The sequence below is a fragment of the Clarias gariepinus genome, chromosome 15 (assembly GCF_024256425.1).
Source record: "Clarias gariepinus isolate MV-2021 ecotype Netherlands chromosome 15, CGAR_prim_01v2, whole genome shotgun sequence".
Lineage (NCBI taxonomy): Eukaryota > Metazoa > Chordata > Actinopteri > Siluriformes > Clariidae > Clarias > Clarias gariepinus.
This window is the reverse complement of record NC_071114.1, coordinates 6059163-6131251: the sequence shown is the minus strand read 5'-3', so window position 1 is coordinate 6131251 and position 72089 is coordinate 6059163. Positions and strand designations below refer to the sequence as shown.

Here is a 72089-nt window from a genome sequence, read left to right as displayed (position 1 = left end):
AACACCGGAGGAAATATACAGTATCTAGGAAATGAAGATTGGCTCACAGGCACTCCCGGGTCTCCTTTCTTTCCCGGCTCTCCCTTTTGACCGCAGTCTCCTCTGCTTCCCTGTGCTCCAGGTCTACCTTTATCTCCTAGGTCCCCCTGTGTAAAAATATTAACAAGTTGCATACATGGCTTAAAGGTATGAATTAAACATAAATTTGACATGCTGAAGTAAAAAGGCGATACAGTACCGGTGGTCCTCTTGGTCCAGGGTAGCTGAAACCTGGTCTGCCACTGTCACCCTACAGTATTAGATACAATAACATGCACTTAAAAGAGTTGTACAGTATAACAATGATAGAAAGAAACATGAGCAAAAAGACATTTTTAATAGACAGATGAATACATTGCAAAGAAGTATCAAAGCCTTATTTCATTCTACGCACTTTTAGAGTCCAGTCTGCTGTTTAGATGGCATCTGTTACATATTATTATTATTATTATTATTATTATTATTATTATCATATTATTATTATGTACATACAATTTTCTTCAAGACAAAGGTCCAGCAGGACCGCTGCTCAGTTAACTAATTACCACAGTTCATCTAGAAATGAATGTTACTATTTTTTTCCTCAACATATTTTGAGTATTTTTTTCTGAAGCTTGTGGTTGTTTTGCGATTCGATGGAAGTTGGACATACGATTGGTCCTGGGGGTCCTGGGTCGCCTCTTGGGCCAGCATCACCCGGGTCACCTCTGCTTCCCTACCACCAAGAAAATCCATTTAAGATATATCAATATGTTAACAATTTAAGACCAACGCATCCAATATAATGTATAAAACTCAATACCAGAAAAGTGTTACTTAGAGATACACTGTAGAATACATTGTGTCATGGTCTTACATTTCTTCCTGGTTCTCCTATTTGTCCAGGTGGACCTCTTGGTCCTGGAAGACCTTGATCTCCCTACACAGATTTACAAAAAAAAAAAAAAAAACACAAATAATGATATGTTAATCTCTTAGTGTATAATTAATACCTATTACAATAATAAAGTGACTGTAATTATAATACTATGATTACCTTGGTTCCTTTATTGCCAGCTTCACCTGGAAGCCCTCTTAAACCTTCAGATCCTGGTTCACCCTGAAACACATTCATTTATGAAAGTCACTGCTCTGTTTCAGAACAGTCAATTGCATTGACAATATAATTCCCATCATGCACTGGGCTAAACCAATCAGTGTCTACCTTTTCTCCCTTTGGCCCGTTTGGTCCATGACCTCCCTTTGGCCCATATTCTCCTCTTCTTCCCTATCAGTACAAAAGAAACGAACAGTTTCCAGACTTGCATGTCCACATCACTGTGGATAGTAAAATGTTGCATTACACATGTTCACTTACAAAATCTCCTTTAGGACCAGGACCTCCAGCTGTACCCTGGAAAAACAAAATGAACATGTTACAATCAGGAGCACTTTCTAATGTAAATAACATAGCAGGAGAAAAAAAAACACACACACACACACACAAATACTGACCTTAGGGCCTTTCTGCCCAGGGACACCAGGTGTGCCTGGACTACCTCTTTCACCCTGCAGAAAGTACGATTTATTATTATTATTATTATTATTATTATTATTATTATTATTATTATAAATTTCTATCTTTAATATATATTTCATGTACCCTGGGACCAGGGTCTCCAGGTGGTCCAGATGGCCCTGCTCTTCCAGGTCGTCCTGGATCTCCCTAGAAACAAGAGATATTTCAGGTCACTGCATACTAAAAGTGAAAAAAAAAAGAAGAAAAAGTTGTGTTTTTTTGTCAGATTAATCTAATACCTTCTCTCCAGAAGATCCTTTTGGGCCACTGTCTCCTACATCTCCAGCATAACCATCAGGACCCTTTTAATAGAGTAAAAGATTATAAACTAATCAGTGCCTGCTAGGTATTTGCTTACTCTTCATAGGGCACATCACACACATACCTTGTCACCTGGTTCACCTTTACAACCAGGAGCCCCCATGCGACCAATTTTGCCCTGCAAAAATGATTAGGTTTGTTTTATTTAATCAAAGACTCAAATAAAATGAAACATCTCATGCATGTCAATGTACCGCTCTCACCTTCAGACCATCGGTGCCATTGCGTCCTAACACCCCTGCAACTCCCTAGTGAAACAGGAGAGATAAATCAATGAATTAATAAAAAATGCAAGAAATAAATATTTTTAGTGTTTAATCTTTTTTAAATGTATGAGATACAAAGAAAGAACAATGTGTGATCTTACCTTCCTTCCTTGTGAGCCGATTTCTCCCTATGGTGGAAAAAAAGAGAACATTTTATTACATTTTTGCATGTGTTTACAATAAATACATAATTTCTCTAGTTATTCTTATAGGCCATATAAATGAATCCTACCCTTTCTCCTTTGGGACCACGTTCTCCCTAAAACAGATTAGGAGAAGTTTAAAACAGAAAGATAAATAGTCAGACATATTTCATTGTAATATCTGAAACTGACACTAAAAACAGTGAATGTATTTCATTAAAGACTTACTTTGAGTCCAGGGTAACCAATAGGTCCTTCAATACCAGGATCACCCTGTAAGGAAACACAGAATAAAATGAAACTTTGCATTGTGAAGCTGTAGATCTGCGTGCATTATAAAGTTCACCTGGTGAACACATTCTTAAATCTTAAGGTTTTATTATAATCCTAGAGGTAGAGTGCACAAGCAAGAAGTCCCATAGATACCAAACACTTCTGTAGGTTAAAATACTGTACATTATACGAATTTATCAAATTGTACATCAAATTACAATGTCATACTAAATGCTTGTTCAGCACATTTCCATATCAAACCACTGAATCCATGGTAATACACAGGTAGCCATAAAACACAAGACGGCACAAGCTAAATTTAGTGCAATAATTTGAAACAAAATGTAATACTTAAAAAAATTTTTTTAGCCAGTTAAAAAGATGATTATTTTAAAATATAAATATAATGAAACACTTTTTTTTTCCTGTTTACTTACATGAATTTACTTTTCATTATCATACACATAAAGAAAGCTTAACTTCTATCTAGAAATGTTTTAAAATGAAACTTTCCATTCAGCACACCTTGTGATTTTTTTTCAGTCATCTTTTTTTATCTGCATTAAACACACAATTATCACACGCATCCGGGTAACCGCACTGTGATTATGGGAATCTATTAGCGTCAAACTTAGTCATATGTTTATTTGCATTAAACAAGCTAGTAACGCATTCAAATTTCTAGATTAATCACATTAACGGATTAATATTCCCATATACATGTATAGGGGGTCAGTATATGTATACACATTTCAGAAAAAATATAAATAGTAGGATGAATATTATATTAATATAATTTTAGTTACTACTGTTATCATATTATTATCATACACAAATTATATATATATATATATATATATATATATATATATATATATATATATATATATATACAGCAATAAATAATAAATATATAGCAATATATTTAGTCTTAAAATATTACATTAGCCAAATTTTTTTTTTTTTTAATTATAAGAAAGAAACTCTGGAGTGTATTTCTGGATTCTGCGACATCAATGCAAATGCAATTACTGTATATAATTGAATTTGCATTAATGTGCCTGGGTACAATCATTTCCCCTTTCCTCTCCCGTGATGGCTAGCTCTTACAGTATTGTTTCGTACCTAAGCACACTCACATATTTACATTTTCTTAGGTTTCCTGATTCGAACCGTGCTAAGTATGCTGTACCGTGCTCAAGACCCCCTTTTTCATAGTACAGAGACATAGTACAGACTGTTCCTACGAGACAAATGTAGTGCACTGTGAAGTCAGGTGTACTCAGGTCTGTGATTGAGTGCATAGTGTGAAAACACCCCCGTACTCTGCATTAACAAGACACCTCTGCTGTTGGTTTATGATTTTGTTCATAAAATACCTACTGTCACATTTAGGATGTTTTATGTGACTATATGTGGCTCAAAGTTAAATAGGTTGTACTCACAGGGTGGCCTTTGTCACCTTTGGGACCCGTAGGGCCGCCGTCTCCTTTGGCACCCTGTAATCAGCAGTAAAGAAGTAAAGAGCACTAAAACATTAAAAATGTTTCAAAAGAACATAAAAAAAAAATGTAAGCGCATGTGTACTAGTGATAAATGTGATGAAGTCTCAACTCACCTTCTGCCCTCTGGGACCTTCTGGACCAGGAGGTCCGGGTGTTGGCAGGCATTTCACGCTGTAGCACTTTCAGAAAGAAACAATTAAAGGACAATACTTATGCATTCATATAACAATTCATAAGTGATAGATAGAAAAGGATGGTTTTTTTGTATATTTTACGAGAGAAATGACTCAAGGGATCCTACCTCTTGATAAGCTTGATGCAGCTGGAGAACAACAAAATGAAGGCAGGTTAAAACTAGTTACTCTTACAAACTTACAAGAAAACATACAAAGCCAAGGTATGGAGCAAGACTTTACCATGGCATTATAAATGCGATCAATATGGTGTGTTAGAAGTTCAGGTCTCCCTTTAGACAGATCGACAGCCATGTAGTCGCTGCGGTAAACCCCAACAGGAGAATTAGCAATTTCTCTAAGGCCAAATTCCTCCAGGTTGTTGGATGACGCTATGGAAAATATCTTAATGCCCTTGTCTCGAGCCTGCTCTGCTGCCACCTTGATGCCTTCACAGGGGCTCCCGGTCACATGACCGTCTGTGATGACGACTGCAAAGCGCTGTGTATTCCTGGTAGGGTCTACATTTATTATTGGACGGATCATCTCCTCCGACATTCTCTTAATGGCGCAATCGATGAAGGTGCCCTTTCCAAAGTAGTTGATATTCTTTAACTCTTCAATGAATTTATTCTTGTTGGTTAGTTCGCTAATGATTTTCTGTTTCATGGAGAAGTGGAGTCCGCCCACAGTCCAGGTAATCTTCACCCTTCCCTTGTGCTCCACATCTTCTAGCTTTTCCACAAATTTCTTGGTGAAATTCGTGACACTGTCAACAAGGCTGCCCGGTGGAGGCTCCTGCAAAGCGATAGTCTCTGATGTATCGATAACGAAGTACAGCTCTATTGGACATTCCTCGATTTCTGGAGAACAGAACATGTAAAGAACCTCAATTATGATTGTGAAGGCAGTTTACTAGCATCAAAAAATTGCTTGTGGGTTTTGTTTGGCATTCAAGTCAAACCAGGACTGTTGATTGTGCAGAATAACAGTTATGAGAGTAAAAACCTCCCTTATTTCACCATATAATCCCTTGCTACACTAATACTCTTATCCCAGTGTTTCAGAAGTGCTTGGATACCATTGAGGTGAAAAATTCTCTCAGTATGCCAGAGCCATGCTCAGACTGCCTGTTTCACATCTGAAACACTGGCCTCCAAGGAACTCCTTTAATGACTCAAACACGTGGAAATGGCTTTGGAGCAAGGTTAGGACTATACAGGGATTTGGTAATAACTCCAAGTTCCTGTAATGTATAAGTGGTGTTGGTGTAAGATTTGGTGTACAGTTCCCACAGCAGATGCGTCTCAAGTAGACAACAAGTTAAACGATGATTTTCGAAGTGTTTAGGTGTTCCATGGGATTGACTTCAGTGGGCATTGAGCCACATCATGCCTATTATCATTTAAGGTTTAAGCCTTCTTTAAAACTTTTGCATCATTTAAATGTTTTTTTACAACGACTAAGAGTCTCATCAAGCTTGAAGTCTTCTCAATGTCAGTTAGGGTTTATGACAATTGATCCTAAGTTCTGGTTTGACTTGAACGTCAATTGTGTGTGTATATCTAGAAAAGACATTGAAATCTTAGCACAGCAAATATGAAATTATTTGTAGTAATTATTTTGTAGTGAACAAAAATGTGTTAAATTACTCGGAATAGCAAGCCACCATTAGTAACCACCATTTGCTTTGATGACAGCTTTGCACATCCTTAGCGTTCTCTCAGTCAGCCTCATGGAGTAGTCACCTGAAATGGTTTTCCAACAGTCTTGTTCAGAATTGTTTTTCCTTCACTCACGTCTCCAACTAATCTCAAACCATCTCAATTGAATTTACATTGGGTGATCATGGAGGCCAGGTCATCTGATGCATCACTTCCATTTATCCTGGACAAATATCTCTTACATAACCTAGAGGTGTGTTTGGGGTCATTGGCCTGTTGGAATACAAATGATGGTCCCACCAAATGCTAACCAGACAGGATGACATGTCGCTGCAAAATGTTTTGGTAGCCATATAGTGACTAAGTCACCAAAGTGTCACTAGCAAAGCACCCCCTACACCATCACAGCTCCTTCTCCATGCTTCACAGTGGGAACCACACATTCAGGATACATCCATCCACCCTAACAAAGGCATGGTGGGTAGAACCAAAAACCTACTGTACATTTTAACTCATCAGACCAATGGACAATTTTTCTTGGATCTAATGTCCTTTCCTGGTGCTTCTTGGCCCAAGCAAGTCTCTTCTGCTTGCTGCTCGGCTGAAGGAATGGTTTCTTTGCTGCCATTCAACCATGAAAGCCTGACTCACGCAATCTCCTCTGAACAGTGGATGTTGAAATATGTCTGGTGCATGAACTCAGAAAAGCATTTATGTGGTCTTTAATCTGGGGTGCTTTAAATCTGTGGTTTCTGAGGCTGGTCATACTAATGAACTTATCCTCTGCAGCATGTGTAGCTCTTGGTCTTCCTTTCCTTGGAACGTCCTCATGAGAGTCAGTTTGAGAGTTTGGTTGACTGGAGATACATTCGAATTTCTTGCCATAAAATGGATTTGTACAGTAGTTGTAGTAGCAATAATAGGGCTATTGACTGTGTACCCACCCTTCCTCTGCACAAGCCGAATAAGTGTCTAAAGGGACTATTTTGTTTATCTGATTGAAGAATGCCATGAGTGTGCCAAGCTGTCATCAAAGCTGAATGTCTGATAGTCCTTATTATTAATGTACACTGTTGAAAATAATAATAATAAAAACGAAAGACCATTGGAGGGGAAGGTGGGTCCAAACTTTCGACTGGAAGTTTATATATAAACTCTATTTCTTGGTCAAGTTTAGGACAGACAGATACATTTTAATAAATTACACTGATGAACTGTAAGTACCAGTACAAATATATTTCGTAATGGTAAACGGATTAATTTGCTGTTAAACACAAAATATATCAACCACCATCAAGCAGTCGAGTTATCGGTCAAGCTTGCAGCACTCACTGTGACAGTCCAGTGCCTGGCCAACTGACGCCAAGTACAGCAAGCAGAGGATAATCGCTTTAAACAGCATCATCCTGCTCTTCCACTTTCCTAAAGAAAAAAACACACACGATGAGTAATACTGTAGTATACTGTAGTTTTACAGTTTAATCATAAACAACAATCATTAACATATTTAGAAACAATAACACAACATAATAGGAAATATTCTACTACTAAAAGTTCTAATTTTCTACAGTTCTTTATAGCCATTGCAAGACAACATTGACTCAAAGTACTATTTAAGTCCTCAAGAAATTACTTGGCAATTAGTTTCTGTTCCATAACCATTGGTTCTTGATTTTAGACTAGGGCTGTAAGACTATATATTTATTTTTATTGTAAGAAACAGTTATATGTTATCCGTTTACCCAATAATGTTACGTTGCAATTTGTATAAATAAACGCACGCAAACAATCCACAGTTGGTGCTTTCTAGTTAAATTCGTCTTTTTGACTCAGGATGCAGCATTCAGGACTGGTAACGCAGACATCTTCTACTACAAAGAAGCCAGATGATCTCAAAGGAAATACTCAGATAACTGCCCCTCTGTCTTTAAAGGCCTTCATTAAATTATTGCGAGATAAACACATGCACAAGTGTCTCTCAGCAAAATATCCCCAAACAGATTGTCTCCCACATTTAGTGGCCAATTCCCAGTCATCAGGCAGAACTATACACTATCAGACGATATCCACCAACCAGGCAGGGAGAAGGCTACTGTATATGCTTCCTTTGATGCGCACGAATCCAGTCATCTGCATCCTTTTTTTTTTTTTTTACACCAGGGGGTGGCATAACACACTTGGTGTAAAGCACTAGTCGCAAGTATTGAACATGTTGCTGTGACCTCAACTCCTCTTCAACACACACTCAGTGCAGACCAGCCAGTCCTTAGAACTTCATGGCTTGCGTCAAGACTTCATTATAGGTATAAATCCCAAAGATATCTTTTATTGAAAATTCTCTGTCCAGATACCTGTTAAGCTGCTTTGTGACAATTTTCATGGTTAAAAGCTTTATACAAATTAAACTGAATTGAATTGAAATCATTATGGTGCCCAAAATTGCCAGTCGTCTATCATCTATACCGCTTTATCCTGTGTACAGGGTCACACAGTGGGGGCTTATCCCAGGAGACTTCTCCATTGCACACACACACACATTTGTACACCATGGGGCAGTTTGGCTAATCCGCATGTCTTTAGACTGTGGGAGGAAATGGCAGGAAACCCATAACCCATAAAAAACATAAACTCAGACCCGAGGTGGGTATCGAACCCACACCTTAAAGATTCTTGGAGTACCTCATAAACACCAAGGACTTCCTTTACCCCAACATATCCAGTACACAAAAAGGGGCTAAATTTCACTCTCCAGCATGCCAACACACCTGCAAACGTGCAAATCTTAGCTGTTGATTGTCATTCCTGCATTGCTTCAACACAACCATTTTAAAGATGGACAACAAAATCACTCAGTCTAAAACTGTTGAACTGTTGAACAGACAGACAGACGTGCAGCCTGGCAAATACATATCAGAGGCTTATGAAAATACACTCTCTATTGGCAGAGAACAGAAAGATGTAGTCTGGTCTAAAAGCCAGACACAAGTAGTAGACTAGACACGAACACACACATCGGACACATTGCACTGTTTAAGTAGCCTCCTTTAGCAATTCCCAATGCCTCAATTGACATCAATGAGCATTTGTTGTAGATTCCATTTTTGACCACTAGGTGTAATAATGAATCTGTATATACTGTAAAAACCATTGTCTTGGTTCTGTCAAATATTTCAGGTTATGAGTATATGGCTGTCTATCACTCACTCCCTATTTGTCCATGTGCCATTCAGCCCAACAAATACTCCCCACCTTTCAGATATATCCGTTGTTTTCGTGGCAGGAGTTTAAGGGGTTGAATTGTCAGCTTGATTGTCATTCACTCATTATTTGCAATTTGGGAATGACAGTTAGCCTAACCTGCATGGTTTTGCACTGTGGGAGGAAACCGGATTACCCAGAGGAAACCCACCAAGTGTGAGAACATGCAAACTCCATACACACAGACCTGAAGTGAAAGCGGCAGTGCTAACCACTACGCCACAGTGACACCACTTTCCTTAGTATATACCACATTATACTGGTCTCTCTGGCGTGTACCCCTGCCAGCTGGGAGACTTTATCCTGGATGGAACAACAGTCCAGTGCAGAATTACATATAGAGTTGTTAATGAGGCTGATATTTGACGAACGGCTAATGATAAACCCAACCTGCTGCTATACTGTAGGTAAGACACCACTGAGCATGACACTCAAAAATGTTGTTCCCCTTATTTCAGTAGCACTCATTAACATCTCTAAACCCTCTTTTATTGGTATCTTTCAATTGGTATATACCATGCATGTTTTTGCAGTTCACTGCATTTAATATTTATACAGTTTTACATATAGTATACCCTCACTGAATACTTTCTTAGCAATACATTCTAATTCAATCAATAAATTATGTTTCAGCATTGCAGTGGATATAATTGTGCAGATACAAGGCAAGTTAGTGTGCACATCAAGTGTCCATGTCGGAATTCAGAAATAGCCTATATGTGATCTCATAACTTTTCTAGTTGACAGTAACTTTAAGTAGACACTCTTTACAACCATGGTAAGCAGAAGAGCATCTCAGAACGCATTCTGGAACTTGAGGCAGATGCATCACAATAGCCAACACCAGAACAAGAACAAGGATCAGAAAGATCAACATCAACTTTAAACACAAGAAGTAGACAGTATCTATCTATCTATCTATCTATCTATCTATCTATCTATCTATCTATCTATCTATCTATCTATCTATCCATCCATCCATCCATCCATCCATCCATCCATCCATCTATCTAATAAATATGCAGCATATGTAGCAAATAAAGTTCAGTTTACATTGGGAAGGGCATGCATTTATTTTCAACCAGCTCTGCACACACTTCGGTATTTAAAGAATAGCTTAGCACATTAATTAATAATGCATTCATCTAAACGCTACATCTCGAGCATTAACATCAAACATGCCTTAATGTGGGCAGATGTAGTAATGGTGAGCCAATGAAAGTATAGCCCGTGATGTAAGACACATTTGATTCATCACTACAATCTACCTATGGTTAGCAGGCTGTCTCATGAGCCATAGTACTGTATCAAGCATTTTTTACCTTTACCCTCTGGGCTAACCTGCCTTACTGTACTACAAAACTACTTTCATCAATGACCTGTCCATTTACAGTTACAGAGCATTTGATGTCTCCTCGTGGACACGTTCCCGCCAGACATAATTTATGTTTGTTAATATCCATAGCTTAGACAGGAATGTTGCAGCTGGCCAACGTTAGGTTGACTGTAGCGATGATTAGAGTGTGTCTTACATCAACAACTATTCAACCATTCATGTACCTCTGCCCAATTTGACTTCACCAAAACATGTTACAAACCCCCATGATGACTCTCATTCATTGCAAAGGAACAATCAATTAAAGCACAATAAATAAAATCACATTCATCATGTTCTATTCTTGTTAGGAAATTCTGTAATAACCCCAAATATGTGATTATGAGGGTTAATATGGGTTTTTATTGTAATTCCTCTATTTAGCATGTATACATTGGAATGCAATCTTGTGCAACACATGATATAACACAATATTACCAGACTACATAAAATGCAAATATACACCAAGTGCAGGACAAGAAATATACAGACAAACATGAACTGTCCTCTCCGCTGTCCTTTGCATGTCATGCATGTATGTAAACATGCCTATTCTTTAATTACAGGAAAGATGAGCTGATAAAGAATAATGTCTGCACATTGTAATTTACATTTACAAATCATGGTAACCCTAAGCTTCACTAACCATGCTCAAGTACTGTACAATCATCCCATCTTTGCAACTGCAGGTATCATTTTCATGTGGTTTAAATGTTATGGTCAAATTTACTGTACATGTGCTCTAACCAGACATGAATTTGGTCATGTGATGCACTGTATTACATCACATTTCTGAGATACTGTGGGTATTACAGTACATTAGTAAACAAAAGTATAATTATTTCTAAAATAGCAACAAACACTTAGTGCGTAAAGGTTTAATGTTAAAATCTTTACACAATTGCAAAGGTAAGTGTCATTAAGCGTATTTTTTCATATACTGTATACACTGCTACATAACACTTATATTTTGTCATCTATATTTTCAATATCCTCATATAATGTTAATGTAACCAAAAGGTATCTACAGCTATTTTTATCTGTTAAATAAGGCCCAATGAACCTAATTCTCTTTACATCCAGAAACTGGGAATCTACTGGCTCACTCACTCATTCGCTCTCTCTACTGATTATCTTCTACAGGGTTGAAGAAGGCAGACTGTGCCCAGGCAGGGCACACTCTGGATGGTGCCAATTCTATTGCAGGGCACAAGTGCACTCTATGGGCAATTTGAGAACTCCAATTAACTTAACCTGCATGTTTTTGGACATTGGGAGGAAACCAGAGTACCTGGAAGAAACCCAAAAAGCACTGGGAGAAGGCAAGACTTGAACACTTGACCAGTGCTAGGAGGTGCAAGGCCACAGTGCTAACCATAACGGCACTGTGCTGCCATCGGGAATCCAGTAATTCAATTTATATTGTATAAACCGAAAATGAAAATAACTAGTCTTAGTCCTTAGTCTTAACCTCAAAAACCTTAAAAATTTACCTCCAAAATGATGACCACTACCGCAAAAGGTCTTACAAGGAGTATATTTTGGCAGTAGCGTTTATTATTCCTTTTTTGACCTCTTGATTTTGTTATGCGATTCATCGGCACTGGAGAATAAAAACATATGCAAAAGACTGCTTATAGCATTGGTTACTTTTCCTTTGCACAAGTGAACTTTGACCTCTGAATTCCCATGCCGCCCTTGTGAGATTTAAAAAAAAACAAGTGGGTGGCCATCTTGATTGTCAGTAATAATCTTATTATGAATATCTCTGGGAAAGGAAAATGGGAAGATTTTATTAATAAATGTGTTGAATCCCAGCCATGCCAAACTACCCGTGTTGCTGTGCCCTCTATCTCTCACCTGCTTCAGGGACACTGTATCATGGCTGAAACTTGGTGGTAAATGCTTCACATATAGTGCACTTCTATTGGTACACTTTATTAAAAAAAAGTAAAAAATTACCCCAAACAACCTCGACTCCAATAACCAGTAAAGTACTGCAATATCCTAAATAGTATAATAAACCCCTAATCCAGTACATTTGATCATTTGGCTGATGCCTGATTAAAAAAAAAAAATTGACTGCTTAATGTTAAGCATTGCTGGGATTGGAACATACCACCTTCTGATCTGCAACTCAACACCTTAACCACTGAACCACTCCAGCCGCCTCATGTGGTCTGCATCGACTCATCCACTTCTGCCAAGGAAAAAACTCCATAAGACTGCATAGAAGCTAGTTGTGGTGGTTGTGGCGGGAAGGTGGGCGGGTTGGGTTTACAGATCAGAAGGTTGTGTGTTCAAATCCCACCAAACCCCACCAACCTGCATAATCATTTCTACATACATAAGAATTTCAGTTCTGTAAAACCCTGCATCAACTGTAAGTTAATTTTTTTTTTTTACAAAGCTGTCCAGCATTCGCTCCAAATTTATACAAATGAAGACATTTTGGATTACGAAGGTTGAGTTCAGTAGATGTATATGCACATGAAAGGCACCAGTGCAAACTGGGCCTTGGCTACCCTTTTATGGTACTAAACATAATGGGAATTAAATAAAAAAGTACACAAAATATAAAACTTTTAAAATGGTGCAGACTGAATCAGACTTCCAGAACACTTTAGTTTGTGATTGTGGCTTCAAACATCTCATCTGGAAAAACAAATGTAACACCTCCTTTGCGCTGCAGACAGCAACTATTTTATGTTATAATGTGCAGTATAATAGAATAACATGCTTATATCAGCTGCTTATATTATGACCCAGCCCAAATCATCCAAAGAGCTTTACACACACAGCTTCTGATTTAATAAAGAAACTCTGCTTGATGAATGATGAGCTTTATTTTAATTATCTTCACCAGAGCAAAGGAACAAGTTGCTGCTTTTTGATGTTACAATCCAGTGGAGATGCTTGAGAGTCTAAAAATCCAAAAATATCTCAGACTAAATGTATACATGCTTTAAAAAAAAAAAAAAAACAGTATTGTGTTCAGTCTCATTCTCTGGATTTTGTTTTGCACATTTATAAATCAAAGCTTAATTTTTTTTTCATCCCCGCTTCAAGCATACCCACAGTTAAAGGCTTTCAGGAATGCAAAGCGAGTGAGAATCTTTTCTCCATCACCCTGCCTGTAAGAACACCAAGGAGAAAGCAGAGTTTTGAAAAAGTTGGTACTCACCTCACCTCACCCAGAGCTGGATCAGAAATCCTTTAGGATATCCAGGAATTATTAGAAGATACAGTCTATCGAGTGGACATTCTGACGAAAAGTGGAGCTGTAAAAGGGCAGGAACTCTTAGCAGAGGACTAAGAGCAGCACTGGAAGTGTGTGTATGTGTGTGTGTGTGTGTGTGTGTTCTAGCCCAGCTCCTCCCTGAGACTCCCTCCTTCTTTCTAAGCACTTTGTGCACACATGGGGGAGCTGTGTGTCCACCCAGCTCAATCCTTAGCCCTCTTCCATTTTACTTTCCTAACTATGTTATCATGCAAAGGGTAGAGCTTAAGATGGCGGGACCGGTATGGGTTCGGAAATCATTTTCTAAATAGTCCCCCCCCCCACCAACACACATACTTGTTCTCTGTACTTGAGGTTTACACCCTCACACTCTGAAAGGATTGCCATACCCAAGAACCCGAGCCACCCAACTCTGCTGCTGAAACACATCAGTTATGTTTTACTTTTAAACTAAAGCAGTATTATCCTATTTGTGGAAATATTTTTTATTGCTGGACCATCAAACCCACTTCATGGCTCACAGAGGCTCACGGCGGTTTAGAATGTCTTTGATGCGGTGACATTGAAATTTCCCCGGATCCAAGAGGCCTGAACATGTTCCAGCAAGACAATGCACCTGTGCACAAATCAAGCTCCATGAAGACATGATCTGATCCTCAGATCCCTGACTGCACCCCAATCATCCTCACCTGATCTCACTAATGATCTTATGACTGATTGAGTGCAAATTCCCACAAAAAAAACTAGAGTAAGGTCTCATCAGGTGAATGGTAATGGTGATTCTTACAGTATAGATTTCGAGTGAATGCAATAGTTATGTACTGTATGATGTGATGTGATGGTTATGTTTCCACATGCTGTTGGCCATGTAGTGTATCCTTTAGACTTAACCTATGTTACACTTCATTGGTATTAAACAAAATGGAAAGTCACACTACCAAAAGGAAAAATGTCTGTCTAAAGCTTTTCATACTTGCAGTCATCTCCTTACTGCCTACCAGCTCATTGGTGATGTTACATTTATTAAATACATTTTAAAACTAACAAAATATTCTATAAAATTACTGTTCAATCAAGGATGAAGCTGAGGAAGCTGACCATCTTCAACGATTTTGTGATCAAGGAAAAAAAAAAACACCATGCTTTGTTTCCTTAATCAGGATTTTTTTTTTTGCCTCTAATTCTTGTTGGAATCACAACAAAATCACCATCAACCACCAACAGCACAGCGAAACTAAAACTCAACAAACATATTATCGATACTGAATTGGATAATTAAATAACCACAAACACAACCGCAGGCTGATTCATGCATGGTGACAAAACGATTGGAGACGGAATTACAGTATATCATTCACTCATTCATCGTCCATAACGCTTTATCCTGTATTTAGGGTCGCGGGGGGCCTGGAGCCTCCTATCCCAGGAGACTTAGGGCACATGGTGGGGTACACCCTGGACGGGGTACCCCGCCCCAGGGCACACACATACACTCACCTTAGGACTTTGAGATGAAACTGGAGTACCCGGAGGAAACCCACCAAGCACAAGGAGAACTGGCCGGGAATCGAACCCGGACCCTGGAGGTGCAAGGTGACAGTGCTAACCACTACACCACCGTGCTGCCATTACAGTATATGTTTTTGCAAAATTCCACAAAATTCATACTGCTACTGTATAACCAAAAAAAAAAAAAAAAAACATAAAATTTTGTGCCATTTGTACATTTTACACAAAAAAAAATCTCTGTCAGTCTGTAATACTTTTTTTTCAAACCTGCGAAAAATTTTAAATTATCTTGTTTTGCTTTCAAATTGTTTAATTGTACATTAAAATGTGTGTTGTAGGTATGCACAATGATGATTTTATATATTAATGAGAAAAAAGCTGTCCAAACCTACCTGGCCTTATGTGAAAAAGTAATTGCCCCCCCCCCCCTCCCTTGCTTAATCATGAATGAACTTTTATTTTTTTTGCAAAGCTCTAAGCCTGATTACTGCCATGCCTGTTGAATCAAGAAATCACTTAAAAAAAACCCGTCTGACAAAGTGAAACATTGTAATAAATCTAAAAAAGCAGTTCTTTACAAGGAAATTCGAAAACACATGAAAAACAAGGTAATTGACATGTATCAGTCTGGGAAGCGTTACAAAACCATTTCTAAAGGCTTGGCGACTCAAGCAAACCACCGCGAGAGCCATTATCCACAGATGGGGGAAACTCGGAACAGTGGTGAACATTCTCAGGAGTGGCAGGCCTACAAAAAGTACTCCAAGAGCCAAACAACAACTTATCTAAGAGCTCATAAAAGCACCCAGAACATCGTCTAAAGAACTGCAGGCCTTAACTCGCCTTAGTTAAGGTCAGTGTTCATGATTTAACAATAAGAAGGAGACTAGGGCAAAAATGGCATCCACTGGGAGAGTTTAACTGCGAAAGCCACCGCTGACAAAAGCATGTCTTACATTGGCGTCAACTCATCAAGAGAGCACACAAACTCCACACACACAGAGAAGAAGTGAGACATAGATGCATTAGTACTGTATGTGTGGTGTATAATACCTATTATCATTAAGTTTTTAAATATCGCAGAGACACTTTTCTATAGTGCCAGAAAAGTGACAACAACAATAACAGTTACTTAGGAAAGCTGATGGTTATTTGTGAACAGAATGTACTTTGGCTGTAACTTGTGTCTGTCAGAAAAACATCAAGCTTGATATATATATATATATATATTGTTTCCAGGAAGAACTGCTGTGTCTTTAGGGTCTGTATTGTAGTGTTATTATGCATATGGGCTTTTAAATGTCACATTCATGTGTGGATATGAGGTGTGGCTGTAAATCAAATTATATACAGTTTTATAAAGATCAGCTTAACCAATAGAAATGTCTGATATGATGTTTACTCCAGCATTAATTAATGATCTTTGTGCTGCAAAGATTCTAATACTTTCATACGCAGTCAGATGCTTAATTCTGAAAATGTTGTACTTTTATAATTTAGATCTTTATTTAACTTATGCTTTCTATTTTACGTCTTGCCATGAAAAAGCCTGTAACACCAAAGGGAGGAAATAAACCCCATCAAAGTCTATACATCTGGCATGTTTCAGCTGTCTTGAACTAGTTTTGAACAGATGGGTTGGCAGCGAACTTGAATGATCTTTGGAATTAATTATTATGTATATATCTTGATCACTTTATCACTACTACAATGATGAATTGTCTTGCAAGTATGTTTCCTGTTTGTTTGTTTGTTTGTTTGTAATGGATGTGAACTTTCATTTTGGAACTTTGTACAAAGGGTGTTCAAGTCAAACCGGGACTTTTGATTGTACAGAATAACAGGACACAGTTATGAGAGTAAAAACATTAATGGACATACAGCCTTCTTTAAAACGTTTGCACGATGCTAATATTTTACGGCTGCTATGAGTGTCGTCTGCGTTCTGTGCTTCTGTAATTGACAATCTTTTGCGGACCTTATTTATCATAAGTCCCGGATTGATTTGAACGGGTTCGTTGTACATGTGAGATCAATTTAAGAGCATGTAAACTTGGAGCAGCACTATGGAATGCAGTAAAAGGCATATAATGTAAACCTAGCCTTAGATAACCATGAATACAGCTGCATTTTGTTTGTGTGGTTTTGGAACAGAGACCTAAGTTCACACTATAATACGCAAAAACTGTGAAGACAGCTTTGTCTTAAGAGGCAAATTGGATTTCCCGAGTGCCAAGATAAATTGTGTACAAAGTAACACCATACGCAAGACTGTTGAAATAACCCATAAACTCGTTCAGTGATACTGTATTTCACACCATGAAATTGACTCGTAAGCACTTTCGATGTTTACATACATGTGTGATCAGTGGCCATTATAGGAGCACTGTAAATGTCATACTGTATACAGTAAATGTCATTGACAAAATATTGAAGCGAACATTTACAGACTTTATTTTTTATCTTATTAACTTAGTTGGACTGGTTATAAAACATGCAGACTCAACAAAAAAACAAAACCCCCTCCAGTCAGGTGTAGAACCATGGATGCATTCATTACTTTCCTTTTTACCTTCTTCTTTTTGTCATAGACCACCATTGTGAAATCCTTCAAATTAATCAGAGCCAGAGATACCAAATTCCTGGTTTGCAATACATCATGATAATGCACCGTACCAGACACTAAAAAACAACACACATAAATAGTGCAAATCCCATACCTTACTCTATGTATTGTTCAATACTGCTTACTATTGCGGAGGAGATTCACTTTGGATGTTGATAATGTTCTCTTCTTTACACTGTACTGTAAGAATGCCTTCTTGTGCAACTATTGCAGTCTTTTTAGGAACAAGCGTGCATAAATTGTATTCTACTAATTGGGAAACATTACTCCAATTCACCATAAAGCAAAACTCAGTCTGTAAAATTTAGCGAAGGTGTAGAGGGTGAACTTGGTAAGCTCTTGGCCATGTGGGACATTTCTTTTATTACAACCTAGGAGGCTTCTATAACATGGATCAAATGACATTTACTGGAAAAAAGGCACCTCGTGAACTGTGTTTAAGTATCTTCGCCCAACAGCAAACTAATGCACCCAAGCGGTTGCTGTTAAACAGTAATGTAATGCAGTAAGGACCAAAACACAGCAGCACTGATTCACCTCTATACAGTATTCAACCTACAACCACTTGGTCTTTAACTCAAACTTGTAACCGACAAGCCACTGCATTTACCCCAAATCAAGTTTACATTTGAATTAATTAATTAATTAATTAATTAATTAATTAATTAATTAATTACCAAGGTGTTAACTATATATATATATAGTGTACATATTCTACTTATAGGATATAAAATAGGACATAAATGTACTTATCAGACATAAATAGTGCCAATCCTACACTTTACTGACATTGTTAATACTGTTTTTACTATTCAGCCAAAAATGTTAGATGCCTAGACCAGAGTACTGCTTAAATTGCTTACATTTTTACAGTGAAGATTATTATAAACCTGCTGCTAATCTGCTAACACGCTGCTAACATGCCGCTAACATAGCCACTGTTGTGAAATTGCTATTCTCTAACAAACAGTAGTCATGTTAAAAAAAAAAGACAGGAATTGAAATGGGATTCATGGAGTTAATTTATGCTTAATTTATTTTAATATCCTTTTTTTTTTTTTTGCTAGCAAAATGTACATCGTAGCTAAATGATACTAACACTGCTTTACACAGGAGTCTGACTCTTGGAAGCTTTTCTGAACAAAACTTTCTGAACTAAAAATTTCTCTAAATCTCTAGTTAATACATGTTAAAAAAAAATTATTATTAGCAGCTGAGTCATGGAGCAATATTACACAAGTAATTCTCCCATTAAATAACTATTAAAATAAAAGGATTTTAAAATGAAAGTATGAAGTCTGTTTCATTAGAATGTGGACGCATGTAAAAGTTTAATTTTTACAGCAAGAGAATTAGATAATAATGCATGCAACTAAATGGAAAAAAAGGATTTCAACAACGCAGTTATTATAACACAAGTGTCACAAGTGGGCTACACTCTTCTTTTAAGCTTATTTTTAAACAATAAAGTAAAAAAAAAAACATTGTGCAATAAAAGCTGTTCTGAAGTATTTTTGTCTTTAATGAAAACCTGATATAAACTGTTATGTGAATGTAATGTCCATATAGGCCAACAAACAGTAATCAAATGCCTATTACAAATCATTCTAAGTGAATATGTACATGAGTGTCCACTTAGATTTCTAAAAAAAAAAAATTTAAGATAATTGAAGTCGTGAGCATCTTCTCATTTCTTAAACAACCATGTCAAAAGAAATATCCCATGGTCATGGAGAAAATGTTACTGTGTTTTATAAGGGTAAAATTATTGGCCTGCATCAGGTAAAGAAAACAATTAAGGAGATTGAAAATGACTGGAATTGGGTTCAGAACTGTCGGGCATGTTTTTACAACTGTGCACTATCAACTTCCCAGAGGAATTGTGGTCAAACATAAATTGGGAATGATCGTGATCGGTTAATCACCTAATCGATTGATAAAGTTGCATCATAAAAATCCAACAGTGGCAATCAGGGCCATGTGTAGTAGTCAAAGTAAGCGCATTTTGTTAGATTTTGTAGGGTCAGGTCATGTCATCTGATGAGGTCAGACTGAACCTATTCTAGAGCAATGGGCAGGTCAGGGTAAGAAGGGATGCACCCCTCATGCATAGTGGCACTGTACAAGCCTCTGGAGGCATCTGCGGTTGCTTTAGTTGCTCAGGTCCACGCTCACTAACGTTATGTGGCAATAAAATGAAGTCAGCTGACGACCTGAATGTAAAAAACGATGGATGGAAATACCTATATGGCTGTGACATCATGCATCAGTCTGGTGTAGCACTGCCATGGCGTCATCAAAGCTAAAGGCAGTCGAATGGAATTTTTAGAGAGTGTGTGTATTTTTTGGCCAGGCAGTGAATATGTAATTAATTATTTAGATGATAGTCTGGTACTGTATGTTACTCTGGATCACTGCATTCATTTAGACAAGTTTGTTGTTCTGATTAGACTTGTTTGTTTTCAACATGTGGGTTTTTGATAAATTGTCACCCATATAAACTATGATGCTGATACTGAGCTTCTCTGGGCAGCTATTTTCACAGAACATCACAGCAATGCCCTGTTCCAATTACAGTGACTCACGGAAACACTTCATTTTGAGATCAGATCCCTAGAGACCCTGTTAAGAATTTGCCAAACATATAAAAAAAAAAAAGTCTCTGAAGCAGCTGGGGATTTTGATGTGCAACAGGAAAAGAAAGCTATCCTGGTACCATTGCCTTTTTGCAAAAATCTAAGCAGTGCAAATAATGTCTAAAAGAAAATCATTAAAATATCTACACACAAAAATAAAACACACAGGTAGGTTGATTGTCTACACTATACTGCACTACAGTGTGCATGAATCGTTGTGCATGAGGCCCTAAAACGGACTGGCATCCAATTCGCCATGAATTCTTCCATCTTACTCGCATTTTCCATAAAAAGCTCAGTGACCTAAAACAATAAAAAGTGACATAGAAAAAGTAAAATTTTGTTGTCTGATGTTGTGGTGGCTACGACCTTCATGTTATCCATTTTATCTGGTGTTGAATTAATTAAGCTCGGCTGTACCGCATATGTATCCCAGTACCTATTAAAAGTGCTCGACAGCTATTCTTAAGTTGAAAGGGCTCTGGGAATGAAGAACGGATGTCTCCTGTTTGCTCACCAGGCCACCGCTGACCCCCCTCTAATCTCGTCTTACATAAGAGCATGGAGGAGTCTGGCACTCACTCGCTCGCTCCGCTCCACGCTCGTCCATGGGACTGAGGAGGCTACATGATATATTGTGCAGAACTAAGCTTGGGAAGAGGATTATACAAACACATATGCACTGGCTTTTGTAGCTCTCCCACTATAGCATGTTTATTATACTGTGTAAACGACATCGCCTTATACAGTAGAAGTCATAAGCACTGCTTTTACAAATAAGGCATGAAGACCTAACCGGAGCGGTCGAACCCGTGAGCTCTTTTTTCGTGGTGATTAAGTGCCGACTCTCAGCTGTGGTTGTTTTAGTAGGATTTAAACAAAATAGAGGAAAGAATGCCAGAACGCGGACACGGACGGACCGTGCTTACAACTACTGCGATCGTGGACGAATCAGAAAGTCAGTACATAACATACTGTATACACAGCACATGCACACCCCACACCCCACACCCCACCCTAGACTGTTATATATTTATTTAGTTCCTCCTAGTCATCTGCTCTCTCAAACAATTCTAATTACAAAGCATACCGATAGAAAAAACCTTTGTCTGTGTTTAACCCTGGCTTTTTTTGTGAAGTCTCCTGACTGTGTGTGGTAAAATACATGTAACATGCAGAACAGAATCACTGTTTACATGCATCCTGAGCTTACAAGAAACAGCACACAGGCTTTGAGATTGTCTCAACATCTGTCTGGCTACGAACGTCAAGATCGTTACGTCGTGTGGTTAGATAATGCTTGCGGTTAGGTTGTTCCTTCTCTGTGATGCTGCTTTTCGACTGTGATTTTTGTCTTTTACTTAATTGCACTTAATATTATCCATAAAGACAGCAGGCTGAGCTTTTCTGTTTTGTTTTTCCTTCTCCAGCACCGCAATAAAAAACCACTGGGCTTGAGTTCAAACCTCAGACTTCCCATTCATCATGATTCAGTGCTTTGTCTTTCACCAAGAGAAGGTTTTTGCTGAACATGTTCAGATACCAGAAGATTTTACTAATGTATGTATAGCTGCGTGTTCTGATGCTTGCCGGAGAGGCGATGATACCTTCAAATGTTAAGGTTCCTTAATAGTTAATAAAAAGGGAAAAGAAAAAAAAACCATTTCAGTTTAGACTGTAGATGGAGCACAACCAGGATTAGTGGACTGCAGTGTATTTATGCGTATCCTCTGTCTTGGCAAAGAGGACTCGTTTTCTTTAAAAGGAGAGAGGGAAAAAAAAGTGAGAGAGAGAGAGAGAGAGAGAGAAATGGACAGAGCGAGAGACATGAGGACTGGGTCTGTTCTGTCCCTAAGACCTAGATGACTCATACGCAGGGTATGGCTACACTTTCCCCTTCCTTGTAACAGAAAGAAATCCCACACAGAAAGATGACCAACCATTACTTTCCACATCCACCATCTGAGAAAAAAAATGCTGAATACTCAGTCTTTCCAATGTTCAAGAGAATAAACTCAAACTACAAATACTTATTATAATAATATAAAAAATTACAGTTCAACAAGTTGCTAAACTCATCTCTTTACTAAGTACTAATCTAACTTGCATCGCAAAGCGGCTTGCAAAAGTATTGAAACCCTTTGGAATTTGAATTGCCAACAATATTAAATTATAAATACGCGTATTCTTCTTGTCAGTATTTTTTGGCAAACCTGTGTTCTCAAGAGCGAGCTTTCAAAATGAATCAAATGAAATTTTGGTCAGCAAGTATTTCAAAGAAACCAACAACCGAAAACTGGATAAGCATCTGCATAAGCATTATTATTATTACGTTTTGTTTTCTTTGTGCATGTGTGTGTGATTAGACCAAGATTGAAATATTATACTTGAATAAGTTTCAAAGTACTTTCTTTGGTTTTTTGGTTCGTCCATGTGCCATTCGGCACATCAGGCGACTGATAATCGCCACCCTGGGGATATGTCCGTTGTTTCTATGGCAGTTACTTAATAGATTGGGTCGCCAGCTTGATGCCCGATTGTCATTCACACACTATGGGCAATTTGGAATCACCAATTACCCTAACCTGTTTGTCTTTGGACTGTGGGAGGAAACTTGAGTACTCCAGAGGAAACCCACCAAGCACGGAGAGAACATGCAAACTCTATGCACACACCATGCCACCAAGCCCAACACATACCAACAATTAATGCAAACTGGCAGCAGCATCATGCTTTTTACAGTCAGAGTATGTTTTTTGTTTTTTGTTTTAATTAAAAGGAAAATGGATGAAGCAAAATGCAATGAAATAGTACAAGAGAACTTGCTTTGGTCTGGTAGAATTAATAATAAAGCAATAAAGCCTGGGATAAATTTCAACTTTCAGCACCCCCAATTGTGTCACATACAGTGCTAAGCCAAGGAAAAGTAGTTAAAAACATAAAGATACATGGCCAAATAAAAGCCCAAATCTGAATCCCATTTGGGATCATTGGCAGTGAAAACTGACTTATAAACAACCTACCCAGCTGAAGAACCTGGAGCAAATCTGGCTGGAAAAATGGGTGAACATGTCTTCTAAATTCACAATTAAAGTGTTTACTGCAGCGAAATATGCTTTAATTAAGCGTAAGGGTTGTACTGAATGTAACACAAAAGATGGCATATATTACTATTATATTATACTCAACATAGTCTCCATCAAAAAGGATGCATTTGCAACACTGGTTTCCCCTTCTTTAAACCTCTTCAATCATCTGTGCACATCGTTCTGGTCAATGGTGTCATCACCGTAATCATTCTGTAGCGCAGTGCGAGATCATCAACTGTCCCAAAAAAGATTTTCAAACAGGATTCTATAGTTGGTTTCAACAATGGCAAATTCATCGCATGTGATGGAGACTATGTTGAGTAGTCAAATAAAGTGCTTTATTTTTGTGCATATTTGTCACACTTGAATGATTCAGATCAAAGAACGTTTCATATTACACAATGATAACCTGAGTAATCATAAAATGCAGTTTTTAAATGAAGATTACACATACCTGGTCCTATGTGTAAAAGTTATAAAAAACATGGTGGTGGTAGTGACCTGGACGACTTGCCATAATTGATGGATCCATGAATTCTTCGCCATACCAGAAAATCCTGAAGGAGAATGTCCGGCGATCAGTTTGTGACCTCATGATCAAGCGCATTCGGGATATGCAGCAGGACAATGACCCGAAACACACCAGCAAGTCCACCTCTGAATGGATCGAAAAAACAACAACAAATCTTTTTTGAAGTTTTGCAGTGGCCGTATCCGGACTTAAATCCGATTGAGATTCTTGAACGGGCCATTCATGCTTCCAAATCCTCCAATGTGGGTGAATTAAAACAATTCTGCTGAGAAGAGTGGGCCAAAATTTCTCCACAGTGATGTGAAAAACTCATTACCAGTTATCGCAAATGCTTGATTGCAGTTAGTTATTAGGTTTTTGATTGTAGTTATTACTGTAGGTTTTTGGGGGGCAGTTACTTTTTCACATTGGGCCAAGCAGGTTTGGATGGCTTTTTTCCCTTAATAAATAAAATCATCTTTTAAAAACTGCATTTTGCATTTACTTGTGTTATCTTTGTGTAATAATATTAAATTTTTTCTTTTGATAAACTGAATCATTTAAGTGTGACAAATATACAAAATATTTATCAGAAAGTGGGCAAATACTTTTTCACAGCACTGTGTGTTGGGAAATAAGCAGCAATAAAGTAATATATTTTTCCAAAGAATAGGTTACATCTATTCAGGAGCCTTGTACCCTGGCCAAGCGAACAGTGTTGAGTAGGCTGGGAGTTATTGCTACAGTCCTGACCTCGCTCCAAGCCATTTCCACATGTTTGGACCATTAATGGAGTTCTTGGGAGGCCAGTGTTTCAGACATAAAGCAGGCAGTCTGATCATGACTCCAGAAAACGTTCTACCTTGATGGTTTTCAAGCAATAGTGAAACAGTGGAATAAGTGCATAGAGAAATAAAGGGAATATTTACTCTCATAACTGTATTATGTTATTCTGCACAATCAAAAGTCCCTTTTCAACTTGACAGCTCTTTGTACACGTATTTGTCAAAGTTTTAAAATAATTTTAGGTTTTTAACTTTTTATTTAACCAGAAATTAATTATTAACTACTTGCAATTATGTGACCCATGAAAACACTGGAAATCTAACCCTGATTAACAAAAGACTTATTTATTTATAAATACTATTTTCCTACTTATGTAACTTTATTCAGAGCCAGATGTCCTGAAGAATTTTTTGCCAAGCTTTTTTTCCCCTTCTGTCTAGTTTGACTGAGCAAATAAGCTAACTGTGTTTCAAAACATTTTTTCTAAATTTAAGATTATGTTATTTACAATTGACATTAATAAATTAATAATTTCTATAATAAATTTGGGGATATGTTACATTGCAGAAAGATTAGAAAAGGTTGCTGGATCCACTGTCAGCATCTTCTCCAAAGCAAGATGCATTTTGGATGCAGAAGTTGATTTGCAAAAACAGATTTTATCAATTGTCAAAAGAATTATACTTTTTTTATGCATTCCAGAGAATATCAATAAAATTCGGGCTGCGCTGTTTTGATTAAGTAAATACAGCTTATCTCATTTGGGATTTCGGCATGCATTAAGAATTATACGTGGCACTCGGTTAAATTTTTTGGAGAATGTTTATCTGTTCTTGCAAATGAATCCTTTATTCCTTCTGGATTCCTTCAAACAGCAATTCATTACAATACCTGTATGAATTTCCAGTAATATTTTATTTTCATAACAGGAGTGAATGATTGTTCAAAATTAATGAACAACACATGCAATAAATAAACAATTTAATATTTTAAAATGTAGTAATGATTTATATGGATTATAATTGGTTATTTTGGAGAACCCAGCTGAGACTATGCACATCATGCTTATAGATAAAGGCATTTTAATTGTTTGTCCCAAAATATAGTAGAAATATGGTTTTATTTGGAGCTTTGGAATGTCCAGAGCAACTTACATTTTTATCTCATTACACATCTGAGCAGTTGAGGGTTAAGGGCCTTGCTCAAGGGCCCAACAGTGGCAACTTGGTGGTTGTGGGGTTTGAACCTGGGATCTTCTGAACCGTAGTCCAAGTCCAAGTCCGGGTTCCAGGTCAGAACTCGCTCTTTCAATGATATCTTTTCGTTTTATACATCGGAGGACCCGAAACCTGTCTCCGAACATTTCCAATGTATGAAACGTGAAGATTTTTGCAGTTTGTCTGCATGTCTGTCCAGCCAGTTTTAACACATCATCACTCAAAACTGGTTGGACAGAATTTAATGGAACTTTTGCACCACTTAGGATTTTGCCTAAAGTTAAACCTGAACCATGAATGAAATCAAACCAGTAGTTTTGACAGCGTTCTCCAACTGAGCGCTTACAGTACATCGAGCGCTGGACAGAATTTAATCAAACTTTCGTAGTACTAAGATATCTGCCTGAAGATTAACCTGCACCATAAATAAAAATAACAATGTTAAGTAAAAACGATGTTATAAACAGTTATGTGTCGGATACAATAATCTACTTTAAAATAATCTTCTAATGCGCTACCTGCTCAATGTAAACAAACACCTGCACCAATAGATGTTAATTAGAAAAGGTAAACTGAATATATTTACTGGGATTAGTTCATAATTTCACTGCTAAAATAACAGCGCTAAAGTGGTACAGTATAAGTGAATTTTACTACGTTGGTAGCGTTCCAAGACAAAACTTCATCTCTATCCGATCTACTTTTTCAATTTCTCCTCTGTGATTCACTCTCTGGCGTAACGTACTCGACCTTACAACCTTTTTAGCTTAATTTTTTAAAAACTAATTCTACAAACTCTTTACCCATCAACGACGCCACTTTTTGTCTATTCTGCTTATCTTGTACAGGGTCGTGGGAGGCCAGGCGTCAATCCCAGGGGAGTCAGGGTACACCCTGGATGGTGTGCCAAACCACTGGCACACATCACGCACACACACACACACACTACAGGCAATTTAGAAATGCTGATTAACTTAGCACTGTGGGAGAAAATTGGAATGCCCAGAGGGAATCCACCAAGCATGGAGAGAACATGCTAACTTTACACATACTGACTTGAGGCTGGATAGAAACTGCTTCTTCCCGATAATACGTTTTTTTAAATCTAGTCTGAAACCTCCAAGTTTTCTAAAACAAGCCCTAAAAAAAAAAAGAAAGAAAAGATCCACAATTTGACTGGATCTTTATTCCTATTCATTTAGGATTCATATTCTGTTCAATCTGAATAATGCATTCATGCTCGGTTGCACCACTAAATGCCACATTATAAAGTGCAAAGGGCACGGACATATCCAGTACCACTTACTCCACAAAAGCTCAACAGTTTAACACGGTATAGTTGTGAAAAAAATAAAGGCAACAAATTTGTGCGCAGTGAAATGGTGCCATTAGTTTGCATGTAATGGTACTACAGTACATTTAACATACAGAGTACTGTATTTTAATTTAATGGGATTCAGCAATTACGATTACATAACCATTTCCCCTCTCCGCTTTCTGCTTTCTAATTTAAGAAGGCTACATCTCCGAGGACATCTAAACAGTAGGTTTATTCAAAAGAATTGAGTCTCGTAGTCAGTGGGAAAAAATGTCTCAACTGAAGATTAGAAGAGTCTTGCTATAAAAGACTACAATATTAACGGGTGACTGGGTACTTCCACTGAGTCACTCCCTGATGCAAACAAGATGTCGTTTTATGACTGTTTGGTTGGTTGGTTGGTTGGTTGGTTGGGTGTCACTTGATGTATGGCCAGAGGAAACACAGAAGGTTCTTGAGTGTGACTTTGCTGACTGAGTGAAATCGTGTGCCGAGCGAAATATGTAACATTTTACATTAAAAAAAGTTAAGCGTACTAGAAAAATTACCAGCCATGTGAACTTCTTCCCTTTTGCTTCTGTTTACTGGTGGACAGCCAACTTTCAGTGGTTAGTACATGACTCACATTTTCCACAGAAGTGTTTACTGCAGATTGCAGTCAAGATCTATTTTATTTGTTTATTTATTTATTTATTTATTTATAAAAAAATAAAAAAAAACTATTGCAATCACTAGATTTTTTAAATTATGAGTACTTAAGCACATTCGGAACACATTGTGGCTTTGGTATCTTTGATTTTCCTCCTACGTATTTTTCACTTTAAGGTGATTATTATTATGATTTTATTATTATTATTATTATTATTATTATTTGTAAAAAAAACAACAAAAAAAACAACTAATTTGCAGCTTTCTGTTCTTCTGTCTCTGTTCTCCATTTTTGTTGCAGTCCAATCCCCCCTCATTCCCCCCCCCCCCCCCCCCCCCCACACACACACACCCCCAGTTTACTTTCATCCATCATCCTTAAAGCCCTTCTGGAGACGATCTCTTGCAGATGTTGGATCTTGTTGCTTGGAGACCTGGCAGCTGGGAGTTGTTAGCCTAACATATTCGGCCAAACCCCCGCCCCTTCCTAAACCATTCCTACACTCCAACAAGGCCTGATTTCCACAGAATAACCAGAGTCTACTTTCTGTGGAATTGTGTGTGGGGATGTACTGTACAGTTCTTAAAATGTAAAACTGCATAAATTTTGCACAGACAGTACAGACAGTCACATAGATATTAAGCTACTTGTTTACAATATATTTACAAATAAATTCGACAAAATAGACAAATTTTGAGACTAGTAAAATTAAAATACAAGTACTATTCTGTATGTTGTAATATCAGAAAAAAATGTCTCTGAGCTGAGATTTCCTTCTCTGATGCTGTCACCTTAAACTATTAAAAGCTATGCAACAGTAAGTTCTGATGTTTCATTTCAATGTTGCATTGGGCAGATTTTAAAGGAAAAAATATATAAAATTTTAGGAAAACTGTAGCATGTTAGTGATACATGGATTAAGACAAGCATACATCAAAAGCTGTTACTGTTAAAGTTGAGATTCTGCTTAAGATTTCGTATTCAATCTTGCAAATCCAAAATCTATTCAAGTCTGCTGTATGCGCCTCACTACCAAATCCAGGTGCTTGTTGTACTTCACATTACAAAAAGCGGTATTATGGAGTTGCGTAATAATCCCCAATTGCTGCTGTTAAAGCCTACACTTCTAGCTCTGGCTTTGTACAGGCAACTCGGGTCCTTACACTCAAATCTTGGCCAACCAACAATGTCCTCACAGCATTCTGTTTTCCTCACAGGGGTGTTGACACCTGCAACTCTACATAACCCCTCACTCTCCAGGAGGAACGGCTCCTGATGTTCCAACTCTGGTCCTATGGAAATCCTTGATGAGATCTGGCCTCAGAATCTGTCAAACCAGAACCCAGGAGCACAACAGTGGGGCATAACAGAGATGTCCTCAGAGAGCCGCACGAGAATGACTTTAGCATTGAAATGTGTGACCTCGAGATATCAGGAACTGCTTGATGATAGACCACTTGGTTGAACCTCTTAAAGGCTTTAAAAGGTTCAATAAACCATCAGCTTCTTTGATTCCAGCAGCAATGCTGAATTCATCTGAACCATGTGCTTCTTCTGCATTTACCACAAACCCCAGGAACAAGGTGAATGTGTGATTTCTCCAGCTTCATAATAACATGATTGTACAGGAACACTTGAATGTTCAGTATGTTTCTATAACAAGCTGCTGAAAATTACAATGTTATCTAAACAGGACCTCTTTGAAGAATTGGTAAAAAAAGGTGTGACTGTCATTTAGGTGCCTAACATTTTTTATGTGCTTCAGGTCATACTCTTGAGAGTACACCAACATCTGGTCCATTTGGGTCGAGAAACACAACGTCTCTACACGTCTTTGGGCACTTGGCACAAGTCTACTGGACTCAAGTGTTAAAAGCAGCTCTGGGAACCCCAGACAGAGATGGTTCAGGTGGACCAGTCAATTGGAATGATTACATTCTTGGAGCCACAATTTGTATAGTGCATCTAAGTTACTTAAAGTGTCACAGCTCATTTTACATTTCCTTTACAAGGCCCTGAAATTTTTTTCTGAGAAGTGAGCCAGGGTGTTCCAGTCAGAGCTGGCAGCAAGGGGTGAAACTCTACCATGATGGATTGGTAGAAGCGATGACGTCATACTGCCACTGGCACGTGGGTGGCTGAATGTGCATTTTAAGATGGACAAAAGTGAGTTAAGTGTGGAGTCACCTGTTAACACATCCTGCCAGACTGCTGTGACCCATTACAATTTGCAAAGAAAGTATGTCCACGCACTGAGTGAAGCATGAGGACTGTTTTTAAAGGCACGCAACCAGGTGCTGAGATTTTGCACTGATTACTTGTTTGAGGGTGTTGCCTGGAAACCAACATGGGCCTGCTTTAAAAGCCAGTGTATAGCCATAGGCCTGCCTGAGAGGGCACCTGTGGTGTTACAAAGTAATGGTACCTTTATGTGGTATAAAATAGTTAGTATGGAATAGCTTGTTTTGAGGATGTACTGTAGAGGATCGTCAGCTGTATACCCCTTTATATATTATTCAGATATTGTTCTCCTAATGCAGTTCAGTCAAAGACACTAGAATACTGAACAAGATCGGGGACACAATGGTAGAGAGAAGAATGCTGGAGAAAACTGGCAATGCTGGTGCGAAGTGTTCATGAAGAACCTGTGGATGATACCTCAAGTGTGGATAACCGTATCATCTGTAAATAATAATACTGTTAACAGAACTATTATAACAGTATAGAAACACAATACACTGCTAAGAGCCTGATAAAGCTTCTGGCCCACCATGTGTAAGGCCCAGGTTGGATTCCCAGGCAAGGCCCAAACCCCAGCCACTGGATGCGGTGCTGGTCCCAAGCCCAAATAAAATGAGAGGGTTGTGTCAATCAGAGCATCAGGTGTAAAACCTCTCTGCTGTGTGGTCCGCTCTGGTGACCCCTCAACGGGACCAACTGAAAGACTAACAACTTCTGTAGAAACATTTTTAAGCTTGCTGTAAAAAGTCTCCAGATGTTCAGCTTCCTAATAATTTTCCATAGAATAGCCCATCCTCATGACGGATGTACTGGGCATCCGTCCCTGTACTTACGACCATGTGTTTTCTCTGCAAGAGAAAAATCACTAAGATCTGGACAGGACAGAGTCTAATGGGAGAGATGATTTTTATCCTGATGACTTTTTCTTCCTTTTTAAACTGTATTTTGACACCGAGTTCATGTTGTTCATTCTGAGCACCATTCCCACAGTTTCAATAAGTTGGCAAGAGAGATCAGTTCTAAATTGTGCTGTTTTGTCTGTGAAGCTCATAGAAAGTGTCGAATATACAGTACAGATGTACCGAGAGCTGTCCTGTCCATTTTCCCTTCTTAAGGTTCTTAACAGTTATTCCAACATCCTGACACATTTTTTTTTTAAGGTTAACAAATTGCCCAACTTGGCCTATTAAACAAAGAATATAAACCTAACCTGAAGATGAACATTTCTCATGATGACTTACCCTCAGTCAATAGGCATATCCTCTAAAATGATTTAAAGGTACCATTTTAAATAAATCTCTACAGTACATATGAATAAAAAATACATAATATAGCCATGGGCAAAAGTTTTGAAAGGTCTGCTGCTTTAGTGTTTTTAGATCTTTTTGTAAGGTGTAACTATGGCATACTGAAGTATTGTATAATTACAAGCATTTCACAATTTTACAAAGGCTTTTATTGACAATTACATTAAGCTTATGCAGAGACGAAACAAAAGGGTCAACACTCTGGTGAACTTCTGGGCCACATCCTGACTGATAGCAGTTTTTTTTTGGTTTGTCCACCCACATCTTGAGGATTGACCACATGTTCTCGATTGGAATTAGGTCTGTGGCGTTTCCTGGCCATGGACCCAAATTTTCGATGTTGTGTTTCCCACCATGCTGGAAAAGGCATTGTTCTTTACCAAACTGTTCTTGGATGGTTGAGCGAAGTTGCTCTCGGAGGATGTTTTTGTACAGTTCCTTATTCATGGCTGTGTGCTTACGTAAAACTGTATGTGAGCCCACTCCCTTGGCTGAGAAGCAACCCCACACATGAACGCTCTCATGCTTTACTGTTGGCATTACACAGGACTGATGGTAGCGCTCAACTTTTCTTCTCCGGGCAAGCTTTTTCCTGGATGTCCCCAAACAATCAGAAAGGGGATTCATCAGAGAAAATGATGTACCAAGTGACGGTGGGGACGTTAAGTCTAAATCTGAATCTGGGTCCATCAAGCTAAAGAAGAAGGTCTGTCAAACAGTGCATATTCATTAATAGCTCTCCTGATTGCGCAAAAACCGCAGCCAAACAAAATGCAAAATTAGCTGCAGAAGTAAAATCTGTGCTATAATTTCATGACCTTTTTTATACTGTATATACATATAATAAAACTGCCTCTCAATAATAAAAATAAAATGTAAATAAATAAAATGTTTTCTGGTAGTCTATAGATTACATTTGATGCAATATAAAACTTGCCTTTATTTTAACAGACTATTAATGTTACAAGTGATTATTAACAGCTTGGAGGCTAATGCTAAGCCATTGTTCGTTACTGTTTATTCAAAAAGTCAAAACTGATTTAAGGTTGTTCTCATTCTTTCATCAGCCTATGTCTTTCTACATCTACTGTACAGTGGTGTGAAAAACTATTTGCCCCCTTCCTGATTGCTTATTCTTTTGCATGTTTGTCACACAAAATGTTTCTGATCATCAAACAGCCCTGTGTGAAAAAGTAATTGCCCCCTGAACCTAATAACTGGTTGGGCCACCCTTAGCAGCAATAACTGCAATCAAGCGTTTGCGATAACTTGCAACGAGTCTTTTACAGCGCTCTGGAGGAATTTTGGCCCACTCATCTTTGCAGAATTGTAGTAATTCAGCTTTATTTAAGGGGTTTCTAGCATGAACCGCCTTTTTAAGGTCATGCCACAACATCTCAATAGGATTCAGGTCAGGACTTCGACTAGGCCACTCCAAAGTCTTCATTTTGTTTTTCTTCAGCCATTCAGAGGTGGATTTGCTGGTGTGTTTTGGGTCAATGTCCTGCTGCAGCACCCAAGATCGAGTTGACGAACAGATGGCCGGACATTCTCCTTCGGGATTTTTTGGTAGACAGTAGAATTCATGGTTCCATCTATCACAGCAAGCCTTCCAGGTCCTGAAGCAGCAAAACAACCCCAGACCATCACACTACCACCACCATATTTTACTGTTGGTATGATGTTCTTTTTCAGAAATGCTGTGTTACTTTTACGCCAGATGTAACGGGACACGCAACTTCCAAAAAGTTCAACTTTTGTCGCGTCGGTCCACAAGGTATTTTCCCAAAAACCTTGGCAATCATTGAGATGTTTTTTAGCAAAATTGAGACGAGCCTTAGTGTTCTTTTGCTTAAAAGTGGTTTGCGCCTTGGAAATCTGCCATGCAGGCCGTTTTTGCCCAGTCTCTTTCTTATGGTGAAGTCGTGAACACTGACCTTAATTGAGGCAAGTGAGGCCTGCAGTTCTTTAGATGTTGTCCTGGGGTCTTTTGTGGCCTCTCGGATGAGTTGTCTCTGCGCTCTTGGGGTAATTTTGGTCGGCCGGCCACTCCTGGGAAGGTTCACCACTGTTCCATGTTTTTGCCATTTGTGGATAATGGCTCTCACTGTGGTTCGCTGGAGTCCCAAAGCTTTAGAAATGGCTTTATAACCTTTACCAGACTGATAGATCTCAACTACTTTTGTTCTCATTTGTTCCTGAATTTCTTTGGATCTTGGCATGATGTCTAGCTTTTGAGGTGCTTTTGGTCTACTTCTCTGTGTCAGGTAGCTCCTATTTAAGTGATTTCTTGATTGAAACAGGTGTGGCAGTAATCAGGCCTGGGGGTGACTACAGAAATTGAACTCAGGTGTGAAAAACCACAGCTAAGTTATTTTTTAACAAGGGGGACAATCACTTTTTCACACAGGGCCATGTAGATTTGGATTTTTTTCCCCCTTAATAACGTAAACCTTCATTTAAAAACTGCATTTTGTGTTCAATTATGTTATCTTTGACTAATAGTTAACGGTTTTTTCATGAGCAGAAACATTTAAGGGTGACAAACATGCAAAAGAATAAGTAATCAGGAAGGGGGCAAATAGTTTTTCAGAAAACTGTATATCCATACAAACACTTACAGGAAAGTGACTGGTTTTAAATCTATTAAAATATCAAAATCGTATCATTCTGTCAAAAAAAAAAAAAAAAACTTTTGGGCTGAATTTAATTACACTTAAGACAAAACTTTAATCTTTATATGATTTACTTTTTTGATTTCTCATCTCTGATTTACTCTCAGATTACCGAAAAGGGAATGTATTTGTCGGACAACAAAAGAAGCACAATTTAAGGTAAACATAAGGTAGCGTATACTCAACCTTAAAAAACTCCAATTTCTTTGTGTTAATAAGTTAGACACAGAGTTCTGCCATACAGAAAAACAGTCAGACAGGTACGGCTTCAACCTGAAATACTAATATCACTTATTACATTAAAACGAATTAGATTATTTTTGGCTTTAACCTTTTTAACTATACCTACAGTACAAACTCTTTTCCCGTTCCATGGCATTAGTTTGTAAATAAATTTGAAAATAATTCCTATTTCTCTTTTGTCTTTTTATGTTTTTCATATAGTTTTTTGCTAAATTTTGGGGCATATGCAAAGAAATGCTACTGTATAAAGCAAAGATGCCTTTAAAACCAATGAAGAGAAGCGTTTGTATAATAAAAAATCCACCACTGGAAATAAGGAACAGTACTAAACAAGATGTCAAATGTAAAAAAATTTTTTTAAATAATTTAATGTAATGTAATGTATTGCTTTCTTTGCTGCCATATAAAGGTTTTCATTTAATTCCTTAATGTTTGAAATAATTTTTATTTGACTTGAACTTAAATATAGTATGACCTTTGCACAGTAGTGGATTTATTGATAGGTTTATTGTATTGCACAGGCGTAGTGTAACTGTGTCTCCCAACATTGCAATGTCCAGCTGCCCCTGGCATTTTGTGCACATGAGAAATGATGTTGAACTTGAAATGGGGCGGCGGTTGGTGGGAGAAAATATTCTTCACAGGCTTTATTTATAGGAAATCACAGCAGATGTAGTAGGGATTTCAGGCATGGCCTTTCCAAACTGCACTAAATACTATGATATATTTTCTACCAAAAAAACAACCCCTATTTAAAAATAAAATAAAATATATTTTTTTACTTTAAACAATTTCAGACAAACTCTCTGGGTCTCAAAGTTTTTATTCCATTACAAGATTTTATTAATACCAGTACATTGGAACCAAACCAACATTTTGTTTAACTCTTATGATGATCGCCGCTGCTCAGTGGGAGTTTGATTAGTGTTTCGCAAAAGACACAGTTCTAGTGGGTGAAGCATTCTTTATTGAAAATCCTCTACAGCATCCCCATGACTAATTTGAAATACATTTATAACAAAGAAAATTGTACACATTCCCAGTGCTAACAACAATCTTTGGTTTAAGGCACTACGACAAATTTAAAATTTGCTTTTGCATTTAAGTGAGCCTGAGTGTACACTGGTAGCACCAAATTTACTTTCAAGTGAGAGTTTATGAAATACAAAAGAGGAGATAAAGATGAATCGACGTGACCAGGATTTCTGATCATGTATATTAAGCGTAGTATTAAAAAAAAAAAAAAAAAAGTCGTTCAGAAAACAAAATCTGATGTAGCCTATACGAACGATCCTAACAACTCAGAAATGCGTATGCTGTTACATGATGACTGTGAAGTTCTTTTCTTTATTTAATCCCTTTACCTTCCAAAGGCACGTAAACGACATATATACTTACATGTTGTGTAAAATGAAATATGGATCACAATCAATGAAAAAAAAAAAAGTTACGTGTGCTCTATTGCCCCACCCCCTTTTTTTTTGTTGTAATTGTTACTTTTTACCCACCCAATGCCCAATCAGCTTCTGCTTATTCAGAAGACACAACATCACCTTCCTACTCAATCCAGTGAAATCTTCCGCGACACAGTTTGGTAAAAGACTCCCCTAAGCAAGGAGCGATAATCAGGAGCTCTAATTAGATGGCGCGAGGTGTAGATGTTGTCATCGCGCCGTCCACGACTTGCCAAGATCTGCAGGTTTTGTTCGTTCAGCTGATTCTCCACAGCAACAATGAAAAGCTCAATACCTTGGTTACTGAGTTCCCTTACCGCAGCTTCTAACTGCTGAACGCTTAAACCTTGCGAGCGCCCATCTGAAAACACGAGCAGCTTCTTCTTCTTGGTCCGGGGTCCCTTGAATTGGTTGATGGCGAAACTGAGCACCTCGGTCACCTGCGTGCCAGCATTCTGGAACTTAGCCTCTGCGATCTGAGCAGACACTACAGCGTAATTGGAGGAAAAGGAAGCTTCCATCTTAGCGGTGTCGCTGTACTGCCCGACGCCAACGCGGACCGCAATATTTCCTTCTTTATTCGCGGTCAGGAAACGGTACGCCAGCTTCTGTGTGAAATTTTTGGTCAACTCAAAGTTTTTGGCGCCCACGCTAGCTGAGCTATCCATCATCATCAGGATGTCTGTGGATTCCTTAAAGGAAACTGAAACACACATTGACACATAAATGTCATTAAAAACAAAGTCTCAATTTCCTAGAGTGTAAAGAATATGGGTGATGATGTTTACATTAAAGCTCACTTAAAAATATCCATGCATTGAATAAGAAGAAATTTCTGTCCGTTCTATGGTTTCACACTAATTTGTAACGCAAAACACTGAAAAACAGAATCCCACCTACTGTAGGTGCATACACATTTATATTTTATCAGAAAAAAATAAACAGATTTGCTAAATAGAAGCTTTTTTTTAACAATTTCATGCCCTTGTATGTAGTGTCTAACTTTTTTAAAATTTAAATCTTTCAAAGATCTTAATTGTCATTCAGATGAAACTTGGACAATTTAGACATAAACCTGAGAAAGTTTATTATTCTAAAATGTAAAATTATTAAGATATTGCAACATGAATTAGACATGGTTACGGACACTACAGATCTTTTGCTTACTGAAAACCAATTCAAAAAACAAACTTTACAGGTCATACGTTTCTAGATGCTTACATCAATTCATAAAGAAATATGAATAATTTGTTGCATAAATTTCAAAATGAGCTTATTTTTCCTGTATTATATGTATATAATATGCAAATTCACTATATGGCCAAAAGTAAAGTATTGACTCTTAGAGGGGGGCTGCATACAAATGCACGCCACACTTTTCAGACATTTATTTGTAAAAAAAATAATAAAAAGGGGAAAACCATTTATCATTTTCCTTTCATTTCACTATTATGTGCCACTTTGTGTTAATCTATCAGATAATTTTGTGGTTGTAACGTGACCAAACATGGACAAGTTTGTGGATGTGGAGACCTGACTAATTACACACCCATGTACCGATAATCATTACATTCCAGATTCAGTCCAGCTTAGCTAGTATAAATAAATAAAAATAACCTTCACTCTTCTGGGAAGGCTTTCCACTAGATTTTGCCGTGTGATTTTTTCAATTATCTGAGCTTGCTTTGCCACAGGGGCATTAGTGATGTCAGGCGCAGATGTCAGCTGAGGAGGTCTGGATGTAGTTGTCGTTCCAGATTATCCCAAAGGTGGGATGAAGTCAGGGCTCTGAGCAGAACACTTAAGTTTTTCTGCTGTAACCATAACACACCATGTCTCCAGGGAGCTTGATTTGTGCACAGGGACATTATCATGCTGGGACAGATTTAAGTTCTCGCGAAGGGAAATTGTAATGCCATAGTATACGCCAAAGACGCCCTTTACGGCGTCGTGGTATCAGTTTGTAGGAGAACAACAAATTATTCCAGTGTTCACATACTTTTGGTCATATTGTGTTTTGGCTAAAACCTTCACCTGTTTCTACTCTAGCATAGGCAGACAGGGCAGAGTCTATTTTCCATCCAATATTAACAAATACTTACTTGGACAGGTGTAAGTGGGGCATTTCTTTTCTGAAAAACAAAAAACACATGGGACAAGTTATTTTTCATGTGCCACAGACAGCGGTTTCTCCCTAAAGAAGAAAAAAATTTACGCAGCGTTCGCATCTTACAGTACCTTGACACATTTGTTCGGTCAAGTTAGTGAGGAAGGTATCATCCAGGAGCATGCCGAAGTTGTTAAGGACAAAGGAGATGCCTGGTTTGTCTGGGTCATTTGAGCAGCTCACGTCATCCACCTGCTCACTGCTGGGCTGTCTGCCTGCATAGTCCCTAACCCCTACACCAACAACCTAGCACACAAAGGGCACTGTGTTATACAACGCTTATGTCACACAAAATAGAAAATAAAAAAAAAAAAAGGATTTTTTTCTTTAAAAAAAGGAAACTGGAATAATAAAGATTCCATCCATGCATTCATCAAGAAACCTCCATAGTCCAACTAGGCCAATGGTGACCATTGTATTTTTTCCCATTTTCACAACTGTGGTGGGACCTCCGGTTAACATTCACGCGTGTTTTCACACACTATGGGCAAATTGGGGATGCCAATTAACCTAATCTGCATGTCTTTGGACTCTCGGAGTATGCGAAGGAAACCAACCAAGCACGGGGAGAACATGTGAACTGTTATAAAGATTGCGATTTCTAAAGTGCCTTATGGTTCTGTTTATCACTATAAAGAAGTACGTCTTTAAAGAAATAATTAGAAAATTGTACACTAAACAAATACAGACAAGCACCATGCATTAAGTGGATAAAGTGAATCACTTCACAACAGAATGTGAGCTGAACTGCAGAGCATTTCTTACCTGTAGCCCTTTGCCACACAACACATCCAGATCCACCTTATCTCTTTTAGTGTCTGAACGACCATCAGTCAGGACCAGCACTAAACTGTTTGCGTGGTTCGCACCCAGCCGGTTGATCATATTATCCCATGAAAACTGGAGTGCTTCTCCAGTATAGGTGGCTTCAGCCATCCAACGCAGCTCTTTAATAGCACTGGAAAATAAGAGATAAGACATAAGACATACAGGCAGAAAGAAGTGTTTAAACCAAAGGTACAATCGATAATTCTATGCCGGGGTCTCCTGAGACCGACGTACAGCTTGAGCTCTGTAATGGTGTTGATGTTGGGGTCACCAAGCCTCACAGCCTCCTGAGCATTTGCTCCACTGTACTGCACCACACCAATGTGGGAATCGTCCGGCCCAAACTGCACACAACATAAAAGGAGGTGAGTGACTAGAGTCGGATTATTCCGTCTCTGATTATTACAAGAACGGGAAAAAGGTCACTGACGGAGCCTTACTTTGACATGCTGATCTCTAATCAGTCTGTCGAGCACAGCGATGATGAACTTCTTAGCAATGACAAAGTTGTCTTTGCCGATACTCTCAGAGCTGTCCACGACGAAGGTGATGTTCAGGGGTCCGCACTTGCACTCTAAACACACACAGAGCATTAAAACTTCACATCTGAAATACCTCGTTCCAGTCTTTCCAAGATCAACAAGTTCTAATCCAAACCAAAGAGTGTTATTTCCTCTTGTACACTTCAAAGGAAAAGAAGGGAGGCCTACTCACCACAACAAGCTGAAAGGAAAATGGAAAAAAAAAAAAAAGAAAACTTGTGAGACACAAATTTTCCATTGCACTACATAAAGGAAGTGCCCAAAACAAAAGGATTATCAGTTAAATCAGCATGCACAAAGTGGCATACAGTATGTTGTTTCCAGATGTTCTCAAAAAGCATCCTTAAGTTTTAAGTCGCTAATAACATTTTAACATTGCGTTCAAACTGTATTAAGCTCTTAACCCACATCAATTTGCTCAAATAAAATTTTTTTCCTCCACAATTACTGTATATTCTTATATTTTCTTTTGCCTACAAATAGTGTACAGTATATTACATTTTATTGTGAATTTATTAAAATGGCTGACTGTTAATGTACCAAGCCTGAGGCTAGAATCTTGTGTTTCAGAATTTTCCAGTCTTTTTTTATTTGCAAATAACTTTCTCTAATTCAGTCTAACATTGATAAGAACAGCTCAGGTTAAACAAATGTTAAAGAGTCTTAGGGAAAATATTTTTAGTTAAAAGACCTCAAAAAAATGCTTTACTCACAGCACATCCTCATGATGATGTCCAGGATCTCACAGTCCTTCAAAAAAGTAAAAGAACAATAAATCATCTTGTCTTCCAGTTCTATCTAACTGCATTCAGGGTCATGGAGAACCCAGATTCTTATTTAAAAAATGAAAAAAATAAAAGAGTATAAAGTCTTATAACTTGTATAAAAGCGTACAGTTGCCATTGGGCACATCGGGGGGCAAATACAGTACTCCCCTCCCCTAGGAAGGTATCTGGGGGAGGTATCAGTCCATCCATTTGGAGTTCTTATAGGGTCGGATTGAAGGTGTAGGACCATGCTTTTAATCAGCAGTCCAGCACCTTAACCACAGAGCAAGTTGCATAATGCATATTTGTTACTGTCTAACTGATTTAAATTTAGTACAGGTCAGCAAGAATAAAAACCTTTGAAGTATGATAATGATATATTTTCATAGAGTTATGAACAGTTATATGACTTTGCCCATTGGTTCGACAATATATGTTATATTGTTATGTTATATTATTATTTATAATAATAAATTATTATTATTAGAGACAGGCGTAGCTCAGTGGTTAAGGTATAGGACTATGGCTCAGAAGGTCACAGGGTTAAACCCCACCACCACCAAGTTCCCACTGTTTGGCCCTCGAGCAAGGCCCTTAACCCTTAACTGTCCAGATGTAATGAGAAAAAAATTTAAGTCACTCTGGAGAAAGGTCTCTGCCAAATGCCATTACTGTAAATCTATAAGGACGACCAACATACTGGTTAACCTGAAAGCAAAATAAGATGATGGATATGTATACATATAATAAAACTGTAAAGTGGGCATGTCTGTACATTGAAGATATTTGCAAAAAAAAAAAACATTTGAAGGATGAGTAATAGAACACATTTTGGATTTTTGTCTGTCTGTTTGTTTGTGCTTGCATTACATAAAAACTACTGAATTAATTTTAACAGGGATTTCATGGGTGTATTTGGCCGAACTTGAGGTAACATATAGGCTTTGTTTCATCACTATCAGTTCACGGGAAGAGAAAATATGCTACTGTGAAATAAAGTTTAAAGTAAAATGCTCTTATATCATAGAAAAATTGACCTTGAAAAAAATCATTAATTCATGCTGGTGTTATCCATTTTTTAAAACGCATGCAATTAAATTCTACGCAAATGAAGTCACAGGCACATCTAGTCTAGTTTATAAAAATTACGTAAAAAACATTTTAGGGTTAACTCTACCAAAATAATGGGGTTTCTTTAACTGTCAGATATTTACTCACACAAACGTAATACTTGCCTTTTATAATATTAATAAAATAAATATCAGGGCATAGATAACTCTTATGTTATGATGTAAAATAATGGAAAATCCATAGGATATCTATTGGCAAAACTTGTGTAATTGCTAGATATCTAATGTTAACTAAACGATGTCAGCTATGTGAAACTGTTCCAGCATTTAACCAGTTAAAAGTGAAATCGCTCACTGCGGATTGGCGGACTGAACTGAGTCAAACACTTTAATTTCATTTCCACTGCAAGAAAATGGTTCTGATCCAGACTGCGAGCTCCTGGTCTGGAAGCATTGTTCAGAAAAGAACAATTCAGACTTTGTTTCAAGACGTTCTGAACTCTTTGGTTTTGATTAACTCTTAAAAAGTAAATTATGTTAAGAAAACTGGTTCAATGCTTATTATGCTTGCACTACTTCTACTAAAATATAATATTACTAATGTTTATGGTAAAGAGGCAATTTTAGTACAAACAGTATATTCTCATACAGAATGTATTTGCTCAGGAGAAAAAACGGGGGGGGGGGGGGGTGAATGTGTTTGGTCTAATCAAATGAATCAAGTTAGTAGCATTGTAGTATTGCATGCAAGATACAAGGTGTTATAGAGACACGTCTGATTGTTCATGGCAAACTTACATCAGCTCCAGGAGGGCCAGGAGGTCCAGGAGGTCCCTGGTCATGAGAAAGGGAAAAATTAAAAATGTGCATGTACTTAATACTCTGATATCTATGCCTAATATCTTGCACAACTGTCACACATAAACTGCTAATATTCTTTGCTCGTTCCAGAGCACTGGCCTTGGATAGAACCAAGCGAGCCTTTTATTCTTCCTACACAGAAGGAGCCCAACCTGGGAAATGTTGATCCTAGCTTTTGGAGACATCACGCTCCAAATAAGAACATTTTTGAGGCAGAAGTGTCTCCTCCTTTATGGATGGTGTCCAGAGGGGAGCATAGTGGAATTTCAGCTTGAGAGCAAGCAGGCACTCTCCCCAGGCTTGCAACTGATGTGACAACATCCAGTTCAGGTCCAATATGTGTGTCCAGTATGTATATACACATTTAAAACACGGAATTCGGAATTTCTTCTTTTTTTAACTGCTTTGTTTTTTTTTACACTTGATCTCACGTGTCAGAAGTAACCTTTTTTTTTGAGCGAGCAATTAAACCTGTTAAATCATTTTTTTTTTAGTTTTTATTCGACATGCATAAGAAAACAGGAAAAGTGTCTGGTGAACACTGTGTTCTCAAACTTGGCCTCTTCTGTGTCATTTTTAAGCTGTGAAAAAGCCTGCTGTGTTGCACAAATAATAGCGTTTGTCTGCCAATGGGGACAAGAAATTCAGACGATGCCAGAGACATCCATGACAGCAAAACTGCCTGTGCTCTCAGGATGACTGGAATAGGAAAATCTCGCCCTTCTGTCAGTCATAGCAGCAAGACTTGCCAGTCATGGGTGTCTGAGTTCAGGCATTCCAACAAGGGCAAAGTGCCCTGCATATAGTACATGGAGGAGCTGGTACACTGCCCTATGATGCAACAGGAAAGTTAACTATTGGCGAAGGAAACGGCAAAACCAAATTGGGAATCAAATGTAGGAAAAATAGTGCAGACATTCAAAATACGAGAGGTGTTCAAGTCAAACCGGGAAATGTGATGAAATTGCTGGTGAAGGATGGTGTAAAAGCGATTGATGTTCACAGAAGACTTCAAGCGCAGTACTGTGATGGGATTCTTCACTACCGCAGTAAAACATTTAAATTATGAAAACGTTTTAAAGCAGGTCATACAGTACATCCATAAACAACAATCCCAGCTGAAATGGCTCAGAGCCCACTCCAGTTAAAACATTCAGCGGAAGGGCCGAAGACCATCACGTGTTACCTCCGAACCACATGACACCATCCATGGCCAACCGCATCTGAAGGACCTATCCGCTCCTTCAGCTTGCGTGAGCTCACAGACGCCCCTGATTGGCTGTAGAGCCGTGATTAATGTGGGAGCAACAAGTACCCTTCATCCCTCCCCTCTGAGAGAGCTCGGCCAATCAGCTCTCTCTAGACCTCCGGCTGCGAGAGGTTACAGAGGCATCATCCGGAGCGCCACTCGGAGGCCCAGAAAACTTTCTACCTTGATGTTGTCCAAGCACTAGTGAAATTTTGGGATACGTGCATTAGTGTAGCAGGGGATTATATAAAGAAATAAGGGAGTTTTAACACATATAACTGTTCTGTTATTCTGCGCAATCAAAAGTCCCAGTTTGACTTGAACACCTCTTAGACAGACAACATTGTGTTCAGGACGTACAATAAGATGTGCAGTGATATGGCAGGACAGGAGGCATTTTGAGGGAAATATTAGTTTTTATGTTTATTTACTCACGGGTAAACCTTCAGGTCCTCTGTGTCCTTTTGCTCCTTTTGGCCCATCCTCTCCTGATCGATCATTCTATAAAATATGAAAAGATATCCATAAATGTCCAGTAATATCTATTATTTCTAGGTTACAAATATTTCTAGTTTAAAGCTTTCACTTGCGAAAACGAACCCATACAAACACATCTTCTCTATACTCTTTTCACTAGATCATGGTCAGGCTTTTAAGATAATACCAACCATCTGCCCTTTTTTTACAGCTGCTTCACTCAAGCAAGTTCTATAGCCCTCAAATTCCAGACTTTAAAGCCGACAAGCACCCGAGTCCCAACGTCAAGGATTGTTTTTTTTTTTTTTTTTCGCTTTGCTCTAATTACTTTCACAGACTTTTGAGACAAAGTCAAACCCCTTGATTATGGAAGACACTTCACATTCCCCATGAAATATTTATAATCACATGAGAACATTTTCAAATAGATGATCCTCATGAGCAGGATACAGCACAACCCTTAAGAACAACTGCTGATTTAGAGCAGAGGAAGTCACAGGCATGATCCATATGGTTTAAGTTTAAGAGAGACATTACAAACCCCATGGACAGCTCAAGGACAGGAAGGTAAACTAAACTTCGCATGAAATATGCACTATGTAATACTGTAAAACTAAACAAAGATCTCACTAATGTCACTATTCTGAATAATGAGCTGAGTAATATATACACTATATACAAAAATGACAAATTTGTAAACATGTGTAGTTGAATGTCTCATGCACTATATAGGGTTAGTCGTTAAAAAGCCCATAATATGATTCTTCATGATGTTTTATCTCAACTTGGCTGACTAGCAGACTTTAAAATGTACAGATGTTTCCAAAAGACTCTATACATAAAGGTAGTTAACATGAAACTTTATTTACAATATGAAGCATGCTTTACAGTATTACAATTTCTCCAGACTTTCTTCCACTTGTGACGAAACTCATGTTAGCACATCTGGTGTTATAAACGTAAATGCTTTCATTCGGTGCAAACCATGCACCAGCTTTCCTACCCCAGCGTGAGAATGATTTCAATATGGTCTTACTATGTTGGGGATTGTAAAAGGCCATTTAAGGTTTTAAACTATAAAATCAAGTATGAAAGGATCGTCCAGGAGACATTTCGCTAACTAACTTTCTTTTGGCTGGTCCCATTGAAGGGTCGGCATGGTGGACTACCGGATCCGCACATAACTTGGCACAAGTTTTTTATACTGGATGCCCTTTCTGATGCAACCCTTCCATTTTTCTACCTGGGCTTGAGCCTAGCACTGCATCCAGTGGCTGTGTAGTATGGGGTGTGGCATTAAAACAAGACATCCAGTAGACCTACACTTACCAAACCAAAAAAAAACTAGCCATTAAGTTCTGTTACGTGTTCTTTTGTGTAATCTAACATTTGACTTTCTGTTTCATCCATGCATTATCTCTAGGGAACCTCAAGCCTATTACAGGGAACTCAGGTTACATGACAGGCTAACCCTTGGATTGGGTGCCTGCCCGTCACTTGGCACAAGCAGACTTACAAACCCCATCATACACTACAGGAAATGTGTTAATTCCAATCCAATTCCAATTTTCCAAGAAAAAACAAAAATCTATAAATACCTGCCTTATAATATTTGGAAGAAATTTATGAATCAGAAAAGAATCTAATGTGAATGCTAAAAAAAAAAAAAAAGACAGACAGAGGGTCTTTGGTCTGCTAGCCCATTTATACCAGCCAAACCTGAGCATAAGACTTAGTCATCCAGGCAGTTGGTACAAGTACAGTAGGTTTGGAAAGTCTTCTGGAAACTGTGGCTGTTCAAGGAAGACTCTGAGGCCAACATCTGCAACAGCTTTCCACCCTCGTAGCCTCAGTTGAGAAGCATACGTAACAGACTTTCCCCCTCAGCCATAATGGCAACTACAATCCTTATAGACTTCCCACAACATAAGTTCTAAGCTCAATCGCCAGAATCTTCCCCTAGCCTCGCAGATTGAAGCACAACAGCAGCCCTTAGTGATGCCAGTGGTTTTTATTCAAGTGTGCTCTCGTTTGCAGTTTGCTCAACAACTTCCATCTTGACTTTTTCAACATTGAATATGACCATAATGAAGAGGATTTATGCGCCTTGAGCTGAAATGAGGCAATGATTTTGGTAGCATATAGAAAGGGTTGAAACTAAAGTCGTCAAAGTAAACTAACCTCTTCTGGAGGAACTCTCATGGTAGCAGGTAAAGCCAACCAATCTGCTCAAACTCTCCAATATCACACACTAATCTCAGGCATCTAAAAAAAGTCAGGTTATGCTTTTATTTATGCTTATTTATTTTTTGGTCAAACAATTATATCAAATATTAGCTGGTAGACCAATTGGACATTTCACCATTGGACAACTCACCAGTCTTACTCACTATATAGATCAGTTTGGGAACTTGCTGATACCAAATACCAATATCAGTACAGTACAGTACAGTATGTGATGCTGTCCCAGGGCACAACATGAACATACTGTACAGTATGTGTCCCCCATATGGTAGCATATCATCAACTAAACTGGCTACTTCTTTGCTAGTGTGTGAGCTCTGCTTATAGGATAAGTCAAATACTTATCAATCCTGATGTACTTTTTCACACAATTAAGCAATTCTCATATTTTCTAACCAGGCTTGGGATCGGCACTACATTCAGTGGCTGAGATGTATTGCCCAAGGATCCAACAGTGGTGACCGGATCGCCACGAACCTCTTATCCACCAAACACCAAGCCTTAAATGGCTGAGCCACCACTTCCCCTTTGTTTTGTTTTTAGAATAAGAAATATATTTCATGCAATTTTGCTTACTGGAAAAGTAAAATTCTTCTACATATCCATCCATCCATCTAGGAATCTCTGCAGTCCACCTACAGAAGGGTTAAAGCCCCAGTATATCCACTTGAAACCTCATGGAGGTTTAGACTCACGGAGAAGGACACATGCAATACCTTTTTAACTTCTAGCCCAGGGGGAGCAAGGTCAAGTACATTCTTGACCCTAGGGCTCTTCATAGATTTTTTACAATTAACATCAAAAGCCCGCTCCTGACCACTGAGGCTGTGGAGTTGTACATCAGATACTTGAGCTCGTGTCTCAATCTGTCGTGTCTTACTCTGATATGTAGGAAGAGAAGTCCAGATCCTTGCGTTTTCTTCATACAATTCTTGCTCCTATGGAGAGTAAGGACTAAACTGTCTTGTCCAATTCCACAGAAAGGCCAATGCAGCATAACTCACAGAAAAATTAAGTGCTAGCCATGATACAGGTAGCTAGCCAGTGCACCACAGGCCACCACACATGAGGCCCTGCAGGCAAAGATCTCAAGACCTTCAAACTCCCCAGATCCCAATCTTATCAAGGATCTATGGAATATGCCGGACAAACAAGTCTAATTCAATGAAGCCACAACCCACTACACGTAAAGGATCCGTCACTAATGTGCGGCATTTTTAATTTTAAGGCTGATCAGTGTATAATATACTTTGACCAGTACAAACGTTGGCATAATCTGGCAGTATGTAACTAGAAAAAATCTAAAGGTCATATCAATCATAGTTTGCACCAAAAAATTTCGCAGACTTCAAGATTGCATTTAATCACCTTTAGTTTTGATTACTGCACACAATGTGGTGGCCAGGTCAGCGTGTGACAACTATTCCTTATGCATTCTTTCACAATTTGAGACCTGAAATATGCCCGTGGGATTAGTGAAGAAAAACCCTATACTGTAGATGTGATTAACCTGGTCATTCAGTACATTCAGATCATCAGCTGACTTAGAGATCTTCATTCATGATTTTTATCAACCACACGTCTTCCAGAAGTTGACGTTTCAGCACTATTCATTCAGGTTTTGATGCTATGTTAAAGGGATCTTAATCCAGTTTGAGTCATTTTAAATCTTGGTTTCTTTGCTTGATGCAGCACAATAACTTGACCTTTTTTTGGCCAGGCAGTGTATAATAGGATCATTCCTTCATTATAGTATATATATCCTGAACAGATTACTGGGACACCTTTTGCTCTTTAAACAGACTCAATTACTTCTGACATAAGATGTTGGATGAATTCCTTCGAGATTCTGGCCCATGTTGATTTGATTATATTACACAATCCCTGCACATTTTCCATGCTGCAAACCTCAGGATTTACCACATCTCAAATGTGGTATATAAGATTCAGATCCAGTAATTGGGAAGGCCACTGAAGAACACTAACCTCATTGAAGCCAGTTTCAGATGACATTTGGCTTGTAACAAGGTGCTTTATCATGCTACGAGTAATCAGAAAATGTCAAGGAAACGCTTTCCACACCATTACATCACCTTCACCAGCCTGAACCCTTAAAAGAGGCAGGTTGAGTCCATGGGTTCATGCTGCTGGTACTAAATTCTGACCCTAACATCTGTGCTTGTCAGAGATTCCTGGCGATGTTTTTTCAGTCTTCATCTTTTCAGTTTTTGGTGAGTCTGCGGTCTCAGATTTCTGCTCCGCTACTGTAGTCCAACCCCATAAATGTTTAGTATGTTGTGCATTTTTAGTTGCTTTTCTGCTCACCACAATGGTACAGAGTGGTTATCTAAGATTTTGTCGCATTTCAACCAGTCTGGCTATTTTTGATGGGTTTCATCAACAAGTCACATCTGTCCACAGAAATGATGCTTAGGGGATTTTTTTAATGGCACCATTTGTTGATGTAAACATTAACTGTATTATTTTATGAATTGCACCACTCCCACAAAATTGAATGATTAGATAATAACATGAGTGAATAGGTGGGATGGTGACTTAGTGATTAGCACTGTCGCCTTGCACTGTTGCCCTCCAGGGCGCAGGTTTGATTCCCGCCTCTGGTCTGCGTGCATTGAGTTTGCATGGTCTCCTCGTGCTTGGTAGGTTTTTACTGGGTACTCCAGTCCTACAGTCCAAACTGGCATTGCTAAATTGCCCGTAGTGTGTGAACAACAGGTGAGTGTGTGTGTGCGCCCTGCGATGAATTGGCACCCTGTCCAGGTTTTCATGCTGTAAAGCTCCTGAGATAGGCCAGTGGTTAATCTGGTTAAGGGGTATCTCAGTGGTTAAGGTATTTGGAAAGTCCCAGGTTCAAACCCAAGCACGACCAAGTTGCGCCTGGTAGGCACTTAAGTTAAGGCCCTTAAGTCGATCTGGATACTAGTTATCAGCAGAGTACAGTACCGTATACTGTATCTGTGCTCCAAAGTATTCAGTGCTGTACTGTATGTGGAAATACAAAGGCCTTAATCAAGATGATTGATTATTTCAGATTGTGCATTCTTTGTTCATGTTATCATTATAACAAGCAGATTATAGCTCAGATAACACGACTAACGTTATGGTATTATTGTTTCTTAATCTTTTCAAACCTCTCTACCATTCCTTACTCATAGTCTCTCTTTAATATCATATGGTTTTACTTGTGTCTATCTGTGGTTCAGCCCATAAACACTGGGGAGGTACAGATGTTAGGATAAAGGAGCTGCACAAAGCATTCTTGATTAATTCGCACGACTTTGCTGTGGCTGACAGAGTCGAACCAACAAGACTGCTTTCCAGGAGTACTCTTTACATTTAGACATATGCCATGATGCTGTGAGCTGGAAATCACACAACTGACAGTACTTGTAACTACTACAAATAACCAGTTCCACCAATCTAAACAAGATCTCGTTACTGGAATACAAACAAGTGTAACAGTTCATTAAATGCATACTGAATGTACTTGTTTAACCAACTGTGAAGTCAACATATGGACTCCAGGTGTGAGCCAAGCTTGCGTGACATTACATTATACTGTATGGGAAAGCTTGCCTGGTTCGAGTGGCAGCCTATACCCCTCCCATATTACTACCTTATTTGGACCTGAGAACTTTATCAAAACACAAGTTATTCCAGTGGAGTTCTGCAGAAGAGCACAAACCAGTAAAGGAGCCAGATATTTGATAATACATAATCAAGCACTTCCTTAGACTGTTCTGTTGGGACCAGACTCTACGACTAGACTCCTCCAGCCTCCATAACTCAAGAACAACAAATACGACCTTGATAGAATGATCTCTTCGCAGACTTGTTACCAACCCAGAGGGAGCAAACTGTTTACTCAATTGGACCGTATTGTCTAAACACACACACACACACACACACACACACACACACACACACACACACACAGAAAAAAATCCTTAAAATTCAATGAAATGGTTACACAACATATAAAGCAATTAAGCAAAATAACGTCAAAAGTGGATAAAACAAACCAAACATGTGTTTAAAAACGTTTGGATGTACTGAAATTGTGTTGCATTTAAATATAATTTTAATTTAAGTCAAAGTTGTCAATATTTTTAATCTCACCAACAAACCAATGCTGTCCAGACTGCTCGTCTTTACAAAAATGTAATAAACAACACATGCTTTAATATTGGAACCAGAGAGGTTCTTTGATGTGGCCTGACCCAAAAGCACATCACTTAAAACTCACATGGTGACACCAGAATGGTATTGCCAGATGCTGCCAAATTAAAAATTTACATTTAAAAAAAATGACAGACCTCTGGCTTTGGCATTATACAGGATGTCCCACAAGGGCTAAAGGTTCATTTCGAAGATATGGGATTTATTACAAGCGGCATGGTGGATGAGGAGTTTGGCATTAATAAAACGCATTCTTGGCTGAACCTGGACTTCCCAAAGACTCACATTAAAAAGAACAATCTATGAGCTGCTACCAAAACTTCATCATCGAGTACAACAACGGCACTTTATCCACGATTTAATCATTACACCCTGTTTGTCATAGGATCCATATGTTCTTTTCTGTTTCTAAAGAAGAGACAAACATGTGCTTCTTACACTTCTTTCAAATCAGAGTCTAATGGATCTACTAAAATGAGTTACCTGTTTTCTTTACGGTTGCCCTTGCACTGTTTGGTCTTGTTTCCATGACAAGATACACAAACAGCTGCGAAAACTCAAATGTGGTGCCAGCAACCAAGCCACTACCATCAAAGAAGAAAAAACTGCGTCGATCCCAGCAGCTCAAACTAAAGGAGTGACTTAGATAAAGGACTGACAGAAACTGACTGAAGATAACGAGAGGGAAGGGAAATGATAGACAGATGGAGGTCAGAAATAAAACAGGAGGAGTGGGTGGAGGAATGTTCTTTTCCTGGTGAAAAAACAGGAATTGTCCAAGTGACAATAAAATCTTTTAGGTACTCACATCTCGGCCGGGATCACCGGGTTCACCGTCATCCCCTTTGGGCCCTGGTGTTCCTTTGGTTCCCTGAAGAGGGCAAGAGAATGAATAAAGAGCTGAACTCTTCATGATATATAATCTCGGCATGGACATGATGTCAAAGCACTAGTATGAGAAAACTTGTTGTCTGCTTGATGCTGTACTCACAGGCTTTCCAGGATCTCCCCTGGTACCAGGATAACCCTAGGACATTGAAAAGACGAAGATGCATCAACCTGTAATGAAACTACAGTATGAAGCTTTTTTTTTTGGTACATTTTCATGAGAGTAATGATATACCTGGAAACCATGGCAACCCTCTGTTCCGTTTCCTGGTGGTCCGTCTTCTCCCTATGCATTAAACAACATAATTACAGTCTCCAGTTTGTAAACTCCTGTTTTTTGCATCTCTGGTTATTTTTTTTTACACAAAGTGAACAAACCCTCTCTCCCATCAGGCCTCTGTCTCCCGGGGCGCCTTTGATTCCTCTGGGTCCTTTAGAGCCCTATAAAAAGTGAAAAGTTAAACATACAGTACAGTAGTAAGTGGATTTTAGGGTAAAAATATGTCATTGCAGATTTGAGCTTACCTCTTGTCCTGGGGGACCCTCGTCGCCACGGTAACCTGGAGGCCCAAGCTTTCCTGCCTCACCCTAAGATTTAACAATAAAAAAAAATTTAACTTATGAGACACTTTATACTATGGATAAATACTGTATATACATAGTTGCTGTATGGACAGTACAGTACAGTGCATTTAGAAAGAGGTTGCGAGTAATTCATAATTTTTTTCTTATCAATTAACAAATATATCCCATAATATCAATGCCGTTAAGTAAAATCTGGACTATGACTAGACCTTTTAAAGACAGGGACTTCTACCAACACCTACTCCTGTATTGTCTGGACTGTGTACCAGCAGGCAAGTTTCATGTTCATTACCATTCAAGTGCCAGGTTCCCCAGGAGAGGTGATATTTGGCATTCAAGCCAATCAGACCATAGGGATTCCACCAAAGAATCTTGCCTTTTGAAAGGCTCCTGGAAAGACATTAGAGTTCTGGCACGGTGACGTTTGGGATTTAAGTCTCTCGCCTTATTATGGTTCTTTTCTTATTTAGCTTAGCAGTTTGTTTGGCTGAACTGTTGGTTACGAAAATTCCGCTTAAAAACGTTGGAAATGGCTGTGTTCTTTGGAACCTGTTAAACTTCAGAGAATGTCCAATTTCCTTCTACAGATTCCTTTCCAATATCTTATCTTGGAAGTCTTCTTGGATAATTCCATTGTCCTCATGGCTGTTTTTTTGCCCTGTGAGCTCTACATCTTTATATCAACAGGTGTGCGCCTTTCATAATCATAGTCCAAAAGCCACGTTCTTCAGTGAAAAGCCACGCTCTACATTACTTCCCACTTCAGTCACACTGGAGAAACATCTCATGGACAACTAACAGTTATTAGGTGCATCAAAGCTAAAAATTTTTAAGTTTCGTAAAAATGGGCACATGTTGGTTTTTCCATTCATTTTTCAATTGTTTGTACCTAATAATTTATTACCATCTGTCAAAACTAAACACATAAATCACTGGCAATAGTTGAATGGTGTACCGATTTTACATCATAGTTGTTTTTATATGACAGTCTGGGAAAACCCACTCAATATCATTCTGGCAAACAAACAAAAAAATAATCAATTCTTAATCAAAAATTTATTTTTACCCAAACCAATTTTACCATTTAAACAGGCTGTATTATGCAACTTTAACTTTTAATCACTTTTTTAAATGGGTCACCAGTATGCATGTCCAGGTCCATTTTTTTTTTTTTTTTTTTTGTATATGTCAAGGTTTAAACAAGCCAATCAGATATTCCTGCTAATGTGACCTCATATAATAAAAGCCCCTCCCTCAGCATGTTGCCAAGTTCTGCTGTTATCAGCAGTAGTTCATTAACAAAGACACTGTGATTATTTCATTGTAAATATTTCAGCTGGTGCATTAACAAACACTTTGGAGGAGGTCAAAGAACAGCCAAGTAGTAAAACATGGGACCTTTCTTGAAAACAATAAATAACTGGTTTACTGATAACTTTTGGTTTACTGGTAACTTTTAAATTTTGCCTTGTATATCTGCAAAGACTGCATAAGTGGGTAAGGAGCCAGACAAACCATGCTGATAAAAAGTCTGCATAAAAATCTTAAAATCTTGCCCATAGTACAAAGTGTGATTTCCTCACACTCTGAATGTTTGGACAAGTTATTGGACAGATACAGTACCGGACAGAAGTCAAAGAACACCCTTTTGTTTTCTCTCAGTAAAAAATTACTCAAATACATACTGTGCACAACAGTCTCCACTTCTAATTCCAAACACCTGCCACATGATTAGAGAAGGCAAATCATGCAATTATGCATAATAGCCAGGAGGCGGCTCTAAACACTATGCACCACTCTGGTTACTTAACGCATTGCTATGCAGTAATGTAGTGCAATAGAAAATACAAATATTTGCTGTAGGGTATACTGAAGTAAAAGTAAAAAGTATCCATTACATTAATACAGCTAAGTACATATATATTAAATATGTACTTAAATACAGTAATGAAGTAAATGTACTCAGCTACCCTCCACTTCCATGTGTGAAAAATACAAAAATAAATAAATAAATAAATAATAATAATAATAATAATACATAGTATTGAACAAAATGACACAGAAGTCTCTAATGCTTATTAGACGCTCGCTTTCTTGTCAATTCCAATGGAACTGGAATTGAGTCTATAAATGTGATTTTCTTAGTTTTCACTTTTAGGTAATCAAAGGTTAAAATGTTACGTCTGGTAGGGATTAAAAATAAAAGCAGTAAATGTCAAAATGTGACCATTTGAAGGGTTTTTGCAGGCCGCCAGATATTCATAATATGCATAAAGCAGATTCTATTTGATATCAGCTAAATTCCATTCTATATTTGTGAGCACTTTGGAGAACATGGTACAAAAAACAGTTGCACACAACGAGGTTAACATAAGTTACACTTATCAAGTATTCAATTTTCTTCTGATTTTTTTTTTTTTTTTTTTTTTGAGTCATATGCCAGAAATACACAGATGACTCCATAGAAACTGCATCACTGTTTATATGCAGCTTTGGCTTTTCCTGAGAAGGAGTCTTGGAACATAAGAAAATTAACCAAATGTGGAGGATTTGGAAAAAGTTGTGGCTTTTACTCATATATTACAAAACACATCAAGATTTCCAACTTCATTTACTCCCTTAACCTTTCCAACTGGAAAAAAAAAATGCTGTGGCAATTACAGTAAAAAAAAAGAAAAAGAAAAGAAAAGTAAAGCTATAGTGGGATTGTATTTAGGTTACACAAAATAAAACATTTTATTAAAAAAATGTATGTATTTAATATGACGTACAGTATGTGCTACAGCATGTACAGTATAAACAGCTAATTTGGATGCACAGGGAAGACCAAACACAAGTGAAATGTTGTTCCTTATAAGGCGTGCTAGAGAAGGGAGGTGTGACGAGAAGCATTAGACAAACTGTTTGGAGGATTTTAAACAAACCGTGATCTGTGAGTTTACTTCAACAGAATTCCAATTCCGAAATACCACCCTTATGATTAAAATTGCTTTTTAACAAATAAATCTATTTTAAGATCAGCGTGTTTCTACATTATTATATTAGAAATATAGTTTATTAGGGTTTTTTTTTGTAACAAGTAGTTAAAGTCTGTAGCAAAATGCAATTTAATTTATAACTTAAATTACAATTTTTTGGTGCAGGCTAAATAATATAATTTATATTTTCAATAGCTTCTTATATATACAGTATATTATTATTATTATAATAATAATAATAATTATTATTATTATTATAAAAAGTAGCAAAACTAAAGCTACTAAGGAAAAGCTTAATATAGCTATGTTTAAGATATTTTCATTTCTATAAAACTAACTTTTTTGAAGTTAATCTTAAAAGCTCATGGATTTAGATTTGGTACAAGTAAAGCACTTGTAGCTTAGACTGTTAACAGATAGAATGAGCTATTCATTAGATTAATGAACTAATAGCCTGAAGTAATTTTACAATTTCAATCTAATTTTGTAATGCTCATGAAATTTTGATTCGGTTTGCTGAATCATGATTTAGTCACACAGAAACACGACTCGACATGAACCCCTGCAGCTGGTCCTGACAAGCTAGTTCATTTCAACAGTGCAAATATTATAACTGAAGTCATTAACTGGAAAGTGAAATTTTTCTACTATGATTTTTTTTTAATTTGTACTATTATAGGCCAATTTTGACTAAAAACAACAAAAATAACTGAATATGACGGGTTTCTAAATGCTCCCTTGAAACAAGTAAGTAGGTTTGGATTGGGTTACTGTGGACATCTGGGAACCAGTCAGGATGGAGAAACTGTAAATCTTAAAATGCTTCTTTTTTATTCTTACTCTTTTCGAACCATCTCATCACCTAAATCAGTTCGAACTCTTCCTCTGATCTCTGGTGTGCCTCCTAACCAACATCCAACATCTGCGACTTTGGACAAATGTAAGGGGGGGGGGGGGGGTGCTGCTTTGCAAAATGCCTGAGCTCTGAGATCAGCTTTGAGCTTTCAGCCCTTTCAAAGATTAGAAGATCATCTAGTCAAAGAAGTGCTCAGGGCTCAGTCCTTTTATATTAGATGTTTTTTTTTTTCAACTGTTTTTCTTTGTAACGAAGAAATAACCGCCATTGGTGATGTTTAAGCATTCGGAACCTATCACCACTTTGTGCCACATTTTGTTGGCTAGTATGTTTAACATCATATTAGTTAAAACATGTATGAGTTTGTCACTTACTGGATCGCCGTTAGCTCCAGTCGATCCCTCACGTCCAGGCTCGCCCCGAGGACCTGGCTCACCCTGTGAGGGTCAATGGTTACATCATTACTTTTTATTCACCTTAATGACATTTATTAATTTCTGGTGAATTACATTATAGTCTTTCTCATGTAGAATATCATCGTGTCTTTTTTATATAAGCCACAATACATGGTGAAACCAGTCTTACTTGAAAAAACAAAACAAACAAAAGAAAAAAACACACACACGCACACACACTTTGGACAGCCATGGCGTCTAAACAATCATAGTTGCTAAGGAAAAACAGTTTAGTAGGAAACCTCTTTTAGAGATAACAGCTTCCTCCACCAATGTGATATCAGTGATGTCAGTCTTAATTGCAGAAATATAACTATAGATAAAATTAGTGTCTCCAAAAGTAGCGTAGAGACTTACAGGCTCTCCTCTGGGTCCTCTGTTCCCTCGGGAACCTTGTTCACCTTTCTCACCTTCTGTACCCTAGAAAGGCATTGAAATATAAAACGTGTAATTCATGGAAATCCTGCTACACTGCCAAAAAAATGACATCTTAGCAAGGACAATATTATTTATCTAAAATATAAAAATGTAAAAAAAAATTCAAATGTCTACAACAAATAAAAATTTTAAGCAAAAGCTTTTTTGTTCTAGTGGCAAACAATTTTGCTTCTTTAAATAAACAAACTGCTAAAACTAGCAAAACAATTATCTGCTCTATAACCATAAAATTTTGCTTTTAAATGAAAAAAAGAGAATTTGTCTAGCAATAAGATTTATAGTCTTGTATTCGGTTTGCCGTAATCTCATTTTACGAAATTATAATGAAAATTGTTGAAATTATTACTCTTTCGCCAGGTGGGCCATCTGGTCCTTGTGGTCCCTAAAAAAAAGAAAAACAGAAAACATATTGTTGTTTTTTATGATCAGCGTATAATATTTAAAGCATTCAAAATCACAGGTATGATAAACAATAGCTCTTGTTTACTCTGATTCACATACTGCACACGTATGACCATAATTTCAACAACAAAACAAAAACAAAACCCTTATCATGGAATGTTTTTTACCCTACTACAAATCAATTCAATATTTAAAAGCTTGGTGAACTTTATGAGTCAACATCAAGTGAACTTGAAAGCTGTGTACAAGTCTGTATTAAAAAGTTGAAACAAAAACACTGACATCATCTCCTCGTTCTCCTTTATCCCCATTAGCTCCTCTCGGTCCTCTGTCACCCTACGGAAAAAAAAAAGAAAAACATCACAGATGAGTTAATGGCAGATCGTCTTATAGGACGGGGTCATAAAGGAACAGAATGGCGGAAGTTAAAAACAGCTGTGAGCGCCGCTGCTGGGCTATAAACCCGGTTTGATGCACTAAAATGTTTTTAGCTATTAAGAGCCAAAGACTTTAATCTTTACTAGGATGTACCTTATCTCCAGGAGGCCCATAGTTTCCTGGCCTTCCAGCTCCACCATCATCACCAGCCTCTCCCTAGGTAGGAGAAAGACACATTTAAAACTCTTAGCCATAGTCTCGTCTTTGGCTTCCATGGTTCTTCTTAATCGTTTAGAATTGATGCATTAAAAAAAAGCAAAAATTAGTTATACATTATATCATCATCATTATGACCATATCAATAACGTCTTACCAGTTTTTACAATGCAAAAAAAAAAAAAAGAACAAAACATAGACACAGAATCAGTTCCTTACTTTGTCTCCTTTTTGTCCGTAAGGACCAGGGTCTCCTTTTGGGCCTGGTTCTCCTTGGAAACCCTTTAACAGAGAAAAATTTTTGTCCCATTAGGACTGCTTAGGTCTGTAAGTTTCTGTCACCAGAACTAGACCTAAAAGACACACTTGCCTATAATCAAACTCATTGAGGAATGTAAATAAAGTACAAACAGTCTTGTGCCTCATTTTAGAAAATTGGCCAGGATGTCAGGTCTGGTAAATGTTTGGCTCTGTGCGAGGCAAACATCCTCAAGTCCTGTGCTCCAGATGCAAGCTGAGCATAAACAGCTGCTCGGTACATAATGTCTGACTGACATAGAAAAAATGCAATCATTTCGCTTGAGGGGGCGGAACTTCCACGGGCCCGTTCAATCGGCGACGGACATCCACGAAAACGCCACATCTCAGCCAACCAGAAGCCGAAGCTCTAAAGCTACATTTCATTCAGCAGCAGGTGTTAAATAGAGACAATAAATCCCTGCTATACCCTAAATCCTCGAAGGGGGTCTTATCCTTTGTAAATATTTATCATGCTACCATGGCAACGCTGTACGAGTATACGTTAGCATTACAGTGGATCATTGCAGACTAATTATACTTCTGCGAGGACGTGCCCCCGGTGAGGTCATGCTGAAAACTGAAAATCGCTTAGTAAGAAGATTTCACACTTTAAAATCACGAAAATGTTCAGACTTACATCCTGTCCGGGTGACCCTTTGCAGCCCCGTAGACCGTCGAACCCTGCTTCACCCTGTAAAACAAAACATAAACACACTCCAGTTTAAATATTGAGCTTGATATGGATAAAGGTGAACCACAAGACGGAGGAAATCCTGTAGTGTGGTCATTCTACAGCTTGAGTATGGAAAGATGACTCAGGAGGAATCTTAAGAGATGCTGATTGGATTAATGATAGATTGTAAAGGGTATTACTGATATAAAATACACAGTAAAGGAATGACCTGATATAATGGGGTTTACCGAGTTTCTTTTGTGTGCCGATTCAGTTAAAGTGCTTAAAGAGGTTTTATATATTTTTGCATTTGAGGTGGTAAAATGTTGCTGTTTATCTCTAATCCTACAGGTAGTGCACTCGAAACTATTCACACGTTAACAGCCGGCACAAATGGATATCAGAATATTTATAAAATCATGATGCAGACAGAATCGCAATACATATTGTAGGTCCCTGGTGATTCCCATCTCTAGCATTCGGTGTAGCGTAGTTTAATTAGAAACAAGTAGGCACATTTCTCTCATCACCAAAACCAAAATATGCATTGGTTATTTTTCTTCTATAAGTGGTGCAAAAAATGACAACCAGTAAATCGGTGTTTACCCTTGGTCATGGGGACCAAGGGTTTATTAATGGGGATTGATAATGAAGGCTGTCCTGCTCTACTTCATACCGCACAACAGCTTCTGAAGCACAAATTGCTGAAAAAACTGAATGCTGGCTTTGACAGAAAGGTGGCAGAACATCGTTTGTTCTGTATGGGACGGAGCAGCTGTCAGAGCGTTCATGCTGACCCATGTCCACTGCTAAAAGCACCTAAAATGGTCACGTGATCATCAAAACTGAACCAGAAAGCAATGGAAGAAGGTGTCCTGGACTGCTGAATCACATTTCTTTTACATCATATAGAAAGCCTGGTCATCATTAACGGGGGAGGAGATGGCATGACGATGCAAATGGTGTTCCCTGAAAGCACTGGCCTTTTTCCAGAAAGATAACTCACTGCAAAAACTGCTCAGGAATCATTTAAAGAACATAACAAAGAGATTTAGGTGTTAACGTGGCCCATTTCCCAGATCTCAATCTGACCGAGTGTCTGGTGGATGAACTGGACAAACAAGTCTGTCACAACTAACAGGGCATAAAGGATGACAGGCATGTCGTGAGGCTTTAGAGCTGTTTTGTTGGTGCAAGGGTGACCTACTCAACATTAGACAGGTGGTTTAAATGTTATAGCTGATCCACATTATATAAATGTTACAAACTGAGTTGTCTCTACCAACCAACAGTAATTTTGGATCCCACAGTTTAATATAAGAAGTTGTTCCCAACAACAACTCGTTATGTACATAAAAGTCACCTGTCCACAGAATCTCTATCTTCCATTCAAACCTCACCACCATCGGCAAGACCAAAGAGCTGTCAAAAGACATCAGGGACAAGACTGTAGACCTGCACAAGGCTGGAATGGGCTACAAGACCATCAGCAAGAAACTTGGTGAAAAGGAGACAACTATTGGTGCGATTAATCGCAAATGGAAGAAATTCAAAGTAACCATCAATCGCCCTCGGTCTGGAACTCCATGCAAGATTTTACCTCATTGGAAAAGTGAGGGATCAGTCCAGAACTATACAGTGCTGTAGGAGTTTGTGAATGATCTCAAGGCAGGTGGGACCACAATTACCAAACAAGCCATTGATAATGCAATACGCCACCATGGAAATTCTTCAGCATTGCAAGATTCCGCTCCTCATGGAGGCGCATGTACTGTACAGACCCATCTGAAGGGAAGGATTGGGAGAAAGTGCTGTGGTCAGATAAGACCAAAATTGAGCACTTTGGCATCAACTCGACTCACCATGTTTGGGTAAAGCAAGTAAAGCATTGGACTATGGGTTGGAAGACCCCAGGTTCAAATCCTACGACCACCAAGTTGTCCTTGTTGGGCCCTTAAGCAAGGCCCTTAACCTTAAACTGCTCAGATTTAAAATAAGATAAAAATGTAAGTCGCTTTGGATAAGGGCATATGCCAAATGCCTAAATGTATTGAAGCATTATGCTTTTGTCTGCCGACTTTGTCGCATTTAGTGGCCAATGGACAGGGCCATATAATTTATTGATGAAAACCTCCTAAAGATGGGTCATGGATGGATGGGTCTTCCAGAAGGACAATGTCCCAAAACATACCGCCAAGGCAACAAAGGAGTGGCTCAACAAGAAGCACATTAAGGTTATGGAGTGGCCTAGCCAGTGTCCAGAATTTAATCTGATAAAGCTGAAACTTTTGAGAGCTGAAGTTGGCAAAAGACAGGCAAGAAACCTTAAAGAAAATGAAAAAAGGCAACTCAGTGTATACCATTTGCATCATCTGCTTTTTTGGGGGATTTAAGATTGATATTCTGTCTCCATCCTTTAAAACAAACCTAAGATAAAAAAAATTATAGACCCTTTATATTAGGCAAACTTCGAAAAAAAACTGCAGGGAGTTAAAAATATTATTTTAATATATATTGTGTATATAGTGTGTATATATTGTACACACACTTTAATATAAATATACTTTGATGTATACCTTTCACTTTTTAACAGATTTCTGTTAAGATTTTTCTACATTATATGGACACTCTTGCACACTGTTTTTTTACAATGCATTTCACAGCATTTAAAGGCCAACTTGTGACCACTAAAGGCCATTACTCACAGAAGGCTTTTATTAACTTTTATCTTCCGGCCACGCATATATTTTAACAAGCATTTAAACCAGATGTGGAACAAGCAGTACCCATCTGTCCTGCTGCATCTTTTTTTGCATAGGTGACATCCTATTAACTGACAGCTGTTGACAATTTAACACTGCTCTTATAAAAACAAAACAAAACACTGATTTACATAACTATCTGTGCTGTATTTTTTACAGGACAGAATGATTTCTGCCCAACTTTGCTTTTTACAGATTGCTTCTCCTGGTTTATGCCATACAGTACCTTTTTACTTTCACTTTTTTATGTGATTAATGTGAAGCATTATTATTATAAGTTACTATACAGTTACTTATCTTATGATTCTTTTGTTTGACAATTTATGTATTGCCACACTAAATCCAAATTTTTTTTATTTACATTTTTTTATTTTATATTTATTTGTTTGTTTGCATTTGAGATGGTAAAATGTTGTCATTCCTCTTTAATCCTACAAGTGGTGCACTCTAAACTACAACACAGCATCCTGTATAGTAGAAGCAAAATATGTCCAAAGTTTGCTTGGACTTTTTATTTAACTTTTTTTTATTAAATTTGAAAATTTATAAAATCATGATACTAAAAGAATCATAATACAAATCGAATCTTAGGTATCGTAATGATACGTAGGTATCGTGATAAAATCGTATCGTGATTTTCATCCCTAATTAGCTAGCTCTTAGACAGCTGGCAGCAGATATTACAGCATTTGATAGCAAAGATGAAGAACACCCAAGGAAGCAAGAACATTACTAACTCTAAGAACAATTACTAAAGTCTAGAACACAAATTAACTCTTACCTTACGCCCATCGATTCCATCCCGTCCATGCTGCCCTTTGTCACCCTAGAAGTATAATTGAGTAATATTATAACTTAAGCTAAATACTTAGACAAATGTAAAGTAAATTAGATTTAATCAGTGACTGTGAGCCTTACCTTGAAGCCTTTGTGACCTCTATCTCCCTGCATGAGAAAAGAGCTAGATTAGACAAGCAGGAACATCTCAAAGAATAAAAAACAACCAACAACTCTTATCCATTGCAACCGCATGCAACTTCAAAACCAGATTTCATTCTGACAGTGTGACTTAACTCACCTTAAGTCCTCTGTCTCCTTGGTCTCCCTACAAGAAATTCCAAAAGCAAAAATGTGAGCTATCATGTCAGTATGAACATTTTAAAGACTTTTTTTTTAATAACAGCTGTAGAGACAAACCTTCATTCCTTGATAACCAACTGGACCAGGATCACCAGGCCTTCCCTGTAGGATGAAAAAGAAAAATGAAGAAAGACAGTCAAGTCAACACAACAGACATATGATAAGAAAACAATGGCTCATACTGTAAGTCAGACATTACACAAACTGACTTTCACACTATTTCGTTTTCTTCTTCTCTCTTCGGTTAGGGGTCGCCACAGCAGGCCATTCATGCCCAACAAACTCTGTCTGCCACATCTTCCCATGTCCTCCCCTACCACATCCATTAACCTCTTCTCCTCCTGCCTGGCAGCTCTGTCTCTAACCCGATACATCCCTCCTCTGCACATGTCCAAACCATCTTAATCTGGCCTCCCAAACCATCCTACCTGCACTGTCCCTCTAATGTACTCATTCCTAATCCTGTCCATTCTTGTCTCTCCCAAAGCAGCTTCTTCAGCTCTGCCACCTCCAGCTCTGCTTCCTGTCTTTTTGTCAGAGCCGACGGATCTTTTTCATGATCCGATTTGGCACATGTTTAACGCTGGATGTCTTTCCTGAAGTCCAACCCTCTGCGTTTATTCGGGATCTGGACTGACACTTAGACTACAAAACTCAGCTCTATAATTCTGACTCAAAGCCATACTTGCTTTCAGCCTGGTGCTTACAAGAAATATAAGATTAACAGGTTAAGCACTGTAGGTAACCGCGTTTTTATTATGAAAATGTCTGTAATATCTAATCCCTAGATTTTTGTGGGGTTACTCAGGATCGTCTACACAGTCTAAACCGCCGTCTTAAAGTAATGGAGTTGCTGGCTTAGTAAACACATACGGTTTAATGTGGGAGCTGGTCCCGTTCCAGGGTATTGTGGTGTGAAGGAGTACAGTGAGTAAACCTGTACAATGCAAAAACCCCAGCTGTTGAAGCTGCAAGATGTCACTGCAAAGTTCCAGTGGAATTACACACCGGTTGGGGGAGACGGGCCAGGATGTATTGTGATAATACGAGAGGAGGAAAACTACATGACTAAGAAGACGAATAGCACTTTAGGATTGCTGTTACTGTAGAAATTCATGTCTCATCTGTCTACATGAGTAGCTGCAAAGGTGAAGGTGTCCTGGAACTGCGGTGAAGCTATGAGAGAGGAACGGATGGTGGAATTCAAGGCAATATGACATTGGCTTACCGCATCTCCAGCTTCTCCTTTCTCTCCTGGAAGCCCTTGTCTACCAGGCTCCCCCTAAGATATAACAGAAACATTAGTGATGGCATGCGCACATAACTCCTGCTACTGTATATGTAATTGCTTAAGGACAGTAATAACTAAGTGAATGAAAGCAAAAATGATAAGGATTATCAAAATCAAATGGATAACTGGAAGAAAAATTAGCTTTACAATGTATCATTGCATATAAATACCTTATGGCCTGGTTTACCAGGTAAGCCAGGTTTACCACTAGGTGCCTGTCGAAAAAACAAATAAATAAATGCATAAAGACATTGAAATAAATGCAATTGTGCTAATGTGTATAACGATGGATGACCAGCGATACTTACAATGCATTCAAAGGAGCAACACTGCAAAGAAAAACATGTTTTATGAGTCATTAGAAATATGATAAATCAAAAAATAAATAAATTAAAAGAGTATATGCAAGAAAAACAAATTAGGTTAAATGGACATACCACATCTTTTGTTTCATTGGTCTGGTCATTGGTAAGAAAAGACAAGAAACAAGAGAAACAAGTGAAAAAGGGTGTCATCAAACTTTGCAACAAGACATGAACCCAAATAATCCATTCAGCGATAGGCACAAACAATTCAGAGGAACAAGGTGCCATTCACGATCATGGATGGACTCACGATCATGTCGATGATAGTGTGGATGGTGTTCATCTGTGGGGAACTGGTCTGGTCTACCGCAGTAAAGTTTTGCCTGTACTGTCTGTCTGTGGCGATGATGGCCAATCTGGATTCCTATGGGAACCATAACAAAGAGGGAGGAAAGATAAAAGGTGAAGAACGCATGCTGTTGATCTATCGAACATCTCCTGTCTCACACTTACACACTCTGCTTCATAAAGTTGATGTAATGCTTCAGTAGGACACACCATCACTCATCTCGCCCACTCATTGTCTATACAACTTTATCCTGTATACTGAGTCGTGGGGGGCCTGGAGCCTATCCCAGGAGACTTAGGGCACAAGGCTGGGAACACCATGCATGGGGTGCCAATCCATCACAGGGCACACACATTCATAAACTCATTCACACACACACACACACATACACACACACACACACACACACACACACACTACAGGTAATCTGGCGTTGTGCAAACTCCATGCACACACATTCCAAGGCAGGTAACGAACCCCGACCCTGGAGGTGCTCACTGTCCTAGGACACACCCACTTTTTTTCATTAAGGGTTATTTCCCCAAATGCTATAAAATCATGACTGGTGCACATAGAGCCCATAGAATACCTCCTGGTCTGGAGAGATGGCCACAGAGAACACTTTGATGCCGTGCTGCCTGGCCTCGTTTGCCGCCTCTTGAATCCCACCGCAGGGCTCTTTGTAGCCACTCACAGGGTGACCGTCTGTCACAACCACAATGTACTTATTCTCATGATAGTAAGAGCCACTGGAAACAAACAAACAGTATGAGAAAATAAGAAAATATAATGGTTTGTTGAGTTTTCTTTCTTTTCTTCTTTTTTTTCCTTTTGTTTCCCCCTTTTTTTGTATGGTATCGGTGCTAAAAAAGTGTCGCACCTAGGCGAAAAAGTAAATTTTCTAACTGCGTCATATAATACGATTTGCATAATACTCAAGATTGTTTATCTTCCGATCAAAGGCTCGTGTTTTTGTAAACATGCAAACACATTTATATATTTATCTGAAGTGTCCATAATATTGTTAATTTAAATCTTAATTGTCACTTAGATTAAACTTGGCAAGATTAGATTTCACGTGAAAATTGTTTAGATATAGCTAAACGAATTTGACATGGTTACAGACACTACAGATTTTTTGAAACTTTTACCAAATTCAAGCACCAATTCTTACAAATCATGTGCTTCTAGAAGCTTACAGCAATTTCAGTATCAATACTCGTAAAGAAATATGACTAATTTCCATTTAAAATTATTATTGTTTGAAGCCAGACTGAAAAATGGCCATTTTTTGTACCACATATAACATCATCTCTCCAAAACAGCTAATGTTAGCAACTTGAATTTTTAGGGAAACAAGATTGGTCACTTTGATGCTGCATAAACTTCAGAACTAGCTTTTTTGGCCACACACATTTTCTGTATTATATGTATAACATAATATCAGAGGATGGGTACATGGTGGTCATAAAGGGATGGACATGGTCAGAAACAATGCTCAGGTAGCCCGTGGCATTTAAACGATGCCCAATTGGCACTAAGGGGCCTAAAGTGTGACAAGAAAACATCCCCCACATCATTACACCACCCCCACCAGCCTGCACAGTGGTAACAAGGCATGATGGATCCATGTTCTCATTCTGTTTACGCCAAATTCTGACTCTACCATTTGAATGTCTCAACAGAAATCGAGACTCATCAGACCAGGCAACATTTTTCCAGTCTTCAACTGTCCAATTTTGGTGGACTTGTGCAAATTGTAGCCTCTTTTTCCTATTTGTAGTGGAGATGAGTGGTACCCGGTGGGGTCTTCTGCTGTTGTAGCCCATCCGCCTCAAGGTTGTGTGTTGTGGCTCCACAAATGCTTTGCTGCATACCTCGGTTGTAACGAGTGGTTATTTCAGTCAAGGTTGCTCTTCTATCAGCTTGAATCAGTCGGCCCATTCTCCTCTGACCTCTAGCATCAACAAGGCGTTTTCACCCACAGGACTGCCGCATACTGGATGTTTTTCCCTTTTCACACCATTCTTTGTAAACCCTAGAAATGGTTGTGTGTGAAAATCCCAGTAACTGAGCAGATTGTGACCTTTCTTTCCCATTCTGACATTCAGTTTAGAGTTCAGGAGATTGTCTTGACCAGGACCACACCCCTAAATGCATTGAAGCAACTGCCATGTGATTGGTTAATTAGATAATTGCATTAATGAGAATTTGAACAGGTGTTCCTAATAATCCTTTAGGTGAGTGTAGATATATATATATAAGGGTTTATGAAGTAAGATTGTACAAGTGTGCCTCAGCTTCATTGATAGGTTCTGTGAATCCTATATACTTTCTTCACTACATGTTCATTTTGTATGTTAAGTTTCTGCTTAAAATTCTGTAAAAATATGGTTGAAAAGGAAAATATTAAGGAACACTTCAGCCATTTCCAATCTAATGGCCGATGCCCGAATCCCATCTTCCCAAGCAAATTAAAACTAATTAATACTCATTAATAATAATAAAATTAAAACTCAACAAGTTATTGTGCATGCATTTAATCATAAAGGATAGGAGAGATATTCACAAAGTTAACCCAGTAATCTTAGCAAATGAAAGCATCTTGAATCTAGGCAAATTAATCTTCAATTTCTTAATATAAGATTACAACAAACCAAACACGAGGGGCGTTCACGTTAAACTTTAAATAAGCCACACCCCCTGTACAGTCCTCACCTCATGTGTATTTATGTGTGATATAAATACAATAATTCTTCTTGTATATGGAACGTGTACATGTCTTTACGTACCCCATGAGCAGCTCTGCAATACCCTTCTTTATGGCACAGTCAGTGTACGTCCCTTTGCCGATATATTTTATCCTATTTATCGCATCCTTAAGCACCTGGCGACCACCCGGGGTCATTGCCATCAAGCCTTTCACCACCTCGACCTCGTCACTGTAGTGCAGAGCTCCAGAATTCCAAATGATGTGGCGGTCACAAGGCTGACGACTGACAAAATAAAGAAGAACACTTGGTTAACGTCCAATGCAATTTAATTCACAATCTTAAATATCCAGTAAATAATAGAGTTCAATTAAGTTGTGATGTGACAATGAATCGAATGATTCTGGATGAAGTCTGGAAATTATATTTATTTTCTTATGTTATGAATTTTGTTGCACGATGTATGGAGGAAACTTAAGCGGCAACAAATTCATCGCCGATCAGTACACCATATTTAATTTTGATATTATTCAGTTTTTATATTGCATCGTTTTGTAATTGCAGGCTGTATTTGCATGTATATAAGTGTCACATACGTTTCCTTCAGTTCATCAATGAAATTCCTGGCAAAGTCTTTGATCTTGTTGAAATAGTAGTGCGCGACACCTCGGAGGGCCACACTCTCCGATGTATCCAGCACGAAGAACAGGTCCACAGGGCATTCTGTAGTGGGAGAAATAATCAGTTACAAAGTGAACGCACTATAAGAAGCAGCAGTCTACTGTTTACAAATTAACCAATTCTGTACATTACTGGGGATATTTCTTAGGGGTCAGGGGTAGCTTAGTGGTTAAAGCATTGGACTACGGTTCAAACCCAGGTTTAAAACCCCAAACCTCATGACCACCAAATTGCTACTGTTGGGCCCTTGAGCAAGGCCCTTAACACTACTCAGATGTGTAATGAGATAAAAATGTAAGTTGCTCTGGATAAGGGCGTCTGCCAAATGCCTGCATGTCAAAGTTTACTGATTAAAAAACCCTGCAAATGGTGTAGAATTTTAAAACCTGAACTTTTGAACAAATGTGTGTATTTGTACATCTGATACAGTTGTTTTTTCTTATGATTTTTCAATCTTTTGATCGATCTTCAATCCTACCCTCACCTACTGTATGCTTATTACTATTGGGTCATAACTGAAAGAACGAGATTGTAGATACATGAGTTTTCTCAGGAGGGTAGCTAGCATTTCTCTTAGAGCTAGAATGAGGAGCTCAGTTATTCGTAAGAAGTTCAGAGTAGAATCACTGCTTTTTTATTTGCATGGAAAGGAGTCAGTTGAGGTAGCTCAGGAATCTGGTAAGGATGCCACCAGGACGCCTCCCTAGGGAGGTGTTCATGGTACTTCAACCCGGGAGGAGGCCGCGGGGGAGAGCAAGGACTAGGTGAGAGATTTCATCTTCACAATGGCCTGGGAACTGATCGCCCAGTCAGAGTTCCTTGAGGTTGCAGGGAAAAGGGGGGTTCGGGGTTCCCTTCTGGAACTGTTACTCCTGCAACCTGATTTCGGATAACTGGTTAAAAATGGATGAATGGCTCTAAGCCACCATCTTGCCTACTGAGTGATGGGTGTGCATCACGTGACTTGGTCACATGACCTCAAAATGTTGGTACAAGTTAAAAACCAAGAGATCAATCTCATGAAAAAGTAATCTGCTCCAGTATGCCAATGTATACCGTATATGGAATAAAAGGGCAAAAGGAAAAGCCATTTAGAGGGCAAGTGTCAAAAAACACAAATCAAAACACTTATAATAATAATAATTATAATAATAATAATAATAATAATAATAATAATTATTATTATTATTATTATTATTATTATTATATATAATAATAATGGCACCATTCTGCTATATTAATTAGTATTATCTTTATAACCTAAAACAAAACTCTTGCTTATCCTCCATCCATCCTCAGCATCACTGTGAAACAGGACTTGTGTATGGGTTCCAATACTTCACCACACACACACACACACACACACTACCTTGATCACATTCTTAAAGCTAAACAAAGTTCAATCCTATCTTGGCTTATTACTAACACCATGCCATTAAACACTCAGATGTTCTATATACTGTACGTGTGTATTGTACAGTATAACGGTCCTGTCGATGCTGATATGAACACGCGCCGCGCGCTCTTTCCAACACGCGCACAGAAACGGCCATAAGCAGAAATGATACAAATCTTAACAAATGTTTTCTTAATCCCAAAACAAGCAAAAAAAATAAAATAAAATAAAATAAATACAAATCAAATAAGAGATCATTACCTCGGAACGCGGCTATGTCCTGAGCCAGAAGTCCTGCCCCCGCCGAGCAGAAGAGAAGAGCCGCTAAAAGGAACCTATTTTGCGCCATGGCGCTTTTGCGGAGTCTTTGCACGTTAGCCGTGCAAATCTGAGACAGGAGAAGACACAGTGATGATTTTTGTTTTTTTGTTTTTTTTTTTTCTGTAAGGGAATAACTTTTACTTGGGTTTAATGGCTGCAGTAGACGGCGGGAAGGCGCGTCCGCTCAGTACGCACGAGCACAGGAGCGCCTTAAAGCCCAGCCCAGGATCTCAGGAGGAGGAGGAGTTCAGCATCAACCTCCCTCTGTTCCCCATTCTCTCTACTAATGTATCTATACCTACTATCTAACTTTAACCCCCCCCCCCCCATGTTACTACAGCTATTTTAAACAGACATAATTTTATAAAGCTCATATGTTGTAGAGAATTATGATTGCGCATGGATGTTTAGATGTGCTGATGGATAGACCTGCTGAAACTACTGAAACTAAACTGAGGAATCTCTCTCTCTCTCTCTCTCTTTCTTTCTCTCTGCACTGTCCAGTCCTCCATCGAACCTGAAGTGACTCGCCAGCTGAGCTGGCTTTGTGCCAGTGCGCGTGCAGTAATTAACCCTCACCCAATGTGCGCACTGTGCAAGAATCAGTCACGTGACTGCTTGTCTCGATGGAGATCTGATACTGTATAGATTTAAGCAGGGGAAAAAAGGTGTTTGACTGTTCATTATGGTTAGCTTCAAGCACATCTGGAACATCCCAAATGTCAAAATACTGAGGATGTAGAAAGAAAAAAGATCAACAGACAGGCCGTGTGTGTGTGTGTGTGAGAGAGAGAGAGAGAGAGAGGGGGGGGCGTGAGGCTGTTTGATGATGGATCTTGTTGCTGCACAATGAAAGAGCATTCCAAACATCTGCTTCTCCTCAAAATCTGACCCGCAACCTGAACTCACTTTGCGCCAAAATGGGAGTGACTGGATGAGATTCAGGACCGAGTCAGCCTGAGGCTTGTATATTCCTCTTTCTGGAAGAGAAACAGCGCCACCAATGTGTAGGCATAAGTATGAATCATAAGTGGACTAAAAAATGTTGACTTTTTAGGTATCCCCTAAGGAATTAAATCAAACATGCCCAAAGAGCAGCTTTTCCTTCTTTCTTTTTAATTTTAATCTCAATGTATTTGATATACTGTAGTGAGATGTTAATATAAAAATGACTAAATATACATACGGCCAAAACATGGTATTGGTGCAAAAAATGTCTCAGCTACATTAGAAATTTTTTAGATAGGATCATATAACACCATTTTCCATAATACTTAATGAATGAATACTTAAAAAAACTTCTTATTTCCTGATCCATGCTTCTTTTTTGTAAGGATGCATACACGTTTATAATTTTATCAGATAATTAAGAAACACATTAGCTAAATACAATTTCTTTCCCTTTTACTGTATGTAGTGTTCGAAACCTTTTAACCACAACAATGAAACACAATTCAAATTTTTCACTGATCTTAATTGTTAATCAGAAGTAACTTGGCCAGTTTGGATTTCATGAACCTGAAAAAGAGTATTATTGTAAAATGCAAAATTGTTAAGATATTGCAGCATGAATTTGACATTTTTGCTTTTTAAGCTTTTACCAAAAAACAGTGCTTTAAGCTATAATTTTTACAGGTCATTTAAGCTTAAAACAATTTTAGTATTAGTACTCAAGGAAATATGAATAATTTGCCTTTTAAATGATTATTGTTTGAAGTGAGACAGTATAACACTAAAAAATGTCAATTTTTGGGACACATATAAAATCATCTTTCCAAAATGGCTAACGTTTGCAACATAAATTTATTTATTTTTTGGTCACTTCCATGTTGCATACATTTCTGAAGAACTGTAACTACGCTGGCACACACATTTTCTGTATTATATGTATAACATAAAAAAAAAAAATCAGCACCAATACTGTGTTTTGGCTGATTTGTAAATCCATTCTGTCATTTGGAATTGAATAATGTACAAGCTTTTGTGTTCCCTTAAAAAAAAAAAGTTTTAGGCTAAGCTGTGAGCCAAAAAAGCACTGCTGTCTTCAGTTCTTCATCAAAAGTGAAACTTCGCCCTTGTAGGGCTGCTTTCAGGGAAACAAACAGGTAAAAGTCTGAGGGAGCGAGATCAGGATTATAAAGAAGATGCTTTACTTTTTTGCAAAGTGTCGACAGTAAGGGCAACGGTGTGGGGGCGTGCATGAGGGGGTCATGTGATATTACATCACCCTCGGATAGCACTCCTCTGCATTTAATCTGAAGTTTAGGCTTCAGTTTTTTAATAAGCATCTCACTGTAACGAACGCTGTTAATTGTTGAACCTTTTTTCCTGATAATGTTCCAATACTGGACATTGAGAATCCCAGAAAATTGTAAGCGTTGATGGATTTCCCAGCTGACGGCTGATTTTGTAACTTTTTCTCGGTCGGTGATTGAGGATGTTTCCTTTCCAAACTTTGCCGTTTTACTCTCAGGCTCGTAGT

The 72089-nt window shown here is 38.2% G+C and overlaps 2 protein-coding genes across 3 annotated transcripts in view; both read right to left on the bottom strand.

Annotated features, from left to right (window-relative positions):
- The window catches only part of col6a2 (collagen, type VI, alpha 2), a 23750-nt gene extending 9810 nt beyond the window's left edge, over positions 1-13940 (bottom strand). Inside the window, exons 1-21 of one of the 2 annotated variants that reach the window (XM_053512419.1) lie at positions 13760-13940; positions 7275-7364; positions 4522-5141; positions 4407-4427; positions 4219-4284; positions 4046-4099; positions 2556-2600; positions 2417-2443; positions 2286-2312; positions 2122-2166; positions 1983-2036; positions 1837-1899; positions 1682-1744; positions 1534-1587; positions 1397-1432; positions 1244-1306; positions 1076-1138; positions 896-958; positions 692-754; positions 239-289; positions 48-146 (exon numbers count right to left, since the gene is read on the bottom strand). In XM_053512419.1, the coding sequence (XP_053368394.1) occupies positions 48-146; positions 239-289; positions 692-754; positions 896-958; positions 1076-1138; positions 1244-1306; positions 1397-1432; positions 1534-1587; positions 1682-1744; positions 1837-1899; positions 1983-2036; positions 2122-2166; positions 2286-2312; positions 2417-2443; positions 2556-2600; positions 4046-4099; positions 4219-4284; positions 4407-4427; positions 4522-5141; positions 7275-7347 (1650 nt within the window). In that variant the 5' untranslated portion in view covers positions 7348-7364; positions 13760-13940. The remainder of the gene's footprint in view (positions 1-47; positions 147-238; positions 290-691; positions 755-895; positions 959-1075; positions 1139-1243; positions 1307-1396; positions 1433-1533; positions 1588-1681; positions 1745-1836; positions 1900-1982; positions 2037-2121; positions 2167-2285; positions 2313-2416; positions 2444-2555; positions 2601-4045; positions 4100-4218; positions 4285-4406; positions 4428-4521; positions 5142-7274; positions 7365-13759) is intronic. The other variant, XM_053512420.1, reaches the window with a different exon arrangement.
- Positions 13941-35428: 21488 nt separating this feature from the next.
- Positions 35429-69826, bottom strand: col6a1 (collagen, type VI, alpha 1). The gene is made up of 35 exons (XM_053512741.1): positions 69548-69826; positions 67806-67932; positions 67291-67494; positions 65088-65247; positions 64460-64573; positions 64282-64302; positions 64153-64173; positions 64015-64059; positions 63782-63835; positions 62611-62655; positions 62492-62518; positions 62332-62358; positions 62195-62239; positions 58616-58669; positions 57898-57960; positions 57616-57678; positions 57367-57420; positions 57029-57064; positions 56602-56664; positions 56164-56226; positions 51896-51958; positions 51749-51811; positions 51606-51656; positions 51474-51509; positions 51291-51353; positions 43997-44062; positions 42250-42285; positions 40328-40364; positions 39787-39795; positions 39513-39646; positions 39307-39416; positions 39010-39202; positions 38316-38490; positions 38180-38209; positions 35429-36780 (listed from the first exon to the last, which is right to left on the bottom strand). The coding sequence occupies exons 1-35, from the start codon at positions 69633-69635 to the stop codon at positions 36185-36187; spliced, it is 3036 nt and encodes a 1011-aa protein (XP_053368716.1). The 5' UTR covers positions 69636-69826; the 3' UTR covers positions 35429-36184.
- Positions 69827-72089: the final 2263 nt, after the last annotated feature.

Excerpts from the sequence above, each read along its gene's own strand:
- col6a1 (XM_053512741.1), bottom strand. The coding sequence starts at position 69,635 with ATGGCGCAAAATAGGTTCCTTTTAGCGGCTCTTCTCTTCTGCTCGGCG. Across the intron at positions 57,065-57,366 it reads AAGGAGAACGAGGAGATGAT|GGACCACAAGGACCAGATGG; the intron begins GTCAGTGTTTTT and ends TCTTTTTTTTAG. Across the intron at positions 56,665-57,028 it reads ATGGCCCACCTGGCGAAAGA|GGTACAGAAGGTGAGAAAGG; the intron begins GTAATAATTTCA and ends ATGCCTTTCTAG.